Source organism: Buteo buteo, chromosome 2 (assembly GCF_964188355.1).
Source record: "Buteo buteo chromosome 2, bButBut1.hap1.1, whole genome shotgun sequence".
Classification (NCBI taxonomy): Eukaryota; Metazoa; Chordata; class Aves; order Accipitriformes; family Accipitridae; genus Buteo; species Buteo buteo.
In genome coordinates, this window is record NC_134172.1 from 44,915,841 (window position 1) to 44,975,355 (window position 59,515).

General features: G+C 38.5%; 1 protein-coding gene across 2 annotated transcripts; it reads left to right on the top strand.

Moving 5' to 3' along the window:
- The first annotated feature begins 9,967 nt into the window (after positions 1-9,967).
- CMC1 (C-X9-C motif containing 1) lies at positions 9,968-55,351 on the top strand. 2 transcript variants are annotated; one of them, XM_075052906.1, is made up of 4 exons: positions 9,974-10,192; positions 22,017-22,109; positions 53,607-53,697; positions 55,065-55,344. In XM_075052906.1, the coding sequence occupies exons 1-4, from the start codon at positions 10,168-10,170 to the stop codon at positions 55,177-55,179; spliced, it is 324 nt and encodes a 107-aa protein (XP_074909007.1). In that variant the 5' UTR covers positions 9,974-10,167; the 3' UTR covers positions 55,180-55,344. The 2 variants fall into 2 exon arrangements, with proteins under 2 accessions (XP_074909017.1, XP_074909007.1); XM_075052916.1 differs by lacking the exon at positions 22,017-22,109 and having other exon boundaries at positions 9,968-10,192; positions 55,065-55,351.
- The last annotated feature ends 4,164 nt before the right edge of the window (positions 55,352-59,515 follow it).

The following is a 59,515-nucleotide window of genomic DNA, read 5'->3' on the forward strand; positions in this document are numbered from 1 at the left end:
TTGCAACATACTGCTTCTTCTCCCGCTAAAATTGACAAAAAGTGATCCTTATGCATTACGAAGGGCCAAGCTGTCACACTTGTAATAGAGAGCAAAAGAATAATAAAAGTTTTTCTATGCATGAAATAGCAATGGAAGAAAACATGTAACATTAAGATACTATACTTACAGTATATATTTCTGGAATGAAAAATCAAGCAGCATAACAAGAAGGTGTAAGAAGTGCTTGTTAAGAACCCAATAAAAACATACTAAAAAAAAAATATTGTAATTCTCTAAAGGTGCTATGATTTCTCCAGCTAACTTGGCTGCCTCCATTTTGCTAAGATTTCCTAGCTGAGGAAATAAATATCAAGCTATGCAAATTTCCACGTCTTAAAACCTTCTTTTCTAAACAGGGAGAAAGGGCCCTCAGAATAAACAGAACTTTTATTTCTATAGATGCTAGCAACAGTATATAGCACAGCCAGGTGAAAAAGAGTTATTCTGACATTCCATATGCAATGTTTTTTAGAACACAGGGGTTAAAATCTTGCTGTTACTCATAATCTGCTGTTCCATATCAGACAATGATGAAATTCAAACTTCAGCTTTCCCTTTCTACGGCTTATACCAGCATGGGAATTGATTCATCACACTCTGCAATCAACTTTTTGGTACTTAACTGAATACAAATTATGATACTGAGGGAGATTTACATGTTTGTGTCATAGAGCACAATGCTCAGGAAAAAAAAAAAGTTGATTTATCCTCTGCAGTGGATTTAGTTACATTTTCGAATTCCTATTCAAACTAAAACACAGAAAGACTGGGAGGATTGTTTTATATGCTTTTCTACTTCTCTATGCTAATTTATGTAATTGTTAATTTTTAAAAGAATAAATTTTTGTTTGTTTCAAGCCTTTGATTTACCAGAAATATCAGATTTGGTCTCCCATAATTTTGTTGTGGAAGTTCTGGGAAATCTCACAGATGTTATGAACCTTACTGAAAGTTTAGAGAACTGACTATTCTTTTCTCTAAAATGTGAATTAGTCACTGAAATCAAATAAAAGGTGTTATAAAAAGTGGGGTAAAGAAACTCCAAGAAACAATGAATTCAAAATAGCCTGACCAAAAATCCCTGCTTTTCTGAGTTGATTAACACTTTGCCCTAGTTACGTAAAAACGTGACAGAAAGTTAAACTAAAGAAAGTTGCACTTTCTTTAACAAATCACTGTTCAATCAGGTCTTCTTTGACCTTTACTATGCTCCTTCCTAATTCTATAGGATAGGTAAGAAAGATAATTAAATACCTATATATAATACATATACTACAGTCCACATGTATTACATACGTATCATGATAACATATATGCAGTAGATGTGTTCATACCAACTACAATATTTGTAATGTCTTCCTGCTCTCTTTGCCCTTATTCAATTCTGCCTGTTATGTCATTTCAATTGTTTATATTTTTGGAACAGATATGCAGACAATGCCTGAAGAAACAGACCCCAATCCCTGATACTGATGTTAACAATGCACAATGATCAGACTAATGTTGGAGATAGGTAAATAATATAAATATTTACATAAAATCTATAATCCCAAATTGTAGCGTTAGGAAAAGTTGAGAAATATAGGACACACCTTAAACACTTATTTAATTGGAGAGCAAAGAGATTAACTATGAAATCTTGAATCATAGTATCTGTATTTAACTCCCAGTTTCAGTTTGCCCTAATTTAAAATTGTTACCATTGTCACTGAAATTTCAGAACTGTCCAGCACTTCCAAGATCTTACAAGATTTGTTTTACTAACTTTGCCAAGGGTTACCATTGAGTATCCATTTTTGCATCCAGCTTCATTCCATTACATATCCTTACATACTTTTCAGTTGTGAGTAAAGGTTGAACACTGGTTGTAAAGCAAAGGAGATGGTTAATTAAATGCTTTGGAGCAAAGAATTTGAATGTAAAAGTCATCAGGCTCTTACGACATTCTAAACACAACTGGAATCCATGGGCTAAATCTTTTGAGTTTTCATTTGGACTCTTATGTATTACAATATGTTACATTAATCAGTCTGAAAAATATCCTAGGATTCTACAGACGATAGTATGGTTTGCCACATCAACAGCAACTAACCCTTGCTGCACCCCCACCAACCAGCCATCAGAGCAGGATTCATACAAAACCTGTACTACTTAAGGATGTAAATATCCCAGTAAGGTAGATAATTAGGAACACACCAGAATCATATTGCAGGGAAATATATGTTGAGAGCCAAGTTTTCAAATCAGATCTCCCTTCCCTGCATTCAGTGCTCCCTTAACACTTAAATGAATGTCAGTAGATGAAAGTACAGCAGCTATAAAACCATACTCAGCAACATAAAAAAGATGAGAAAGGGAGACAGGGATAGAAAACATGTTTGTTTGCAGCTACAATGAGAGTTTATTTCTCAGTTGAAAAATATGTGACATTGTAATTTCACTGCCTTCAACAATGAGTCCTGTACTTACAAACAGGCAAGTGCTTAACTGCACAACATAGATAGGATACTAGTAACTGAGAAGTTAATTTCCAAAGCAATGGATGAACACGAAGAAGCATGTAAGACTTTTTTCCCCTTACTGAACTTCAGGTTATGGAGTTTTATGACTGTCAATACTACCTCTTCATAACGCTTATATCTCAGTAAGTAAAACCATGGAATCAGTGCTGGCCAGTTGAGGCTTCTTAGCAGAGTAGTGTTTAAATTTAAAGTCAGATTGAATTTTCCAGACAGGTGAATATGTAGAAGCTAAGTGTTCAGCATTATTATTGTTGCATCACTCTTACACCTCTGAAAACTAAAGGGAGGGGAAAAGCTTTTATTAAAAAACCCACATTTTGATCATATCTGTCATGGTAGGAAAAGCGTCTTCCTCTACTCACATCCTGTTTATCAGTGTTCAGGTGTCAAGTTTGAATTTGAAACAAGTCAAAGTGTAGTAAACACATTTAATAATTTTAAGTTTTAAGGAACATAAACCCCAGTATCTCAGATTGGTTTTTATATTTTATGGAGAAGGAGACAACCAACCACAGACTTCTTAACAATGTAAACTAAGAAGTATGCAAATATAATATTGTAGATAATTATATAACACTATCCTACTGTAAATTCGGGTACAGATAGGTATGAGGATTTACTATAAGCTAAATACTGAGAGTTTGATGCATGCAAAAAGAAGCCTTCTGCTGAAAGATTTTTTTTAGACAGTATCAGGATTACATCCAGCAATGACATTTTTTCTTATTCATTTCTGCATCCTTCTCTACATACATTAAGTAGCTTTTGTTTCATCACCTTTGTCTTCTGCTGTGATGACTCAGATCTTACCATTTCCAATGACACCAATCAAATGCAAAGCCTAATTTCCTGAACTATGAGCAGTGTTATGATCTCGTGTCATCTCAGTGGACTATAAATTGAGAAGCTTGATCTTCAGACCTCTACTCTACCACTAACATTCCTCCACAATGTCAGGCAAACTGCTTAAGCTCTTTGTACTGTTGTTTCCCTATCTATAAGGCTTTTCGAGGTTTAGAGATGAAAGAAGCAACTACTGCAGTTGAACTTCAAGGCAGAACGGTGATCCTACATTACAGGGTGACATGTCCTATAAGAAGCAAACATTTTCAGAACTAAAGAAACAGACAACGATTCTTAAGAGAATCAACCAGCAGTTAAGAGGATTTGTGTCTCTAAGCAGGGATTTACTACACAAAAAGAGTATGTACAAACAAGACTTAGCGCTCAAACTGGACTGACTATGTAGCATGTTTCAGGTATTAAAGGCTTACTCTGTTTCTTTTTCTATACTTGCAATAACTCCTGACACCAAGGGTGGAGCTGCTATACCTGTCTATGTTAAGGAATGGATTGGAAAGTACCTTAGAACTTCAGAGCTTTCCTCCATAGAGACATTCTCTACTGCGGCACTAAAAACCCAAACAAATTAAAACCAGACCAGGGAGTGATTAGGAAATGTCCAGGCTAGTACTAATGGAAAGACAGCAAGAAGGCTCTAGTGCCAGCTCACATACCTAGAGGACTGCACCACGCACTGGTTACTGTGGCCTAGAAGCCACATTGAACATTGAACCATTTTCTTTCAAACATTTATGATCAGGGACTAGCCCTTCTCTGTATGGCATTTAAAAAAATGGGAAAGGATAAAGCAAGAGAATGGCTAAGTAGCTTTTTAAAGAAAATCATGAACACAAAAACTCCCTGTGACTGCACGCAGAGCCACAAGGAAGGAAAATGAAAATCCAAAGCTTCAGCAATGGCTGAAGTAAGTTTCCAAATAAAATCTTCAATGCAAGTGACAGTCACCCCATAATTGTCATGAATGTATTCAGACAAGAAAACATTCTGACCATAGCCTGAAAAGTAATTGTTCTTGTAAACAGGGTAAATCAAACAATGAAAGTTTATAAACTCGTTTGTTCTGGTGGTGGACCTTCCCTTCCTTTTACATTACTGAACTACTATTATTTGAAAATCTTGATGCCAGTCATCTACATTTGGTATATAGTTTATAACTTAGGGTACATCTGAATCCATTGAGAAAAAAGAAAGAGGAATTTTTAAGGAAACAAAAGCCAGTGAATGGTTGTGCTGCTGTGTGTGGACTTCGGAAGGGAAGCGAACTGAAGTGTTTTTCACTCTGCCAATCAGATCTAGTAGTGACTGGCAAACGTAATTATTATTTGATGCAATTTTTCTACTTGAGCAGATGGCCAGCTCCCCAGATACTACTTCAGTGACGTCTTGCTAGAAAGACAACAAAAAAATTATGGTAGTCACCCTGATTGGATGCTTCCAACTCCCCTGAAACATGAGTGGAAAGGCCAGGCCCACGAAGGGAAAGGTTTCATTCTTGGTGAAGTGGCAAGATCAGTGCCACAGGACTTGACACAGGCACTGCCACCTTAGAGCGTGCCACCTACTGACATGGCCAGCTGCAGTTCTTCTAGAGCAAGAGAGAGGCCAAGGCAACACAGCATTAGGGCTTGCACTCTGAAGATAATGCAGAATTCTCACATCAGTTATGAGACTTGACAGGCTGCAGGTTCAGAGGTCTGCAAGCTACTCGTATCCACTTGCTAAAACAAGGAGAATTATAGATTAGTAACACAGGACAGAAATAGTTCAGCATGCCTAGTGCTTCTTCCTACCATAGCAGATTCTGCTGTAAAGACCTCTGATCCTTAAACCTTTAGAAACCAGACAAATGGATGGGTTTAATTTTATATGGGTTTAATTTTATATGGGGGAATAAATACAAAATGTTGCAATTTGCACAACAAAAAGACACTACAAACTCCTCCTTCATCTTTTTCCCTCTTCTGGAAGAAATGTCTCCAGTCAGTGAAAATTCAGATGGCAATTGCAAATAAGGCCCTGAACAACTTTACAGTGTCTTCAGTAGAAGTATGTTCCCTTAAGAAGAGAAAGAAATGTTTCTTTGATTCTAGATGTTAATTCTCATTTAAAGCTCCCCCCCATCTCTCACCTATGAGTGAATGTATTTCACACGGGTAAACTTAGCAAAGAATCACAGTCTTTTACTGGAAGTTATATTTGATGAAACAAGATAAAAAATGTCAACAGCAAACATGTTTAAGAGGTGCCATTTGAAAAATATTCCTTTGAACTCATTTGACCAAGGCTATTGTTTGGAGTTGAAAAAAAAAATCACACCTGTGTGCAGGCAGACAGGCTCTCTTTATCTGGTAAGAACAAGGTGCGGAGACTTGTGCGATAGATAATTAATCTCTATTGCTATCTATAGTTTCATTGTTAACACTGTCTTGGTTGAAGCGTGAAAATATGTTCACACTTTTGAAAATGGGCGATTAACTAATCAAATGACAATATGAATCTTACAAATACAGAAATGACTGCAATCCAACACTACTTATGACTATATTTTTATTTTTAATTTTATAAGAAAAACAGTATCTCAAGCACCCTTCAAGACTATAAGGGAAGTTACCAGATCTTCCCCACTGTAATAATCAGTGCAGAAATTGTTACCACCATCACCTGTCTATTTCCACTAGAGCACCCAGTATTTTATCCTCAGGGAATTAATTGCAAGGAACATTTTCCTTGTATAGACAAGTTCCAAGAGACTGTAACAGACAGATGACATAAGCACCACTGAATGACCAGGGGCAGATACTAGTAAGCAGTAGCCACTATCCCATTAAGGCCCTGTTAAGTAACAGTTGTGTGTATTAAGTACTACTGGTCTTACATCAATGCCCCAGGAGATGGCAAGTTTTCTGGTTAAGTATGTCAGTTAAATGAAGCATACGGTATTAACTTGTATCGAAGTGCTACACAGCAAAAGCCCCATACATTTCAGCATAACTTCACAGGGCTGCAGAACTTGTGCAAGAGTCATATTAAAAAAGATTTGACTAAACAAAATTACATGCTCCAGATGTCATTTCAAAACTCTCTCCTGGGATAAGATGCAAGTTAGACCTCATGTTTAAGGAAGACCCACTTTGCACTTTTTTTTTCTTTTTTTAATGAAACCATCCGTTTATACCCTCGGATGCTCCTACAGGACAGAGTTCACATAACAGGCACTTCCACATTAATGAAGCAAGTAAATTTATCTTTTCTCTCTATATGTAGGTTGATGATCTTATTAACATCTAGACTGCATATAAAAGCATGCAGAACATATATTTACAAAGTGTTTAGCTTTTTTATGTATGCTACTAAAATTCCTGATATGGCTCTTAACACTTCACATCTCTAACACAGTAACCTCTTTTCTGGTCGTGAAAATTCTTCTGCTTATATTCATTCAAACTGCTATAGAAAATAATTGTCTTGTGTCACTGATTCAGCCACTGCACCACCTCCTGGGATCACTGCACTGACTCCCAAGTCAGACACAAGCTATTTATCTTACTTTAAAGCCCTTAGTAGACAGTTTTTGTCTTACTGTCTTACTTATGCCATTCCTGCTCCTTCCATAATGTCAGTCTCATTTACTTATCTGTCAAGATAACATTTTCTCTGATACTTTCTCATTTCCAATACTTTGCAATAGCCCCAAATAGTGTAAGACTATTATCAGACCCACACTGGCATATGCCCTCACTCAAAAACTATTTCTGCTCCAGAACAAAGTTGTTCTATCCATTTTTTCCTTTGTATTTGTTTTTATTTCCCCAAGATGTCTCTTACTCCCTTGCAATTCTTAGCATTCTTCCTTCTTGCTTGTCAGACATGAAAATAAGACTTGTAGAAAAATGCTGCCGTTACTGGAAGAAGCAGCAGCAGAGGACAACTTCCCCAAGTTACAAAGTTGTTGGACTTTTCTTTTCATATTTATTGTCTTCATCAAAGAACAGAAATACTACTTCAAAGTAAAGTTCTGTCTAGCCTAGTATCCTGTCCCTGAAAACAATCAAATTAACACAATACACAGAGCTGACATGTAAGTTCAAAGATCTTAATCTTAAATAAAATAAAGCTTCACAGTTCTGATTCTGCAGGGCATATATAAACACCAGTAGCCAAGAGTTTAACAGCAGCAAAAATTACTAACTTCAATTTTTTATTTTTTTTTTTTTAAATTCAACCTACTGTCTTAAGTGTACATGCTCCTTTTTGGTTCTCATGCTGAAAGTTCCTTTTTGTATCATGTGTTTTCTTGTATTTTCTCATTGCATATATGTAATAACTCTTCACAGATTGGCTGGTATCCTTTTTTTTCAACACTCTCTTACATTCATTGCAGAAGTGGCATAGTCCAAAACCCCTTAATAAAACAAATACAAACAAATTGATATGTTGCATTTTCACAGCCCTGTTCAATTAAAATTCTCAAATCTGCGTATAAAGATTAACTGACGTGGTATAGTTTAAAGTTACAGAAAACAACTGTAATATCCACATTTTACTCTAAGAAATGAGATCAAACTTATGGATTAAAAAACCCCCAAACATAAAGACACTTAATGCTCTATAACAGAAATGCTCTAGATCAGTAAGGCCAAAGGCATTCGTGTGGAAGATTTTGCCTACATCACGCTCTACTAATTTCTGTGAACGTATCAGCACAAAGTACTTGGCTCTTAATGTGGCCTCAAGTTGAAACAATCCACTTTCAAATAAAGAGACTGAATTTTCGTATGGGGAAAATAATGTAAATCTGGCAAAAACCTGTGGACTTGAAACTCATACCTTTACTTTAATGAATGTTCATTTTAAGAATAAATAACATGGTAATTACGATTAAAATTCCTCCTACTGATTTTTTTCTAGACTGCTTATTGTTATCTTCTAGAGCACATAAAGTCTATCTGGTGTTTGGGGAAGGCTCCTGGACTTCCCACTTCCTTGAGAACGTAACGTTTAAAGCTCACCTTTCCACTGAACAGGAAGTAACAATGCAGGATGACAGAGGAAATGCTACATTTAGAAGAATTTTTGCAGCCTCGTGTAAGAGGCTACTGCATAAAATGACTGATTTTCCATACCACCTGTCAGTCTAAAATGTTGAAGATAGGAAAAGAGGGTAGGCTGTTTCAAAATTCTGGACTGTATTTGTTAAAAATAAGTCCTGAGTTTCAGCTATGTCTCCTTGTTTTTCATCTCTTAGTTTCTGGGGAATCATGTTCTTAGTTTTTTAAATGTATGGCAATTTCTCGCATTTTTTTTATTCCATGTTTTGTTGCTGGAAGTGGTCAGCCTTGCCTCATGCCACTAATAACCAAAGAAAGACTGATCAGTGAAATATACTACAGACTCATAAATAAAAGATACCACCAGAATTACTCCTTTGCCATTAAAAGTATATTTCACATATGTCTCAATGCTTACTTACGCAGGCAGACCAAAAGGACACACAGATAAATTAGTCATTTTTAACACTATCAAACTTTTAGTGATACTAACCAAAAAAGTGGTTTGTATTCTTTCTATAGACTTAATTTCTATAAGGTTTTCATGAGCAACCAGTTATTCAAATTTTGCCTTAAAACCTGCATCTTTTCAATAACCAGACAGCCAGTAGTCCATATTTATTTCTCTATAGCACATTAAAAGCATCTGTTTGAGCTTTTGATTGTTAGCATTTATTATGCAATGTTTTACATGGCAAGATCCTTCTCTTACATATACAGTGCTTGAAAAAAAATGACAGGACATTCACACAATATCACATGGAACTACTTGAAACCCTTGATGCTGAACTGCACAAACAGAGGTAAAAAAAACGTAAGCTGTGTGGAGTAACCCAGCTGCTGTATTTTGCTAGGCTGACCAGCATGCCATCGTAAGTTTCCATAGTAGTGTTTTGCCCAAGTTTCTGGTGGGACACTGAATTTCCCGATTCCTCTGTCACCTGAACTACCTGTCACAGGAACATGGTGCCAGACGCATACAGAGAGAGGAGAGAAGGTCTCCTGCCCATAAACTGGGAAGCCCTTTTTAAAGGGCACAATTCAACTCACGGGTAAAAATGGCCACCATTGTAATTCTCTCCCACTGCAAGCCCTTGCTGTGAAAGCCTCAGACACCCCAAGGGCTCCCTCGGCCAGAGGCTGCGACTCCCCGGCCTGCAGTCCTGTCAGGGGCTACACCCACACGGAAAGTTTGCCCGCGGCTCCCGGGGAAGCTGATGTTCTCTGTACCCGCACCTGCGGGGACCTCTAAGTGACTCCCAGAGACAGAGCCCACCCACGCTCCCTCAGCCCCGTTCACCGCAGCTCGCCCCGGCGGCAGGAGCAGGGTGCGCAACCCCGGGAAGGCGGCGGCTGCCGGCTCCCTCACAGCGACCCACCGCCGCCCACCTGCCCGACCCGCCACACCGCGCATGCGCTCAGCCTCCCGCCCCCACCTCACCGCCGCCCACCCCGCCGCAGGGCGCATGCGCACAGACTCCAGCACACCCCTCCCGCCGCGCAGCGGGCGCACGCGCCTTGCCTCCCCGTGCCCGCGCCTGCTTTTCAGCGCCCTTCGCCTTGCCCGCGTCCGCCCCCGCTCTCTGCCCGGTGCGGGGAAGAGGGGGGGGTGGGGCTCGGCTGCGCCGCGCCTGCGCGGCAGGGCCGGGCGACGCAGTGTGCGCAGCTGCCGCCGCCGCGTGGAGCCGCAGATGGAGCCTCCCCCTGGCGCCGCAGGTAGGGGCGGTTGCCGCACGCGCTGGCTGGCCGGGCGGCCGTCGGCACGTGCAGCGAGGGGGAGGGGGGCGGCGGCGGAGCGCCCCTTCCCCCCCCCCCCGCCGCCGCCGCTTCGGCCCGCCGCCCGCCTCGCCAGGGCTTCCTGTGGGAAATCCCCGTCGCTTTCCGCTGCGCCCTCGCAGGCGGCGGCGGGGAGAGCGGGCCGGGCCGCAGCGCCGGCGGGTGCTGGGAAGCGGCTCGGTCCGCCCTCCGCCAGCCTCGGCGGGCTGGGGCTGCCCCGCCCTCCGCAGCGGCCTCCGGGCGGCGCTTTCGCCGCCGCGCCCTCCTTCCCGCTGCGGCCGTGACCGTGACCTCCGGCGGCGAGGCGAGGCGAGGCGCGGCGCCCGGCCTCGCCTCGCCTCGCCTCGCCTCAGCGGCGGCGCGGGCTGCTCCGGGGCGTCGAGGTCCTGGCGGGGCCTTGCCGCCGCCGCCCGGCCTGCTGTAGCCTCCCTGGCTGTGTAACAACCGTAAAGGCAAAACGCTAAGGTTACGAGGCTCTCGGCTCCGTGCCACCCAGATCTCGTCCGAACAGTTATAGCCGCGTATCCCCAGAAGTGAATTTAAGCCCGTGTCTGTACACCCACGTAATATTCGCTCTTCCGCCCTGTTCCCGAGGCGGGTGCCTTCGGCTGGGTACGTTGGTGTTAAAAGGCCAGTTCCCCCGGGCAGAGCGACCCCAGCGAGGTGTTGGTATGCTTCAGCTAACGCCAGGTGTTGAGACACCTGTAGCTGATGGTGAACTGCAGTGGTCGTGACTCTGCATTCTCGGTCCATGCTTCTTCAAAAGCCAAAGGGTGCCGGCCAAGGCCAAGCTCTCAGTTTCTGATGGAAGCCTGTCCTGGGCCTGGCTCTCCAGGCCCTGCAAACAAGGCATTTGTGTAGTAATCAAGTTCTGGTTTTGTTGATCGTATCGTTTAAGCGTTGATCTATTATCAAATTAAGAAAATGTTATAAAACTTATCGCTGCATTTCAAGTGGTGGTTGTTCAGCGTAATTTTGCTTCCCAGTTGTCCTTTGGAAAAAGTCTAGTTATTACACTAGCTTAATTCAAGCTATTGTGTGTTCAGTGTATAGCAAAAAGGATGGCTCCAAACATTGGGGTTCATCAGCATTCTGCTTCCCTATTTGTGTCTACAATGACATTGTATGTCCCTCCTAATCGACATTGCAGTTGTATGTTAGCTGTGGTAGGACTACTGAGGGTGTACTTTGGGTACATGCTATGACACCAATACTGAGATTCATGTGCTGGGCAGTGGCATTGCTTACTGACACCTCTCTAAATCTGCTACCTTCTTATCCAGTATCTTTTGCTTACCTTCCCCCCCACCATCAAGTCCCTGGCTGTTATGGGTATGTTGAAAACCTCAGAATGTGAACTAAAAGCAGAAATGTCTAAGTGAGGTTGTCCAGAAACTCAAACAATAGCTGGGAGAGGTGTGAGCTGCCCTGTTCATATCAGTAAGGTGTTAACTCAGATACACCAGTGTGGTAGTTTTTAATGTCATCATTGTTAACTGCCTCTTGGCTCACGTACAAGAAAGAACGGGGAGAATCACAGTTTAGTAAATTGTTACTGTGTCTGATGCTTTGTTTTGTCGTCACAAAAGACACAAATATTCTCATGGCTTTCCCAGGCAGTGGGGAGTGAATATCAAGGACTCCTCTGAAGCTCAGAATGTAGAACCTGTGAATTATGTCATTATTTGTATGGGAGGAGTTTTTTGACAGCCACAGTTTGGGAGGGAACTGTGGCTGTGTTATTAGGTGATTGCATCCAGTAAACAATTTGGTAGATAAATCCCTTGACAAAATTTTATGTTACGCTATTTTATTTTATCCTTCTTCAGAATGAATGTGCTGCAGCCCAGGATTGAAGTTGATTTTTGCATGCAGCACTTCCAGAACTATGTAGGGTGCTGTTTTCAGTAGTAGAGGTCATGGGTTATTAGAAAGCTCATTTTCTTTTTAATGTGCATTTGGTTATAGCTGTCATTTTCAGATGCTGATGTCTGGATCCCTAGTCGAAGATTCACAAATGTGTAAAGAGAAAAGTAGGGTTATTGAGAGTAGCTTAGATAGACAGTACAGGTTTTGGTACCTATCCTGGACATTTTTGGGGGTCTTAAAAACAGAGGTGTTGAAGACTGGTTTCATAATTTTCTAAGCTGCTTAAAATGTCTCTTACTGTCATGTGGAAATCTAGACTGTTACAGCAGCAGTATATAAGTAGAAGGAGAGAATCAGGCTTGCAGAACGGTTGTGACTTGTTTCAGAGTGGCATGGGCAGTAAGACGGACCTAGAAGAATATAGTGAAAGGAATGAAATTATAGCTTCAAAAGATAGAAAGGAAAAAATAACATGAGATAAAGCAGTGTTGAATTTAAAGGGCAAAAATATCTAAGAAGAAGAGTTTCAGCTTTTAATTAAACTTCTTTTAGATAATATTTGCAATGAAGAACATAAGTTGCCACTGTCAAGAAGGGAGTTGAATGAGAATGACCTTTTTGATATTGCTGGTGTCTTTGACCTGTATTGGGAACTTGAAGGGAGAAGATAATTGCAATTTCCTGAAGTTGTTTGACACCACATTTTAAAGAACTGTTCTGGGAAAAGAACTAAAAAATGAAAGAAGTATTGGGACACTCCAGTGAGTTTTATAAGACTGAACGGTTTGAAAGGATTCTTTAGAGTTTAAAATCCAGAATAACATCTGCAGTCCTTGTGTTAATGTAACCAAAAAGGCTTTCAGCCTTCTCTTCATGTCAGAACACCTCACGCTCTGCAAATTCTGAAAACACTGGTGTGTTTTGGTCATATCCACGATGTTAGTTTCTAAGATCTTCGTACTGATTGTTCATTAAATACATAGCTACAGAAATCAAAGGTAGGCATTGTTTTTTCTTGTCTCTTAATCCTTATTTCCAGTTAAAAAAAAAAAGAAAAAGCAGGAAGAAAGGTATTTGTTCCTGTTACTCAAAAGCCTTGCTCTTAATTTGTTTGTGGTGTTCATTATTTGGAATGAAAGGTGTAAATTTTATCTTGAAAGGAGTGGTTAAAGAGCTAAATAGTCAAGCTCTCAAGGAGTTTGATCAGATTTTTTTTAAATGAAACTTTTTGTTGTGTTTTACATGGTTTTTCTTTATGCGTTATTACGCAATTCTGAAAATCAGTAAAAAGGAGTATGTAGTGCTGTAGCCACCAATTAGTGTTATTGAGCATGGTGGGAAATCTTAGGTGGTTAGCATCTCCTCTTGTAATAATCGGGGGTTTCACTGCTTGTTAGATTTTCCTGCATCCCTTCTTCATCCAGATGCCGGGTACTTCTTTCTATGTAGTTTTTTACTTGTTACTCATCTCTTGTTTCTGATGCAAATTATTGCACAGTTCTTGAGGTCACTGCTTAGCTCTATTTTATGTGGTCTGTTTGGTTTATATACTTCAGGTAGTTTGTGATTTTTGCAGGACCTTTCTCTGTTTCTTACTCCAGGTGGAAGCAAGCAATAAATTCTTGGACAACATCCACTGTTAGTTAGAAAGGGCATAGAGGAAATAGGGATTGTACACGTGGGACCAGTTTCAGATAGGCGCTCAAAAGTTTAGGTTTTGCTTAAAAAGTGTGGAACCCGATGTATAGGAATCCAATTGTATCTGTGCTGTTACTATATTTTTGCCATACCAGAAAAAAACCCAGAATGTTTATTTGGTTGCTGAAATGTTGCTGCATGGTGTCTTTAAGTGACAGAAAGTTGTGTTGAGGATTTTACCTGAGTTACCAAGTGAAGCATTGAGAAGCTTTACAATGGAGGAATTAAGGCTGTCTGTGCTATTTTAGTCCTTGGCCAGTCCACAGCCCTAGTTGTTACTGACTGTGTTTTGTGCATTTTGCTGGAATCCTCATCCACAGTTGTCAGAAGGGATTTGAGGTGGGGTGGGGTGTTCCCCTTATAGGTAGCTCGCACCCGAAGTTTTCCTAACTGGCAGGTCTGTCATACTTGAACAGTAGTTCAGGCTAGGTGTTAATGAACATGCATTATTTTCAGTAGTAAATATTAAGCCCTGATCTGTAATTAATTTTCAGGCACTGGCTTTGCTGTGTGATCAAGAGTGTAAAAAAAATCTCCTTGTGTCAAAAATCTTCACAAGCAACTTCAGGCTTGGCTTTACTTATTACTCACTAGATGTATGAGCATTTGCAGTCCGCATGTAATTAACAAATGAGTGTGCTTTGTCAGGTCTGCTTTTCCTTTTCTTTCTAGATATTACAGACTTGCTGTAATACAGCCATTGTTCATTTTTAGCAAACAGGCTTGTCAGTATTCTCGTAATCCAATACTGCCATGTTGCAAGAACATGAGCCCCAAAGCAAAATGTAAGATAACAAATTCAGCCAGTGAAAAAGGTGAAAATTGACTTTGAGGTGATGATAGAATGGTGAGAAGTTAAAGCTTTGGAAATTTTCCCTGGTGTTGTCATCCCTGTACTCCATCTTAATTTAAAATGATGTCAGTATTAGATAGAAAGATCTCTAAATCTGTAACTTTTTAAATACAAAGAAAGTTATTCATATACATTTAAAGAAGAAAAAATGGTTGCTATGTAGAGAAGCTGCACTGATCAGCTTCTTTTGCTTTTAAATCAGGGTTTCAGGGTATCACATAGGTCGTTTAACTTGAAGTGACAGAAGCGTTATAGTCCATGTTGTCCTTCTATACTTTAAAACCTTAGTAGAGAGCAAAGTACTTAAGACTCTAGTTCGTATGCAAACACGTATGTGCAAATGAAATTACCAAACTCAGTAGCATTTCACGTGTGCATAAAGGTGTTTGGTCCTGGTCCATCATCAGTCAGTTCACACTGGATGTTTTTGACTGATAAAATCCATTGCCTTTAACAGGATCCTGAGTGGTTTTTGTGGGACCGAGGTTACAAAGCAGTATGCTGAAATTATTTGTCACTTTGGCCCCATGAACCTCTTGGCAGTAAGGGCACAGGAGCCCCCTCACAGGCTACCGGACTGGGTACTTTAAAGTATTAATTACATTGATATATAAAATTACAATTGTAGGAAAAAACTTATATTTTTAGGAACATTTTTTTTTCCTCCAATGAGTTTAATGGGTCTATCTCTAAATTAATTTGTTCCGATGTGTGACTTAGTGTTTTCGAATAGAGGTTTTAAGTAGTTGATAATACATTCAACGCTACAGACTTTTTTGATAACTGTTTTTATGATGCAGATACGCACAAATGATTTCGCATGAATTAACATAAGATTGGTAACTTTTATTTAATACAAATTGGATAAGCTAGGCAGAGTAAAGGAGGTGAAAATTTTGAGTTGAATGCATTCTTTTCCTGGAGGAGTAGTAAGCTATAATTATCTTTGCCTATTCAAAACACTGTTACAAGTACACTAAAATAAATCTGAAATGGTTTTTGAAAAAATTTAACCTCTAGAGCCAACAGTCTGATTGATGAAAGGAATGTTTGCCAATAAACACGCAATTAACACTGTGCTGCTACTTCTGTTATTAATAAAAGTGTACTTTTTCAGTGTAGTTTTATAATAAGCTCGTAGGCAAGTGTTTTAAAACAAATCTTCAGGATGAAATGGAATATTTACAGCAGAGAAATAATTTTTACCAAGTGATACAAAAAATAGCTGTATCCCCCAAATTAATGCACCTACATAACTTAGCTATAAACTTGTTATTCATTCTGCAGGCCATCTTAAGTGTTGTTTATACTATAGGTCCGCATATGGAAAAAAATGAGAGATTGGCTGGCAAACTCTTGTTTAGTAAACTCATCACAGATGACAGCAAGACCCTCCCTTCCAGGAAAAGATCTGTGTTACACTTCTTTGGAGTGGAGATTTTCTTTAAATGTGGTGTAAGTTAAAGAATGGGAATTCTGCATGTATCTTCTTGTTTTTCTTCCCCTTCACTGTAATAACTCTATTATTTCTGCACTGAAGTTTTCATTAATACTTTTTCAAGTTCTGTTTCTTAAAAAAGAAAGGCATCTTGGAAATCTATTCACTGACAACTGCTTGTCTTTGGTGGCAGCTCATAGGAAAAAGATAGTAAGGTGTATTTAAAAAAAAAAAAAAGTCCCATTTATGGCTCCACATTTCTGAACCAAGGCCTCAAAATAATGAAAGTGATTGTTTTAAAATGTTTATATTTTGAATAGTGTTATATTTTTAACTTGGAGTCTTGAACCTTGACTGAACTTTGTACCGCATTTTTGCTAGTAAATAACATAACTGATGTCTAAAAGTTGATGTAACTGGGACTTCAAGAAGGACATATGGTATAACAGTTGCTAATGAAAATGTTAAAAACTTACTAAAACTGTCTCTGTTCTTTGTATGTACTGTGGTTCTTACTGAAATAGCTATAATATTTAAAGTACTACTTTGAGCTGTTTTTTTAAAATGTGCATAGATAAACTGGACCAAGAAAATCGAAATTACAGGTTGTATAATGAGAAATTCACATTTCAAAAACTCTTACTGGAATAGCTTGACTCGCTTCCTCTTGGATGCAGAAGGTATGAGGCTTCTGTAAATATCTGGGTAGACAAGTTTTCAACTTTTTCTCAACTTCCCTGAGTAATCTGTGTCCCTGCTACCTGAAGTCATGAGAGAGATGAAAACAGAGCTGTAAACTACCAGCAGGACATAGTGACAAAAGGGTAAGTCGTTTACCAGCTGTGTTGAATGAAGAGGGGAGATGACAGGACTTTTCTCAGGACACTCTTCTAGGAAGGCTTTTGTCTTGGTATCCCCTTTTTGTAACAGTCTTCTAATTAATATGACAAGCTGCTACAGTTGCTTTCATTATTAGGACTGTACAGCAGCTTTGTATTTCATTCTCTTCTTGTCCTCTTGGAGGTCTGCTGCCTACAGCACAGGTCTACACTGTGCTCCTCTTTTTCTCAAGGCCTTCCTGGAACCTGTGGTCAGAGGCAAGGAGGCCAGGAGAGTATTTGTCATCTGTTTTCCCAGCCTCCATACGGACTGGATTTGATGTGTATTCTGTGCTGTTCTAGTGGTTGTGATGCTTTTGTTCCTATTGATGCATTTATTTACTGATTTTTTTTTTGTCATTTTTAGAAAAATAATGAAAACGGTTAAACCGAATGGCTGTGGTCCTTGGCCTTCCATGGCAATAAATAGCTTTTGCAGCTGAGGGCTTTGATCAACCACAGAAAGCTATTACAATTGTAGTCTTGTGCCCTACATATTGTATGCGACCAGAGAACAATTTAAGCATTGAGATTTGCCAAAACCCGCAGATTTTATTTGTTTTTTTAAAAAAAAAAGTCTTAAATGTGTTCTTAGTGTTTTGCTGAATAGGGGTATCTCCCAATTTAGTAATCTGTCTCTTTTTCTTCCTTTAATTCTTTACACTGGGCTGAGGTGGTATGGAAAACAATTTCACTTTCCCAGAGGTATTCCCTTTTCTGTAGTTTTCTCCCCTTCTGTCTTTTTTTCTGGCAACTGCAAGCTTAGAACCTCTATACCCATTCTTTATCCTCTCCTCTATTCTTCATCCCCACAAGGAGTGGCAGCATTCTGGAATGTGTTGATCTCTGTCTTTAGGAAACATTCAGTAGTTTCACCACACAGATTCCTTGGCTGTAACCTTATTCACATTTTCAAGGAGCTAGTGATTTAGATGCTGTAACACCTGCAAGCCTGTATTTGGTTTTAATTCTGGCTTAACTTCTGTATATACTTTAACAAAATACTTAGGTTTTACTGTTAATTGTATTTAGTCTGCCTTTTGTAACCTTTACTCGATTAGCGTTCATCCATCTGTCCCTTGTAATGTTTGATGGTACTAGGAAGTTTCAACAGAATGTAAGGTAAAGATAGAATCTCAGAATATTAAGTTACTCTAACAAACGTGCCCGAGTTTTGGCTGACGAGAGGAGAAGGAAAAGCTGCTGCTAATGTTTGTTTGGCCCTCTGGAAGCTGAGAGAAAGTGTGTTCTTGTTGGTTCACTTTGTGGCCAAAGGCCATGATCATCTCAAACAATCTACCCAGAAGACCAGGCAAAGTGTGTGGAGCATGCGGGTGGGAACCAGAAGTACCAGCTTTCAAATGCAGAAGGCAGACTGTAGGAAAATGTATTTCTTGCTTGTCTGGGAATAATTTTATTGATGTTTTGAAGATAAAATAAACCAGTCGTAGGTCTGTCATAATGCAGATTCTTCTGTAGGGACTAGTCTGCAGCAAACCTGGTATTAGAGTAGGAATTACCTTTCTTAGCGCAGAATAGTGAACTTTCAAAAGGGGAAGAAAAGTACTTATTCTAGAAACTGTAATATAGTTGAAAAAAGGCAAAAGGAATGGATGGTTTCACATCATGGCTGTCTCATGTTTTTTGATGAAGTCTTGCTTCTGAGGTTTTGTTTCTTTGAAAGTTCTTGCCATATATGTTACTGCAGAGCTGATTGGGTTGGATTGATGATGATCTCCTTGCAAGTGCTTATATCAGAAATTCAGTTACTCTGCACGTAAACATACATTTCTAGCTGGTATTCAGTATTGTTAGTATTTGTGCCTTATTTTTCCTTAATATTTTGTATAAATGTTAGAGGTACCAACTTCAGTACAGTGTTTTAAGGTCCTTGAAGGAAAATCACTATAATCATAATGCAACGGACAGTTTAGAATCGAGGAAGAGTATTAAAATACTTAAGTCGTTACAGCCGAAACTCATGAGTTTCAGTACGGCCCAAACTGAACTTCTGAATTTGAGTTATTTGGGGAGATGGTGGCACCCAGATGCCTAAAACTACCTCCTAGACTTTATATGATGATTTGAATTGCTTGCGCTTTTCATGGTTTAAAAACTGATACTTACCAACAAACTTCATTTTAAAAACTGTAGATGAGATTATAAGTGGTCTTTATTTCTGTTTCCTTTATACTGTTGAATAATTACCTTTGAATTACTGTTGTAGCTCTCTTCTGATTCTTTGTACTGGACACTTCCCTGTGTCCTGATGTGCCCTCTCCTTACTGTGTTTTTAGCCTCTGCAGGTTTGACAACAGGGGACTAAACAGAGGGAGTTTGCCTGGAGCACAGCTCTGTTGTCATGGTTCTGGTTGAGCTTGTATTAACACCGTTTCAGCTACTTCTTGCTGTCAGTCTTAAGCCCCTTTCCTTTTGAATAATCAAGCAGAAAATTGGGTGCTTACCCTCAGATAAAACCCCAAAATCCTTCTTGACTGTTCCAGGCTAACAGGGAGGCCTTCTCTTGTCCTGTTTCCTTTCTAGCCTTCAGTTGCATTCCTATCCGCTTCTCTTCTTTGTCAGTAGTGGGTGGCTGATCCTTGCATTGGACCCCTGTGCTTTGTTGTTGGAGGAACTGTGGTTGCTTCTAGCCACTGCTGCCAGTGGGGGAAGCCCAGCTGCACTTCGCGGGCCCTTAAGACTTCTGTGCTATCTGCTACATTTCCATGTATGGTGGAATAGATAGTGATATATAAAAGTTAAATAAAGTAATTATTAGAACTCTGATAATTATATTTAGTTGTACCCCAAACTGTAAATCAGTTGAGAAGCACTTTTTTACGTATATTTGAGTTAGTTTTCTGTGTTGAACTGGTTGCTTACTGTGTTGTTAAGTGCATAATAGTGCTCATGTGATAGGGTTGGGTGAGGGCAATGGGGGACTGTCAAAACTTCCCTTTTAGTGGCAGCTAGCAATCCACTTGCTTACCTGTATCCACACTCATAGATCAGCTTAGTTTCTGCCTACTTGAAGCACCAGTATAACTAATTAAAAAAAAAAAGCGGGGGGGCAGAAATGCCAACAAAAAGCTTAGGCTATAGTTTGAGCCGGTGGTGCTCATGACAGTTGCAGTTTTCCCTTTGCTTGTTCCTAGTCTTACACAGTTCCCTTTCCTGGTGCTTTCATGCTGTTGTATAGTGAACTGGATTGGAGAATTTGTCTGGCTGAAGAATTGCCTGACAAGAAATTTATTTACCTTTAGACCAAATTAACTTCCCCTTTCAGTTCACCACAGGGCTGCAGAGCACATCTGTGTGGGCAGAGCATCACAGGGATTGGGAGAGGCAGGACTGCAGTAGTGCTGGCTTGCTTTGACTGAAGTTGTTCAAAGTAGAGCTGAGGCATGCAGCTTGGTGGTGCTGGCCCTGCCATGTCATTCAGCCGAACTGATGTATCCTGCTTTTTAAAAAATGTGTAAAATTTTATGACAGCTTTGTGTTGTCTGTGACATAATAAATGCTCGGTACAGTAATTGTACTGATATTCTGCAGACAGTTAAAATGAAGGATATTTAATTGTAATTACTTTATCTCAGTCATGAAAATTGGAGCGTTGAAGCAAATCTAAGTCACGAGCTATTTGTTTGGCATTTTTGCTGTATTTACAGCAGATGCTTTGTTTTTTTTCTTTCGCTGTAGAAATTTCAAGTAAGAAATTTTTGAGGAGAAAAATAAGTCTTTAGTTCAGATTCTGTATATTGCTCATTGTAATCCTCTGTTTCATTACCCGATTCCCCTAGTAATATCATAGATTCAATACTGTGTAACCTCATAATGTAACCTCATAGCATTAGTAGACTTTAATACATGATGAGTTAGAAATGGCTAGAGAAATGTTAGTCTCTGTTGCCTTTTGATCTAGAAGTAGATGCAGATGCTCTGAAAAATAGGTGGTGTTTGAAAGCAGTAGGTAATTTAAATTCTGCTTCTTTCCTTAATTTTAATACATCACACTTTTAATTCATTTCATCTAAATTTTTTTATAAGCAATTTTTAAATGAATTGATTGTCACTCAAAATAACAGTGTATCTGACAGTAGAGTTTTCATAATGTAAGCACCACAGCCGATGCTATTCTGAAGTGTAATATCAACATCAAAGGAGGAAAACCAGGTATTTGGTAAAACTGTGTTGGACCATACAATGTTCTGAACAAATATCCTTTAAAGGGTTTTTAACTCAGAAGCTAAGAAGTAAAAAGCTGTGCTTGGTAAATTCTCATCCCTTTGGTTTGAAGAAAGTGGATTTGGAAATGCACTTTTTTTCAAAATGGTCTGTGTTGTTTAACTATTCAAAAATAACTAGCTGTACTCAAGAGTACTGAATTGTGTTCTGAGACAACTGAAAGCAAACTGCAAGTATACTTTTAAGCACAGAGTTCAGGCAGCAGCATTTGTTCTTGTTAAGTTGAATTTCTCAATGAAAAACTCCTAGATCCTCCATTTAAGAGGTTTCTTAGTTTAAAGAACTGAAGTCTGCCATGTAACAATACAAATTTCAGGTTGTGCTCTAATATGTGCTGTATTTCTCAGCTTTATGACAGTGAGTAAAAAAGCCAGTTTGTAGAGATAATGTACATAGAAAAATACTAGTATCCTGAAATAAAAGTAATTCTCAACCTTTGTGCAGTCTGTATGCAGACCTTCTGTTTAGTAAGGCAGAAATTAGAATGCGCTGCCAGAATTTTCTTCATAAATTTTGGTTCATTGTGCACATTGAGCAGAACAGAAATATTCAGGATAATGCTCACATTTGTATCTGAGCAATTTTAAATCCTGGACTTTCCTGCCTTTTGATCTGTCTGGTCCTTCCATGGTACTTTATGTTGCTAGTTTGTGATAGTTTTAGTATACTGGTGTATCTTATATAAACAGTGCTGTGTTATTTCTGTAGGTGGACTTTCTCTGATGTAGAGATAAAAAAAAAATATCTTTTTTTTCCTATTTTTTGTTTTTATCATTCTTGCAGAAAATGCTAAGCTGAGACATGTAGAAAAAGATATTTTGATTCCACAAATAATGAGGGATCGAGCCAAGGAGCTGTGTTCAGATAAAGTGCAAGGTAAGAGTCAAATATTCATTGAGAGATCAGATGTATTCACTTTTGTGCCCTGAATATAATCCTTGGTTTTGAAGTCAAGTAGTCAGAGAATTAATATGTATGATCTGCATCTTATCTGTTCACTGTGAAACCAGTAGTAAAGCATATAAATCTGCTGTGTTGGCTTTGGCTGCTTGGTGATGTGGATTTTTTTCCAAAATGACTTGTTCTCGAGGGCTGTGGAATTCAGTATGATTAATATAAAACTTTCCACATCTCCATCTAGACTATGTGATGACAGAGCAACACAAGAGTTACTGTATTCCTGTACATAATATTTGATACTTACATAATGAAATTGTCTCATGTGAGCCTTCAGTTAGGGTCTCCCTCATTACGATAAATTTATTTAGATATTCCCAATTAACTGCATCCTTTCCCTGGCCCAATATTTTAATGATACATGCAATAAACACACACATGTTATTAGTCAGATGTTGAAACAGGGTGGTACAGCCCACTTTTGCATGTTTTCATTTTCTTTTGAAGAGTACTGGACAATAACTCTTTAAAGTTGGGTATCACCACTTCTGACACCCAGCTGTTCATATATTCCTCGCAGAAATCTGGAGCTTTTTGAAGTACCAGAAGGATAGAGCTACTTATGCACAGGTTAGCTGAGAATGTTGCTATAAGAGAGATGTAAGAATGGAAAAAAAATTTAGGCCACAGAATTATTCTATACAAGTGGCATGCTTTCAGTAGAGGGCACTTGCCTCTTGTTATCTAGATCTGTGCTCTCTAAACTTTTTTGATCATGCACTCCATCAGTAACATTTTCTGAGCGTGCAATCCCATTATATGTATATTTATTTATAAATTATATACATGTACCACTCTACTAGTATATTATGTACATGGTAAAACAAAAAAATAGAAATTAAAAAAGGATGAGATAAAGATGAAATAAACAGTACTTTAAAATAATTTTTATGTTATTTATCAATAGTACAAAACCCTTTTTGCTCTTAAAATATTACTATTAGTAACAATATTTTTATTGAGAGCTATATGATTGATTATGCTTCATTGTTTTTTAAATCTTTGTTTAACACTTTGTGATACAGCAATTTGAAGGTCTGGTTCTAAGTTCACTTTATTTCAATACTTGTTTTAATGGGTGTCATAGCTGAAAAAGATACCTCACAAAGATGCATAGATCCCAATGGAAGAGGTGCATTGTTGCCTGCACTTACTTAATCATGATACTCGTTTTGCAATCCCATCCACAAGTTCTGCAAAGGTTTTGCTTGAAATTGGGCTAGTAAATGATCATCTTCCCTGATGCCAATCAGTTGTTCTTCCAAACTAATCAGAAGGTGTTGCATGTTTATATTTTTAACAAATAGGTTCAAAAACCACTGAAACTCTCATTTGGAAGTTTTAAACAGGTTAGAAAATTCTGTTTCTGTCCTTTTAAAGCATATAGATATGAGAGGTTTTTATAGGTGAAACACTTGCATTGTGTTCAGCAACAAAATCAAAGCAAAACAAAAAAAATCACATAAAGAGGGGAACACATCCAAATATCTGTTTTCAAAATGCTCTCTCCGTAGTATGAGTTTCTTTTGAAAAGCAGTTACTTTCTCACTCATTGTTAAAGCATCACCTTCACCTCAAAGGGACACATTAAGTGTGTTTATTTTTTGGAAACACCTGCTAGGTAGCAAACTACTCACAGCCACCTGCCATCACCAAAAAGGTCAGCAAATGTGGAACATTTGTCTTTTTGTAAAAGAAAAATGTGTAAAGTTTGACAACTCTTTTAAGCACTTTGCCACAAGATACCCAGCAAACCTCTGCGTAGTGCAAGAGATTTTCATGGTCACACTCATCTCATTACAAAGTCTGGTAAAGATGCTACTGTTTGAAGGGCTTGTTTTTATGAAGTTAACCACACTGATGTCATCCTGTAGCACTTTGCGCACTCCTGGCTCCAACTTCTTTGCTGCAATAGCTTGCCTATGAGTGATGCAGTGAAGGAGTTTCACATGCGGTGCTATGTCTGTAGCCTTACCCTGGAATCTCTTTTTTATTCCAGTCAAAGTAGCTGCTTCATCAGTGGTTACACTTGCCCAGTTTTTCCATAAAACATTGTTTTCATTAAAGAAGCCATTTCTTTTTGAGAATATATTTTCTCCAGTACATCTTTCCTTGAGTGGCTCACAAAACAAAAGTTCTTCATGCATTTCATTATTGAAATGCAAATACCATAAGCTGAGAGAAGTTCAAGACATCTGTACTTTCCTCCAACTGTATAGCAAACCTCCCACACTGTGTAACTTGTTCTAATACTTGCTTCTTCAAGTCTTCAGCAGTGTCTTCTGTGCATCTTCCAATAGTATTTACTGACAAAGATATGCATTTTAGTTTGTTGCCATAATGTTTTGCGTGTATTATTTGAGTGATTTTTACTGTGGCAGGAAGAACAATTGTTTCCCCGATGGTATGTGGCTTTTTGTCTTTCACTGTTACCTAAGAAACTTCAGAGATGGCTTCTAGACATTATCACTAGGTTTAGAGTCAAGTCTAGTTAAAGTGGACCACTGTATTTTCCAGCAGCTGCTTTTAGGGGTTCTCCAAAAGACATAAAAGAGTAGTGTTACAATAAATTTGAGATGAGTAAGTGGGAAGAGAGTTGGGAATATCTGCCAAAGTAAAGTGGCATCACATGACAGGTAACTTCCAGTGCTGCCAGGAGGAGTTAATACACCTTTTTTTCATTTGAATGATAGTTGAATCATTTTTACTTTGAACTCTGTACCTGTTAGGGGAAAAAAAAATGAAGAGGAAAAGCAATTACAGTAATGTGGGTCATGGAAAGACAATGTCAGTTAAAAGTATTTTGAGAGCATGTTATTTGTATAGTCTTGTTTGGGGGTAGACCAAAGGGAGTGTGTGTGTGTTTATTTTTCTTCTCTGAACTTTCTCTGTGTAAGATGAGGACTTTGGTTTCAGCATTTTAGTTTTCTGTAGCAGCAACCAATATTGGAGAGTCTTGAGCTGTGAGTTGTGGACCATTACCTTATAGCTTCTCCATGTGTTTGCCTCCATAAATTTTAAAGCAAAATGCTATCGTTTTTTTTCTTTCTGTGATGTTAGACAAAACTATATTTTTTTACTTCTTTCTCCTGAATAGAGTTCAGTTGTGTATCTTTAGGAAAATGAGGTTTGTGGATGCATCTGTCTCCCCCTCATTCCTCTGTCACCTGTAAGCCAGCTTTGATCAAATTGTTAGCGGTGGAAACTGAATATTTTTGATACAATTTTTATGATCAAAGAGACAAGCAAAATCCACAGTGATATCCCTATTTAAAAAAAGGTGGTAGCATAAGTTCAGCTATTTTGTTGTACACCATTTAATCTGGATGGGACAGGGAGAGAGACCAAACCACGGGAAATGAAGCTTAAGCAGTTTTGGGAACAGGAGAATTTATCATCTCTTAAAGCCATTGTGAAATTATTCCTGGAGTAGTTTTGTCTTGTTAGTACACAGGGATAGGTGTTAATCAGAGTAAATAGGCTATGGTTTTTAGGCTGTAAACAATTATAAGCTATGAATATAAGCTGTGTAATTCAGTAATCAGAACTCCTGCTATACAGTTTGCATGCCACAGAGTGTACACATGTGCATGAAATTGTGCTGTTTACACTAAGTGGCATAGCTACTCATGTAACTTGCTCTCAGTGTAGGGTTTTTCTGCTTTATGTTAATTTTGTCTGAACAGCTCCTATTAATTAATACACCTTTCTTTCATTTTGTCTTTAGGAAATTGTGATAAATGCATTGGTAATACAGGAAATAAAGCTATTCTACAAGTATGGGCCTTTACAATTTACTTGATCACGCTAGGTTCATATGTGTCCCTATGGGGAGCCCCTATACATTCAATAGTGCTCTGCGTGAGCACAGGGGTCCATCTGTATACAGTCCGTTACCTTAGCCTGCAGCTATACCACCTAGAGCTGTGTGCTTATCAGAGCTAATAATGCAAGTAGTGACAGCCTGTCCAGCTCGTGTTCAAGAGCCATCCAGGGAACAGAAACCCCAAGGGTTAAAAAATAAATAAAAAATAAAGGTTTTGTTAACTCCAGGGGTAATTCTGCTACCCTAGCATGGTTAAATGGGTGACCCATTGCTGTGCTTGGTTGTTAGCATACCAGAGTAGCTTAGGGATGAAATAACCATGAAAATGTGTCCACCTGATAATTTTTAAGAAAAATTAAGGATTGTGTCTGGTCATATTTCATTTTACTTAGATTATTTAAATTTGCTTTGAATTTTTTTGAATTTTTTTTTTTTTAATTTTGTTAAGAGGGTGAACATGCTTTCTGCAAAACACTAGTTAGTTTTCCATGACCATTATGTAAATATGCTTTATTGTGTTAATATCCATGCACTGTATGTATGTGAAATCGTGGGCACAACATGCGTGAGTTTGGAGTGTCAAAAGTGTTGTAAAAAACAAGCAAACAAAAAAATCACAATAACATTGTCGTACAGGAACTTTTCACTGTATTTGTACAAACTGTAGCATGAGTTCATCTGAAATAATATTAAATCCATGTACTTCTGTATTGGTGTGTCTTTGGCATATAAAAATACATGCTTTCAAACAGAAGTAGCTAAAAGGAGCATTTATTTGCCTTTGCCTCATCTATTGCTTTTATGAAGTAATTTCTTAAGCAAGCTGTTTTCCTTTAAAATTATCAAGTTTTTGGCTTTAATTTCCAGTTATAAAATTTAAATTTGAGTAAACTTCCTTGAAGAAAAATAATAGCAAATTTCAGGAACCTGAAGTTAGCATTTTTCATCAGAAATGTTATCTTTAGCTTATCAAAACTTCTGTAGTTTCATCTAGCTGTGCTGTGCTTTCCATAACTCCTCTCTGCTCTGAAACTAGGGACACTCGCTAAAAAAAAAAAACTGCAAGAGCTTTGGTTGATCTTGATCATACCTACAGAAATGTTTGTTCCATTTCTTAAAAGCACTTATTTGCTGTTCAGAGTTACTGATTCTGAAATTTAACTTGATGGGTTTAGGTAGAGAAGAACTTTTGAGGACAGAAATGTACAAACTTTAAGGATTGTACACTCCATTCAGTTTGATTTTGGGTTCCTTGACTTGGAAAATAAAAATAGAAACAGCTGACTAACTTTTGATGGATTGTGGGTTTGGACTCTGAAGAAGTTGTCTTAAGTTGAAGTCCCAGAAAGAAATTACTGGATTACTGAGTCTGTCATGAGATCATAATTTTGTATTATATTTGTTGTGTAAGTTTTGTGTATTTGTCATATTATAAAGCAATTCTGCTCACCTTCCAAAACTTCACAATCTTTTTTTGCTAGGAGAACATCAATCTTGTTCCAGAGACAAGGGATTTTAGTTCTAAACTTTTTTCTTCTAAATTTTGGTGTCTACTACTGATACATGGCCTGCATTTGGACCTTTCAGGGTCACCAAGAGTGACTTTCAGATGTCTTCTGTACTTGTGACTCATTTGTAAGGCTCAAGGATTCAAGCAGGAAATTGAGCTACACACTTTTCAGGGTGGGATAGATAGTTCAAATTAGCCTGGTTCTGCCATTAGGAAGGTAGTGAAGTAAGGGAAACAATTTGGATGATTGAAGACCTGATCCTGCCTGTGACTCTGCAAATGAGAACGTGACCATTTCTTGTTTGAACCTTGTTGTGGGAGATACGCATTTGGCCAAGATGACAAGTTGTTTTGTCCTTTTTTATGTTGGTTCTGTTGTCTGTAGGAACTGTGTAATTAAGGCAACTGGATTCCTATTGCTGAAAAAACCCTTGATACTTGGCAAGTCTTTAAAAATGGTTTGGAAAGTGTGGCTGGAAAAGGACATTTCCAAGCAGCCACCCTCCTCCCATGCTCGTTTCCCCATTAGCCCTCTCCTCCTCAGGGCTCATGTTGATACTTAGTGAAAATGATGGGATGCAACACTACTGCAGGCTTCTCTACAGTTGAGCATGACCAGTGTCAACCAGAGTTTTGATAATGTGCAGTTACTCAACAGTCCTGTCACTGACATTATCTCTGTCCCCGTAGGGGCCACCTGCTCTAGACCATGACCCTTACACCTGACACATCAAGGCCCATAAAACCAAAGAATTTCTGATTGAACTACATGTGATGCTGTACATTTAAATGCCCAAGCACACCTTTAGATATTCATTCTAACAAAAAAAAAAAAAAAAAGTCTTGTTATATATACTTTCTTGTCAGGAATGCAGATAATAAAATGTGTGAAGTACTTAGCAAATTTCAGCTTGATGTTACTCAGTGGAGTTGCTCACTTTCCTTTGTATTGCAGGACAAGTACTGTTAATTGATGCAAACCCTTGCTGAATGCTGGGGGTGGATTAACCTGTTGGTACCTGCAGTCATGGTTCTGAGGTTGACCCTGGAAGATGCTAAGACTGATAGTAGTGGGAAATTACATGACAGTCTTACTTTCTTGAAGCAAATTAAAACTAAAATCACCATTTATTACTGAACTTTGCTCATCTGCTTTGCTTCATTGTGAAAATAATAGTCCTTACAGATTTTTTTTGTAAATTCACGTATTCTAGGAGTATCTGGGAATATAGTGGTCTTCTAATTGACCAAAGCAAAAAGATCAAGTAACTGAAAAAAATCAATGAGTTAACATGACAACTCCTGGTAACTTCTTTTTAATTGAGCTGTTGGGGCCAGAAATGCTTATACGTGCTTGTGTACATATTGTTCAGAGCTTGATGGAAAGCCTGAGAGGTTACATGGGAGGAATCATAGATTTTTATAACTGGAATAGCCTTCTTTTACGAGGATCAAAAAAGAATGCTGCGTTACTACCTGCAGCTTCATATTCATGAGAGGAAGGTTAGTATAATTTGAGAACATAGTTTCAATACAATGACAAAACTGCAAGTGGAGAAGAGAAGAAGAATGTTATCCTCTCGTGCTGTATTTATTATCTGAATATTAAAGTACATTACAGTCATATTTTGTGTGACCTCATGACCCTATATGAAGCTATTGAGATTACTGTTTCAACATGTGCAGTTGTCAGTTATTTAAATTATTTTAGATGTTTTGATAGTGTACAGCTATATTTAGTACTGGTGATAAATTACTACATGTTTTTCCCTGGCTGGTGTTTCTCGAGAGTAAGGTGCTGAATTTTTACATGATGTTCTTGTTTGCGCACAATAGCTTTTATTTTGAAAAAATGATTCAGCTCTATATATTTCCAATGAACATTTACTCTCATCACATTTAGCTATGTGAATTAATACAATCTCTAGAGGGATTATGGTATATTGAGCTTTGCTCCAACAAACTGGGCAGAGAGAACAGCTATATGTAAATTACAATTTGAAGAAATGAGATCCTAGATCTCATGGTCTTTTTTTTAATGGTACTTACAGCTTTAACTACCCTAAGCTAATTTAGGGGATTTTATAGAAAAGAAATATGGGAGCATATTGTGTTGGTTGGTGATGGAAATCTAAGTATTCTAACTAGTGTTAGGACTTAGAAGAAAATGTTCGGGGAGGGAACTTATCCTATTTGATTTTTTTTTTTCCTTCCCCCCTCCATGTCATTTCAACCCAGCTGATGACAAAAAATGGGTCAGACTGCTAGCTTTACCACTGCAACTTAGTTGTGTGGGGTTTTTATTTTTTTTTTATTAGGGAATGGAACAGCTTTTACAGGGACAAAGAGAAATGAAATCACTTTCAATGAAAGAAAGAGGCTCATTATAGCCACCAACAGCAGTTATTGACAGCTACACTTCCTATTAACAAGGAGCATTTAAGAGTTTGGCTGTTGGATCTTTGGACTTGATCTAATTTGCTAGCATTAATTAGTTTCTTTTGAGCACAGACACTTGGTGCTCACAGCTATAGATTTGGAGGACTAATTAGGACAGAAAATTGAACAGAATGGGGTAAGGCATTAACCTTCAACCATTACCAGCTGGGGCTCTGATAAAGACCACAGAGTCCAAATGCTCCTATTCATGCAAAGAGTACTCTAATGAATATCAATTTCAGCCAGGTTGCCATATCCTACAAGCGCTGTCTTAATTTTGATTCTCCTACCTGGTAGAGATCTTTATGTATAGGTACTAAAGTGATATTGGTAGTTCAGAGCTCATAGATGACAACCTCAAGAGATTACCTGTGTTTGTCCAGCCTTTCAATTTGGTTTTCTGAAGTTAGAGATTTTATTGGTTTCCGGTTAAGATCCTGAATTTCAAATCGTTTTCCCTGTCCAGCATAAATATATTAGGACAGCATAGATCAATTACATGATGTTAACAAATGCTGGTTTAAATAGAGGATGCCTGTATGGTTTTGGATTATTGTAGTATATGGTAGTAATATCCATGACGAGCACTGACCAAGCTAACTGCTGAAGGTTGAACAATAGGATTGCTTCTTTTGCCCCTTTTATGATAAGATACAATTATATTGTGGAGTTAAGTTGGTGATCCAGTTTTAGGAGGAAAACTGTTCTTTCAGGCTGTGGATTGATGGTGTTTTAACATCTGCAGAATGGAAGTACTTTAACTGTATATAAAGAAATGAGAAAAACAATTGCCTTTGTCCTTTTGTACCATTTCTTGGATTATTGGACTTGAAATTAAGATCCAAGATCATCAGTTGTTTCTTCTACCCTTTAGTCTATCACTACTCCCTGATGAACTCTCCATCAAATCTGGATCATTGGTTCTCTCTTCATGTGACTTCTGTACCTGGAAATTCCTTGCCCGTTGATGAGAAAAGTGTAAAAGTCGCTTTGACATCCTTTCTTCAAACTTGTTTCTTTCAGGAAGGGTGCTAGCATTAATGTATATCCTGTGACTTTTGAAGAATTGAATCCGTTTGGGTTATGTCTGGTGTTTAGTTCTTCGAGGCTAATATTGCCTTTTATGTGCTCTAATGACTTCCAGTTCTCTAATGGTAAACTCTATACTGTTAGGTTGAATAGCTGGTTCCATGTCTTGGGGTCCTCATGAGGTTGGTTTGTTGTAAGCTGTGAAAATAGAGAAATTCAAACTTGCCCATGGCTACTCATCTTGGTGTATTTTGTGGTATTTAGATCAGTCTTCAGAGAACCACTTTTGCTGACTATCTGTGAAGTTGAGTGTCCATAGGGCAGCAGCTAGTGGATAGGGGAGACATGGTCAAATTCTCCCAACTAAAGGGGGAGGCTAAGGTGGTTACTGTTACATCCTCTTACTAATACCAGATTTGTATCTTTCCTAGATGTTACATACAATATTTGCTGATACCCATAGTTTTCTTTCCCAACAGACACGTTTTGATTCTTCTTGTCCTTACTGCCAGCAAGTGAGGGCATACTTGGGATTCTCTAGGGGTTTTTTTGTATGCATTCATTGGTGGTGGTGAGAACCTATACATATCGTAACTTATGTATTAGAGTATTACAGTATTGTATTACAGTGGCATAGTTGCACATAGCAATGCATTGTTAATGACAGTACACGTGACTTGCAGTTAAAATAACAGTTACTGTATGTCCTTGATGATGTATTGGGTAGTTGCTTTGCAGTTTTGGATTATAAACCACTCTTAGATACTACATTTAACAGTAGTAACACAGTTAGCACTTTGTGTAAATAAATCTAATACTTTTAAGAGGTCATGCTATATTCCCATTGCATGTGTATAAATATTTATATTGTATATGAATTATGAATATTACCCTGGGGTTACTTTCACACAGAAAATAGGTTATATTTCAACTGCTGAAGTCAGAATGTGTTGTGTAGATACCATTAGGTTCAGCAGTGGAAAATAGAACTTAGTTTGGTCAAAAAGTAGCTACTGTGTATTCAGAAATAAAATGAAGAGTGAGCTTTCAAATAGCTTACAAGCAGTGTATTGACCTTGTAAAGAATGTATGATAAGCAGGGTAAGGTAATAGGGGAAAACTTCTGTCCACCATTCTTTAGAAAACACCTGAAGTTGGCAAGTGTATTTGCCAAAGAAAATTGCTTATCCAAATCACAAAAAATGAAATGAAAGTATTATTGCCAGTTGAGCTAAATGGGCATGAGAATAGTAGCTGCAGTTTCATCTAATATGCTTTGGTTTTATGAGGCAGTGCATTTTGAGAGTTGTAGTTTTGATCTCCGTTATTTCCTGTAGATTGGAGAGCTATACCTGTTGTACATATCTTTGTGTGGAATATGACAAGTCAGCAGAGCCAGTCAAAACAAAGGGCAGGAATCACAGGCCTCATCAGGCAATAGGGGAACGCAAGTTAAAGTGGAAATATAGTTTGGCAAATAAACACACTTTCAACAATATGTGGTGGTCTGAGTATTCTTCATGCTTTTTGGTGTTCTGGAAAAATTAGTGTGTTTAATGAAATCTCAAATTTTCATTATCGTTTGGGATGAAAACATTTTAAACTTCTTTTTCCATGTGGAATAGTAGTTCTAAAGATTGCTTAGCTTAAATTGAGTGAGTTGTCCCTCCGGCACTTATTCTTTGATATAGAAGTTAATGGATCCTGTGGTAAAAACACTGACAATGCACAACTTTTTTTAAAAGTAGAAACCATGTCTGTTGCTGAGTAAAATCACGTTCTTGTATATTATTATTCAGGTCCTTTTAATAATGGCAACAAAAAATAATTGCCCTCTTTCCCACCCCAAATTTAGTTTTGTTGCTATTGTAATTGTCCAATAGTTGTCTCTGTGATGCTGCATAGAAAAAGAGTAGGGAGATCTGTGCTCTGACAAGTGTTCTACTGACAAGTCTGATGCCTAAGAAGGGAGTAAAGGCTACTAATAAAAGGTCATAAAACACTTGTGCTCTACTGTCATCTGTATGAATTTTATTTTTAACAGTTTATCACCCTCAAAAATAAGAAGAAAGAAACCTTGCAGAAAAGAGCACCTGGAATGTGTGCTGCCTAAGATCAGGATAGATACATTTACATGAAGTGTAAGCATATGACGGAAAGCGAGAAGGATTTTGCGTGAAGAATCAGAAGCTGCAGAGCTGGTCATAGGATGTGAAAGGGGATGGACAAGGAATACTAGAGCTGTACAGAGATGTGGAGGTATGGATAAGGCTTTAAATTTATGATCAGGGAGCAAGAAAAATGATTTATCTGCTGTATTCTAGGTATGAGAGGGATACTACTAAAGGATTTGAAAGGAATCATGGAAGGGATGGAAAGTAATCGTTCTGATAGTATAATGAGTAGGAAAGGAACTAACATTAGGAATTTTTGAGGAGATAGTTTAGAAGAGCAGTGCGTGAAAATCTCCCTTGGATGGGATTCTTCTCTTGATATCCACTATATTGGGAAGGAGTTGAAATAGTTGTAGGAAATTTCGGACTTTAATTATGGTATTAAGCAATCTGCCTTCTTACCTTTTTCCTAAAATGAGCTTAAGAAAAGGTTTCTTTAAGTCTGACATGCCTTTTTTTCACTTCTTATGGTCAAGTTCAGGATTCCCTTGTATGAATTTTATGACATAGAATGTCTTGCACTTCTTTCTTCCTGTTTGTGATCCAGAATCTCTCAAGGAAGTATCTAGCCATTCTTTCCCCCCCTCTTCAGTATAAACTAAATATGGCCTCCAAGCTCCAGATCAACAACATATTTTAAGGATATTTAAATAGTCCTTTTTGAAACACTAAACCACAGTCTGCTTATGTGTGTAAATTCGTCATTACACTTGCATACCAGGCTTGATACAGGTCTTGCTTTGTTTCTTCGTGACAGAAACATCCCATACACTTTGTTGTAATGGGATGCTCATGAAGCTGGTGAAAAAGCACTGCAAATGTGACTTGAGATGTAATCTCACCTGTGGCTGTAGACTATCAATCTAACCTTTTAAAAGTAATTTTATAGAGGCATAGCTTATGTTGGCAAAAAGAACTTCTGAATGCTATTGTTTAATATGTGGGAAATGTGTAGGAAGTGTATAATGTGGAAGCACATAGAGAGTTGAAAGCAGGACTTCTTGATGCAATCTAGACGGGTCTAACTGTGCTTTAATAGCATTACCTTCAATTCTATAAAGAGATTGTCAAACCTAAGTGCTCTAAAAAATTACCTCCTCGTTGGAGAGCGCATTTATCGAGCATAAGAGGAATGCAGAGCTGGAAAGGACTTCTAGAAGACACTTCGGGCCATCGTCTTCTCTTGTAGCCATATCTATTATGCCTGTGTTTGTCCTGTAATCTGATTAATGTTGCAGCTTCTATAGACAGGCTGTTCCAATACTTAGTTGTTATTTACTGTGCAAGGAATGTTTTTTGGGTTTCTAAGTTTTGGGTTTTTTTTAATGTCTAAACTAACTTTTCTCTGTATATCAAGCCATTGATGTTCTCGGGCATTGGGCACATTCCTGTTAGTGATGTGAATAAAAGCAGCACTTTGAATGGAAGAAATAGGACAATCTTTTTTATCTAAAAAAGGCAAAAAGGGGAAAAAGAAAAAGGAAAATACAAGGCTTGCTCAGTAACCATCCTGGAAAACTGTTTCTACTGCCAAGTCCCTGAGATGGCTTAGGGAAGGTGTTGGACCCTGAGATTCCAGAGTTGTTTTCAGGAGTATGGAGAATATAAACCAAGAAACTCAAACTTTAGAGTCACAATGTAAAAAATGACATTTAAATTCACAGGGAGTACTACTGCTTTCAGGTTGAAGAAAATGGTATCTAATAAATGAGAGTGACCACAGTCTGCAACTTCAAATACTATACTATGTTGCCCATTACTTTTTTTTCTGCCTTTGGGGTGCTAATTTTCTACAGTGAATCTGACAACCCAGTCAAAATAATTCATAAGATCAATGATGAATAGTACTTTTTATTTTTTCTGGTGTAAATAATGTTTGTCATTCCTCATCTGTCCTGATTTCTTCCTCTTGTTTCTTTGCTTTGTGTCTTCTAAGTGTTGGGTTTTTTTTAATGCTCCTTCTTAATGTATATAAACTCTCCAACTTACAGTGTGCCTTCTGTTCATTGTTTAAGAAGCATAACCAAATTATAGTCTAAACATGGCTGAAGAAATTGAGCTCCTAAATATGGAAACCCCATGCGTTACAGGTTTTGGAAAGGCATTAATTTGCCAGTGATGCCCATCCTGGGTATAGCTATAGAACAGTAATCTGGAGATTAAGGTGCCTGTCTTGTGTGCCATCCCATTTCCTAACCCAACAATGCAGGTCACACAGGGTTTGGGTGTGCAGGGAAGGTCCCTTCTGTTTCTTTTCAGATTGCAGAGCACCTCAGTGAGGCAGATTTTTGAAAGCAAAAGTCAACACGGTTGAAGAAACATGGCATGCTGAGTGAGACCCAGTGCAGCAGGGCAAGCACATAGACTGTCAGGGATCCAAATGGGCATATTCATTCTGCCTGCTGGGAAGTTCAGAATAAAATTCTGCCAGGCCATAATGTTTACATTCTGACATTGTTTTAAGGCACTGTTGTGCGTTATTACCTTAATATACACTTCGACATATATCTCGTTAATGAACAGAAACATACCATTGCTTTCCATACAATATGGAAAAGAAGAATATAAAAGAATGTATACTGTTTGGGGTTATATAACCAAAGATTTAATTACTAATTAATTACTAATTAACTAACTAATTAGGATGAGAGGAAATGGCCTCAAGTTGCGCCGGGGGAGGTTTAGATTGGATATTAGGAAAAATTTCTTTACTGAAAGGGTTGTTGGGCATTGGAACAGGCTGCCCAGGGAAGTGGTGGTGTCACTGTCCCTGGAGATATTAAAAAAATGTGTAGACAAGGCACTTCAAGATATGGTTTAGTGGGCATGGTTGACGGTTGGACTTGATGATCTTAAAGGTCTTTTCCAACCTAAAAGATTCTGTGATTCTATGCTAATTAATCTTTAACAGGGTACTAACAGAGGTCAGAGCTTCTGTGGTGTCTTCAATGACGTCAATGTTCTGTTTAAAACATTTTATATTATCTACATCTAATGATGCTTCATTACTGTTGAGTAATAGTACTAATGGTTCTTCAGCTTCCTCTTTGTGATAGAGGTGTCTTCATCTTACACTTTTGAAAACTGTTCCTGATTTAACTGGTTGGAAAATAAAAAGCATATACATGTATATGTGATGGATTTTAAAATTTTATTTTATACATTTAAAACTGCTTGAGAAAGTTTTAAGTCCTTTGTGGGGAGTGAGAATGGTGTCGAAAAAAATCCTCTTGCTTCAGCAAGGCTATTGTGTAAGTTCATTTTGATATGCTTCATCTGTTGAGTAATTATGAAACTTTAGCGTTTTTGAAACAGAGTATTGTTTGGGGAATCTGTCTTCTTCACTCTGCCATCAAATTCATGTAAATACTAGTTACTGACTGTGTATAAACTTTTGAGAAACATTCATTGTTAGGCAGAGAATACTTAGTAAATTACAACTCCAAAAAATAATTTTTGCACTTCTGTAGAAAGAAGATATTTAATTGAGTTGGCAACTTTTGCTTTAGCTACATTCTCCCAACAGACTAGTAATTGAGGTGAGTAGTTCTAGTCTCATCTCTTTCTCTTCTGCTCTTGCCGTTTAAATATCAGTTCAGGAAAATATGGCAGGTGATTAATTTTTTTTTTTTTTTTTACCTCAGTTAAATATGCTAGTTCCATTCTCTTCTAGATAACTACTTACATATTCAGAGATGCATTTATGTACCTGAATTTAATTACTGTCTCATTATTGCTATTGTTAATGAAAGGTAAGATTTCATGTTGGATTTTTAAATGCAAGAGCATATTATTGTCTCTGTGGAAAACTGCTAGATAGGCATGACTATAGAATGAAGTTCTCTTCTAAATGATAACAAGTTAAACTTAGGAAACCGATGCAACATTTCACAGGCAATTCTATTAGTGCAACCTAGTTCTGATCTTATGGTCTTACCCAAGTCTTGTAGTTAACAAAATCTTTTCGGTCTGAGGCATAAGCGGTGGTCTCAGTGCAGTGCTGTTTGTTCTAGATCTGATGTTACTTATCTCCCTTGCCCTAATGTTTGAGTTGCAATGACCTGACTTGTCTGAAAGCTAATTCAGCCACTCTAATAAGGAGGAGAAAAAAAATCATCTCTATGAGTGTGTTAAAAGTACTTACAAGTAATTTAGTGTTTGCATTACCATGTTTCAGGTCTACTTAGATATATTTCACATAAAGGGTAAATTGTAACAGTGACTATAATTGCTTTACGTGAAGCAGGTGGAATTTCCTGGTTTCTAATATAATATAGTCAATGTCTTAAGTTTAATTACAAGGTTGGTATACTAACGTTTAGGTTCTACCATGTGCTATAGTCATCTGTATAAAGAGATGATGGTAGTAACCGGTGTTTTGTGTGTCCAAACCGTAACTGATTGCACAATAACTTTTTATGTGGGCACGTTTTGTACTAATAGTTCTCCAGCACTCAAGTCTCTAAGGCTTAGCTGAACTTGTGGCAAAAAGTCAGAATGATCAGTTAAAGCTTGTTATATTTCAAGCAGAGAATGAATCTGAAAAAGAAGCAGTGTCTAGCCCTTCTCTTCTCCCTTCTACAGTCCTTCAAAGCTCCAGTGGGGCAGCAGGTACTTCATACTGTTCCACAGTGTTCAGAGAGGAGACCCTTGTGAGTAGCACACTAGCCTTGGAGACTTATGTAGGCTCCTTGAACTTTTCTTTTATGATTTTTTGGTAAATCATGTAGGATGGGAGACATTTCATCCCAATTCTAGCCATCTGAAAGCTATGTCTAGTCTTAAACCAGTCATCCTGTTTAAATCTCTTCAGTGGGACCTAACTGCATGCTGGAAGTACCTTGTGCACACACTCTCTCTCTCTCTCTCTCACTCTGTTTTGTGTCAAGGCAACAAGAAGGACAGCAAGGTACTTCCAGAATCAGCTTTAGGTGGCTAAAATTAGGTAAAGTGAATTCCACTGGTAGTAATTTTTAGTCTCTGTTCACACATGTTAAATGAGGATAAGACCATATATGAAGAAATATCATGGTTAATGCATATGTGGCGTTGCACTGGTATGCATAAGGCAAGGATGGCTATGCTATGAATTTTTGTTAGGGTATTTGATCTCCTGCAAAAGCCATGTAGAAACCCTTGGGGTTTTGTGAGCATTTGCTAAGGATTCCTTTGAACTGTTTTTTTCCTCCCTATCTCAGGTTGGTTCCACATCGCTTGGGAGTCCCATTGATTTGTTGGTGCCTCCTCTAATGTTAAACATCAGTGTGTCTGCAGGTTCTGTGCAGATGTGGACTGACAGGGTAGTAAGTGTCTTTCAGTTCCCACCAAGAATTGGTGGAAAGTAGGGGAAAGGCAGTTGATGCCTGCTACTTCATTAGAAACAGGGCTCAGCTGGAGTTACCAATTTTAAAATTTGGGGAGAACACTTGGAATCGAATGAAGGTTCTTTACTTTTATGGCCCCAATTACTTCCCATTTTGTTTTCTTTCACCACTAGCAGCAGGCCCAGACTCTAGTCTAGACTGAAGAATAAATGAAACGATTTTCCATAACTAATTTGACATCTTATTTCCTGTTTCATCACTTTTTTTTTTTTGGTCCCCAAATACTTATCATATATAAGGCTGAAATCATAGTATGTAAGGGAAAACAGGCAAATAATCCCAACAGTATAAACTTAAATTCATAAATCTGAGACTTGCAACCAGCCTGCTGTACAAGAAAACAGATGCCATGCAATAAATTAATACTAAGCTGAATAATAAACAAGATGTATTGTTAAACGTCTTTAATGCAAAGAAAGTGATTTCAGACTTTCATATGCTTGTTTTCTGTCTTTGTTTAAATGAGGCCCTTGCATGTGTTTTCTTTATTGTTCTCTTTCGCACACATTTGAGCTTTGTTGGGTTGAGAACTCAGTCTCTGGTTGGGCAGTGGTGATTAACTTACACTAAATAGGCAGCAGTAATGTGATTTGAGAATGAAAAGGATTCATTTCTTTTAAATGAGGGGAAAAAAACCCTAGGTTGAAGGAAATAGTTTACATAATCTGTAAACTAGTTAAGGAGCTGAATATTTATGCAGGTTGAAATTGAAGCTTAGTTGCCCTCTAGGGGTTTTACATTAATACAGCATATGTTAGCTTTTGGGTGTTGGGTTTTTTTTTTTTCTTTCAGAATAAAGGTGAGAGAAGTCTTTGGAAAAACTTACATACTGACAAATCTGTGGTGGTGGAGGCATGTGTACATCTGCATTCAGTGAGTGAAGCTCATTTAGTTCAGAACCCAGAAAACGGAGGAGAGATTTTTATCCAGATTATGTTCTTGTAATTTCAGTGTACCAGTTGAGAAGGTACTCACAGTCATCCAGTCGTAGACTGAGAGGTCTCAGCCAGGAAAGATCCTCACGTAGAAGTAGGGGTACAACCTAAAGAGCTTTCAGTCCTGAGTAGACATGGAAGACAAAAGGTTACATGGGGATGGAATGGTGCTGCTGAGGCCACAGTAATGGCAGTATGAAGACCCTCCATCAGGTTCTGCTTGTGTCCTAGCCACTGAATTCTGCTTTGAATTCTTAATGTCCTCAGCTGCCACTGGCTAGTGCACAGGGGTCTTCTGTCACATCTTGCCTTACAGCAGCTTGAGCCCTGTTTATGGATCCTGTGACTGAACTTGTTAGAAATGAACTTTATCTCCTTCTTTAGAAAGCAGTTGACGAAAACTGGGTAGTTCTTGTTTGTTTGGGTAGCATATGATATTTCATAGGAAGTATCCTCATGCCATGGGAAGAAATGTGACTAAAATGGCTTCTAAACTGAAGCTACATATATATTTCTCCTTGTCTAAACTTATAAATGTCTCCTTTGCCAAGGGTTTTGTAGCAGATGCATTGCTAATGCTTGTTTGAAGAATTGCTAAATAAATTCTTTAAAGTGCAGTTGTTTTTCTAAACGTGGAAACCACATTTTTATGATTATTTTTGCTGTTTCTTTCTTAACAGTGTTGAGCCTATATTACTCTCGAATCTTTTTGCATCAGAAACAAGGTAACTTGGAGCAGGCAGAATAGATGCACTTACACAAGCACCTCCTGCCAAACTTGAGTATATGTGTGCAGCTTGAGGAGCACAGTGTAGCCAACTGTCAGAAGTTAGAGCACTGTCCCCGAGGCTTCATTATAGCAAACACAGTCTGGATTTGTGCCAGTAAAGTCTAAGGTGTTATATAGATTTTTATGCTGTTTGCCCAGTAAGCTTTACACTGAAGAACAGTTCCTCTTGGTACAATACCAGAGTTCCTGGTACATTTTGTTTTGCTTTGTGGATTTGTCAAAAGCTTGTTTGTAAATCCTCTGTCTACAAGTATTTCATTTTACTGTCTTCAAAATTATAACCTTTGCTGTGGAGAAATGGCCTAATCTCTTAATTTCTCTATAGAATCAGGTCTGTTATTACAACCCCTTATAGATGTATAATGCTTTGGCCTGGTACTGTTTGGTTCCAACAGCCAGTAGCATCACAGAAGCACCTGCTTGGTTGTATCTGCTGCATGCTTGGGCATGACATCACGGCTTCAGCCTGGTGCTCCCTTGTCAAACCCAGTGACTTTATCAGCAGAGCTCTATGTTATCAGTTCTGCCTTCTGCTCTCTGATGCTTGATGTCCATGCCCAATCTGCCTGGGCAGTGCATTGGACCAAAAGAGATGGTAGATTAGAGGGGACGGTGGGTTGGTTGGTTTTAGGACCTTTTTTTTTTCCTCCCTTCTGTGATCTGTTTCCCTCCATGAGTAGAAGCACCTGAGCTGACTGCTATCTTTATGCAAGCTTTTGGTCCAGAACGGAACTGCTCTGTAACTAAGGTTGTAACAAGCTGCTAGTCTTGCATTGTTCTGAATAGCCTTGGCCTCATCTGTTCAGTTTAATGTCTTTGAAAAGTTTGAAGAAAGCATGTATTACTAGCTCAGGGAGGGTGTGTGGCATGGGGGAGTTCCTGATCACAGGGAGCATCGTAATTGCCCTCTTCATGCAGGGCAGCGTGCAGTGCTCACAGCTCATGGAGAGTTTTTCAGGACCTGAACAAAATACTGAGTCGTAGTGCTTTGTCATTTGAAAAAAGCTTTTGTGCGACAAAGATGCAGGAAGAGTATGGTGGCTGGATTATTTGCTGTCTGGTATTCAGTCCTTTTTAGGTATCTGGTTATCACAGTCATTTATTTAAAAGAATTTACAGAAGATGAAAGATAAATGTTACACAGTTACTACCAAGTTTCCAGATCTTGCTAAGCTTTGGTAGTGTGCTTTCTTGCCATGTCATTAAAACTAATCTCTTCAAAATCATTAAATTAGTAGGGAAGTCTGAAATTCTGACTGCCTACATAGTCAATGATGCACTTTCTTTTGAAAAAGTAATTATACAAATTTTATCACACTGTGGCCACCCCTGCAAAAGGTCAAGTTACTTTTCAGTATACAGTTCAGAATACAGACACAGCACAATTTTTTTTATTATTTTCTGAAGAATTGCGCTTCTGGTTCTGTCATCCTTACAAATGCTGAATAGTACCTCATTCAGCAGGAATTCTTCCCATACCTCCACACTGGCATACGCTGAAGGCTAGTAATTTTTGAAAAAAGAGAGAGACTACACATGTACTGCAAACTAAAGTAAGTACGTGGTAGCCTGTTCTGGAGATGTTGGAATGGTGGTTGGGAAGGAATATAGGATGAATTGTGACCTGTGAGGGAAAGTCACTTCCTCTTTTAAAAGAGCATAAGTGTATTAATTTTAATATTGTACCCTTGTTGGAGTGCTCAGAAGGCCTGAAATTTGGACCCTATTCTGTATACCCCATCCCACCCACAACCTCCAGCTGGAACCCTGAAATCAGTTTCACTTTTGCTTAGAGGATATTTTGTTTTATTCAGAGGAGGGAGAAATAATAATTTATTAATAATAATAATAATACCCCCACCCCCCCATTGGTATTGGACCTTTGCGTTAAAGTCATACTTTTGGAAATACAGTAAATTGAACTGAGGAGGGGGAAAATTATCCCCGAAACAGCATGCTGTAAATTAGAGGTGGTGTCATGGTGGAATAGCTGTGTAATTGTCTCTTCCAAGAGTTACATAAATCACCTGCTCTATCTCCACCGTGTGGTGGAAGGACATAACTGCTATTCCTGCCACTTGGGGAATCTCTGTCTTTTATAAATAGGTATTTTTTTTTAACTTGGAGTTCAGCTAAGGAGTCAGTCACTATGGGACAGAGGGAGGGGGATGTTGTTTCTTTTAATCATCTGTTATGCTAACTTCTCAGCTGTCCCTGAGTGGCTCAGCAGCTCCCAAAGGAGGTGGGAGGATAAGCAGCAGCGAGGCTACTCTGCACGGCTCAAGTTGGATGCACTTGTTTATATAGAAGCAGGCAGTGACAGACAGTAGCCATGGGGGAACTTGCATTTGTTCCAGTTCTGCCTCTTCCAGTGCCTGGTATGGTAATGCTTGATGTCAGGGATACTTACTGTGGGGTAGGAGGAAAATTAGATCAAGTCAGTCTTAAAGGAAGCAGTTATTTTAAAACAGTGCAGTTTAACTAGGTGGCTGTACTCGCTGGGCGTGCTTTACTTGAAACTTTTTATAGAAGGCAATGGTTGTACTTGACAAGAACATTCTTAAAGCAAGTATCTTTAGTAGGCAAATGATTTACCCAAGTAAACTGTTTCATAGCAATGTGTTTACTTTGCTTAAAAGGATTTTTTTTTTTTTGTAATTTCTATGGAAAGAAAAAGAGGTCTGCTTTTCTTGACAAATCTGCCTGAATAGCTCAGCAGATTGTCATCTTTGGGCACTTAAATCTGCCTTGCTTGACAAAGTACAGTCACTGTAAAGCCTTATACATAATAGTTATGCCCTTGCTATTTCTCCCCTGTCTTCTGAGGACATAATCCCCTTCTTTGTATTACTGTGCTCTGGGTGTCTTAGTCAGAAGCAGGAGAACTTGTCTCTTAGCTCTTAAAGAGCTGGGTTGCTTGAACTTATTTCATAAATGTGACAGTGTACTATATTTCTGTGTGTTTGGGGCAAAATAACACACGTATAGATATGTGTGTATACACACACAGACAAAAAATGCTGACAAATCTGGAAATCCAGGATGGGAGATCAGATCAGGTCAAGCTTGTGCCCACTACACTAAAGCTAACATGTAGATATTTCTCCTTATCATCTGTGCCAAAGCTCCATTTGTTGTTGAAGTCCAAGTTCAGTTGAAATTCTAGTGACTAAACACATTTTACTAAGAAATTATGTCTACTACAGCATTTCATCAGCATTCAACAATAGTCAGGAAAGTACTGTCTTGACATTTTAAGGTGTCTGTTTTTGAAAAAATCATCTTTTCTGGGTCTGTGATTTACTTAGGAAAACACTTTCCCTAGTCAAGTTTCATGTATGCATTCAGAATTCTTATCAAACCGAAAACTAACTTTAATTTTTCCACCCCTCATCCCCCAAAAGTCATTTTGGTGAGATCTCACATGTGCAGGACTGATACAGAAATGTAGAATGAGGAGAGCTGACCTGTCCTTGGCCAAGTGGCAGAACTGAGAGCTGCTGAAAGGACCGTGAGATTCCAAGGGTGGGTTTTTTTTTCAGAACTCAGTTTTTGAACTCTAATTACTTTGATCTGGCATATTTTTATTAACAGTTTTAAGTATTTGCCTATTTTTTGTTAGTTGTACTGATTGGGTTGACTTGAATTACTGTGTTAGGCTGTGTTCCTCAGTCTTTTTTAAATGAAAACATTTTTCCCTTTCTTAAATTTGCTGCTTTTCAGTTTCATTCACTGTCTCTTAGTGCTCATTATGAAATTAGGAAGAAAAGGTCCAACAATCTACTGTGGACAAGTGTGGGTTAATTGGGACAGACAGAAGTACTTCCCTGCTGTTGCTTGGGGTTTCTGGATATACCTCTGACAAACATCTACGCTTCTCAGTCCAAATGGGAGCAAATTTTAGACTGCAGAGCATATATAGTGAGTCCAGTGAGGGAGGTGCCCCCAGAGTGAGCTTCTCCATCGTATGGGAGTGGGACTGTGTCTTCATTGTTTATGCCTTTCTTGGTTTTATTTGTCATTCCTTGATGCTAGTTTCTTAGAACACTCTTTTTTTCCCAGAGATTTGGTCTTTAATGATTGTTGGCTTTGAAGACAACAGAAACCCTGTTAATATTTCTGTAATAAAAGGTAGATCAGGAGCTGAGCAATGACTTCTGTTTTGAATTAAGTGTTGTTGGAGAATCCCTATGTGCCTTACGTGTGTTTTCAGAATTGGTATGGTATTGTGGTTTCTAAAAAACCTGACAACACAAGTGAAAAAAACAGTAATTTTTTTATAACTTTTGAAACAGAAAGTTTAAATAATCATTGATTTCCTATATTAATTTGAAAAGCTCCTTCTAAGCCTTCATTTCAGAAGAGAAACGCTCTTGTCAGGTGTGAGCAGTTGACCAAACCTAGAAACTTGTAATATCTACGTGTTTTAAGAAATGAAAACTTTGAAGACTGTTGCTTCTCAGTGAAGGTAGATAGCATTTACAGAGCAAATAACTGCATTGTTCTGAGAGGAAAAAAAACAAAAAAAAACCCCAAAAAACAAAACACCAACCAACTCCCAACAAAAACCAACCCCCAAACATTTTTAATCTGCACAGAGTGCCTTTCCTCCCTACTGCTTTGGCCTATTCTACAGCCAGCCGATGCATACTTTGAGGCCAGTTAATTTTTGCAGCAGGATTTTGAAAACTTGCTAATGAAAAAGGCATCCATGGTATGACACAAATAACCACAACTGCAATAGTTGGGACTTCAGCAGGACTTAAGCAAGCCAGGGCGGTTAGATGTTGAAGGAATTCAGGCTAGCATATGTGTTTTTGGTATTGGGGTGTTTTTTTCCTCGTTCTTCCTCCTCTTCTCTTGGAGCCTTGTCAGTTTAGACCCACTGTGCAAGTGATCGTAAGGGTTTTGAAAGGTATGTGAGAATTTTATGCTTCAAGCTATAAGCCAAGCTTACAGCTGATAAGGGTTAGGAAGAAACTTCACTTGAGAAAATGTTTTTCCATAATGCAGACCTTCTGGCACCATTTTCTGAAGCAGCTATTACTGGCTTCTGAGAAAGATGGTATACAGGACAAATGGGCCCTTTGTCTGATTTGGTATGTTATTTTCTCATCTCTAACTTTAAATGTCCCCTAAAGCAAAGGTTTCAGATTTGTTTCCGGGATATTGATAACACGTATTCTTTACCCCAAGGCAATGTGTTTAGAGAAACCATTTCTAGTTTTTTGGGAAATACTCTTTCTCTGCAGATCACAGTTGTGCTGTCTGCCTTCTTGACAATTCTCTCCTGCTGTATGTTCACCTCTCAATCATGAGACAAGTGACTTTTCAGCATTTCATACTGGTGTGCAAGAGATGTTCTAATCTACTGGAGGATCCTCTGTTTGCATTGTATATTTTAAGACAAAGCTGTTTTTTCATGCTGAGAGTGCCCTGGAAAAGACTGGGGAGGAAGAGAGATCTTTAACACAGTGAATATCCCTTCCCTAAAATTCCTGGATTCCTGGAATTGTCTCTCCTGCCTGGTCCTCTGTTGTGTGCTACTATGTATTGATCATCTGCCCTAGGGCAGATGCCCCCAGCAGTACGTTGGAGCTACAAAAGCTGAAATGGAGCAGCTTTTTGGGGTGGTGGTGATAGGGAGGAAAATGGAAAGTGTATGATTACTTTTATGTTATAGCAAATAAGTATTTGTGGAGACAAAGTATTTGATCTGATCACAGAGGTTCACTTGAAAGAATCAAGGTTATTTTATGTCAATTTTCTCTTTGCCCTATATAAGATGCATTTAATTATTTCATGCTATCTCCTTCTATTCAAATTAATCTGTCTTATATATATTGTTGCTCAAATTAGAATAATTCTTTAATCAGCTGTGTTATGCATGCCATAGTAGACTAGAATAGGAAAGCTACTCCTGGCATACTGACGATGCATGCATTTTATTTGTTACTGTAATTTAAAAGTAAAATCAGAAATATTGATTTCTACTTGACTGGAGAGATGATTTAGTTTGAATATCAGACTGATCTTAATCAGGTGAGAATTAATTGAGTTGGAGGTATTAGATATTCAGTGATGTTAACTGAACCATGATCAATCTACAGAGAAGCTTTCTTTTGTACTGTGCTGGAAATATCAAATAGCTTGTACTCTACAATGTAAAACAATCTTTTCATGTTCATCCTACTACTTCCTCTGGCTCATTAAATGCACCAGTAATCTGTTCTGTGCATACTGAGTAATCTTCAAAGTAACAAGCTAATAAATCACAGTTTAATACAAAATTAAAAGCATAATAACTTTGCCATAAAATGTTGCTGATAATGTTTTGTCTCATTTTAATGTTTTTGTACACATTTTACAAACATAGATTTTAAAATCTTGTCCTTGTTTACATTTTGAAGGGACCTGTGTCCTCTTTCCACCATCACCCCCCAAATCCCCATTGTTACTTGGTCATCTTTTCTCCACTCAGTGGTAGAGCTCAAGGAATGACCTAAACATTGGACAAAACTATTTCCTTTTTTGTGTAAAGGAAAAAACCTACCCCAGGAATAGAACATAAGCCTGGTCCGGATCATGATACAAGCTTTTTTTTTATTTTATTTTAAGAGTGTGATAGCAGTATCATAAGTGTTGAGAAAATATAAATGGTGAGATAACACCTCTGTAGGACTTTCTCTTAAGTAGTAAAATTGTAAAGTCTTTAAATAAACTAGAGCCAGACCTGAGAGGATCAATTTATCTTGATAATGGGGAATATTTCATTTAATTTGTGTACAATAACATCTGCAAAATAGATACATAATTATGATTTATAAAACTAGAGTTCTAATATAATATGAATTGCACAACACTTTGCAATATGAGTCAATACGGAAGTGCCAAGTATTGTTATAATCTGAATCTGCAAAAAAAGAACTTTCAGACATAGTCTTCATGCTACGTACAGTTCATACACTGAAAATAATAATGGTGGTCCCTTGGTATTGTTATATCAACACAGTTTCCAATGCAGCTGGTTGTCTGGAGGTTAAGTCCCACTTTTGTTCTTCTCTTGCTTTGCATGTGAAAAGACTTTCATGTTTGCAGAAAGAAACAATTAAGTATCTCATATTTTTAAATAGTTAAAGTAAAAAAAAAATTACTTTAAAAAATCCCCTACAAATATAATCTACTTGCTGGTCGTTCCCCTTCATTAAATCACCAAAAAATAAAAACTTGTGTATTTTTAATGCTTGGGGCAGGGCATTACAGTTTTCTTCATAAAGTCTTTCCTTTCCATATATGCAGCTGAAACTTTTGCAGTCCAACACACTGGTTCTGCCATTTCATTTTGAATGCAGCATAGTGCAGAGACCAGCCTACCTCTGCTTGGGGGTGGAGGGGTGTTGTAGGCTACATAAAGAACACTTGCATCCTAAATGTGGTGCTTTGTTTTTGTTGTCCACTGTTTGTAGGTCTGCAGACACTGAGATTAAGAATGTTAAATTTAACCTTGTCTGGTTTAATGGTGTGGAAGAAAATCATTATCTTTATGCAGCAGAGCTGTGGCTCTGTGTTTCGTCAGATCTTGGTTTGTCCCTTTGAGTCAAAATCCTACAAGTTTTTGTTTTCGTCATATAGGAGCAAATATTTCTTGAACCTCTGAATATGTTCTAAGATGAAAATGGGCAGTACTGTGGCTTTTTATTTCCTTTTTTTTTTTAATGAAGAAGTGTATGTACCAGGATGTCTGTTGGTGGACCCCCACCAACTCTGTTGTAACTAACTTTTTGGTAATGTATCTGATCTTTTAAAATTTGAAAATCAACACTTTAATGTGCTGATTATTGCATATGCCTCTCTGACTGCTTGGATAGACAGGGAAATCATTTGTCTAGTCTTTAGTCTGAGATAAGTGAACTGTTACCCAGATTCACTTCTTTTTTTATCTGCTTCCCATATTATCTTGTAGTAAAGTTATAAAACAGAGTTGGGGGAAAAAGCTATTAAAAGTACTAAAGGAAAACATTCTTAGATACTATTTTTCAGCAAAGATTTATGTGGACTGTAAAGATCTTTGTAAACAAAGTTCTTTACTGTGTCAACCTTCTAGCTAATTATCAAAGAAACCTTAATAAAAGAGTGCTCTGTAACTTAAAGCAGTTCTTAATCAACCATCAAATATACTAATAGTCAGACATTAAAAAATAGTTCTTGATTCCTCCAACATTATTTGTATACTTCTGTATCTGAACAGAATTATACAAAGACTCAGAATAGGATTTTTATAAAAAATAAAAACCTGCATGTCCAGACAGCTTTAGAAATAATTTTAGAAGGCTTTTAAAAGCTCTTTCTTCCATTGTTCTGTGACCTTACATGTGCCAGGATCTACAAAAGCAGATGTTTTCCCCTTTGTTCTCTGTGTCCTGCTTTCTCCAGTAGTTAAGTTGAGATAGGGAGACCCAGTGAAATGCTGCTCTTGGATCCTGGGCAGCTGGAGATACGGAGGTGCTGGGGACCAAACTCAGCAGGTTCCCTGAGCTGCTCTGGGCCTCAGATGCTCCCTGCTGAAGAGTAAGCCCATGGAAGGGCTCACTCATCGCTGACCTCGGCCACAAAGCTGTCATGTTTGTCCCTGAAAATTGTAGGAGCTAAGTGGTCCTCCCGTCATAGGCAGATCACCTATATATGCTAGCATGCCATAGATAGCAGGTGGGAACTGGCGAAACTGAATTGCTCTGTATTCAGATGGGGTTGTTCAGCTTTTGTTCAGCTGAAAGCAGGCCTTCGTCTTGGCAAAGATACCGTTTGGCCTTACATACTTGGTTGATGTAGAGAAGGTACTAAATTGCAAGTTTGCTTTAGCAGCTAAAATCTCTCTATGTGGCTGTAACGGTCCAAAAGTAATGAGACTTAAAATTCTCAGGACTGCGCCCAAAACTCATATTGGATTTGCCTTAAAACAGAATTGCAAAGCTTTCTCTGCGCGAGAGAGGAGGACAATGAAATCTGGCCCCGAATCAGTGCAGAACTGTTCAGTGAACTATTTCTGAGCTGTAGCCTCGAGAAGAGTTCTTTGCTCAGTGTGTGTCCCCTTAGACACAGCCTATGGCACGGAGGAGAGCCTGTGGGGCAAACCTATGTCAGATATGATGTCATGAACCGTAACTGCTGCAGGTGAAAGAGGGGTCCATAGCCAGTTTCCGTGGTAACTGGTAGGCACCTGCAGCTCATTGACGCAGTACTGGATCTGTCCTTATCTGTGCATAGAGCACTCAGTGACAGACATATGTAGCTGTCCTGGCAAAGCCTCATCGGGGTTCATTTTACAGAAGGCAAGCTTTCTCTCCCTTTTCTAACAAGGCATTTTGACTCCTGTTGTGTTGAGCTCCATCCCTCATTTTATTTAGCTTGTATTTGTAAATACTGGGGATAAGTTTTATTGTTTGAAATATTTCTTTCTGTTGTGTTACAATCTGCAGTGAATTTGCAGACTGGCCAAAATTTACATCTAGTTTCGCTGCTGCCTGAGGTTCTGTTTTGGTAGCTTGCTGCTTGCAAGGAGAAAGAAAACACCTTATTGGGCCACAAACTTGAAAAGTCATGGAAAGCCATTTGCTAAAGTCGTAAAGATTGGATGATGCACAAGATTTCAAAAAGATCAATTCTGCTCTGAAAGAGCAATTGTTCTTTGTATCACATGCAGTATATCAGGAAGGAGTTCGTTTGAGTGTGAGACCGGCTTCCCTAGCATTCTGCTTACCGCTCGTAGCTGCTAAAGTGTTAAACTACAATGGGTTTGTAATCAGATGCTGTGTATCCGCTCCTTTTGTGGTATCTCGCTAAGCACCCTGAAGCTTTGGTCTACAATGCGGATATTGCTTGAGTGAGGAATGAGTGGTGATTGTCAAGATTATGGAGATGGAGATTAATTCTTGGTTTGAGATTATATCTGGAACTATTGTGCACAATTTGTGAGATTATTCTCCAAACCAGTAGTTTTAACACTCTTTGTGTTGCTCAACACTGAGATGTTTTGTTTCATGAAAAAGTTGTGAGCAAGACAGAGCATAATTAAAAATAAAACAACATGCTCCAGACTCCTGCGTGGTTTCTGGTAAACGTTTACAGCTAAAGCTATCTTGCTGCACATTCCTTACGCCTCTGCCAAAAGGATTTTAAAGTGCTGGAAGTAAGAGAAGAGAAGGATAATCAAGTTTTGTGTGCTTATATGAGGATGCCCAATATGCTTTAACCTGCTCCTTTTTTCCCCTCTGTTGTTAAGCATCAGCGACATTAAAGCTAGGTAGCTGGAAGCAGTTTTATCACTTTGCAGCAGTGCCTGGCCATGTACTGCAAGCAGGGCCTTCTGAAGCCAGGGAGTGCTTGCAATTGCAGTTCAGGTTTTGTTCACTGGGACATCACGCCTGTAACCAATCAAGACTGGTGAGCTAACAAGTGAGAGGGACCTCCTGTTGTCTTCAGTGTTTTTTTTACTTCACAGCTTCCAGAAGGAATGATTACTACAAAAAAAACCCAGCACAGCACTTAAGGAATTGTCTGCAGAGAGTAGAAATCAAACTGGTCACTAGACAAACCATAAGCTTTCAAAGGCTTCTGATGTTTTTCCCAGAAAAAACAAAGGACATTTCTAGAAATGTGATAATAGGTATGATTTTTCTGAGGTGCTGATGTAGGGACATTCAATGTAAACAGTCCAGGAAAGAACAGAAGAAATGTCAGATTCACCTTTAAAACCAAAGAAATATTTTGATAACCTGATATTTCTCATACTGTTCTGAGCTTACACTGCTTCGTAAACATCAGCTATCCAGAAGTATCCTTAAAGTTGTGGATATGTATTTGGATGATTTGAGGTCTAAAACTAAAACACATACCAAATGAGATCTTAGAAATTGAGTATGGTTGTCAATAGATACCTTTAAGCACAGGTTACAGTGTCTTCCCAACTGGTAATTAACTGGTTAATTTCAACCCATTTTTTTGCATACTTTCATCTGATACATTTTCAGGTGGCATATGGTGATGTTACCAGTGTTTAAGGTTAGGTGCTGTGTTGAGGCACATTTTAAGTGTTCATAAATAATATGTTCAAAGTAGAGAAGATGTCAATTCTCTGTAGAGTTTTGCAAAGATGTATGTAAGTTTGGCAGTGTAAGGACACTTAAGACTGTCATCAACACTTTCAGCAAACACTGATTTTATCAAAAGCCTAATTAATATAGCCATGGGCAAGCAGATTAGCCTCATCTAGGGGTTGCTTGCAGCTGTTGGATCACTTTCTCCTTTAAAGACTTGCCAGTAGTGTCCAGGTTACTACTAGAAGGTGGATTTGGTTCCACTGAGGTCTGCGATTGCTTTATGCTCATTTCAGTGGGCATCTGCTGTGAGTGAAGAACAGGATTGCTGCTTTTATAGGCACAAATCTCTGTTTTCTTCTAAGTTTTGATGTAATGGACATCACATCATCATACAGGATCAACAGTTACTTAGTATGCAAATCTGAAACTTCAGCTAAATGTCTTGAAAACATACAAGGACAGGTACAGGACTGTGCTACAGTTGATATGTTTGACAGTCATGCCCGTATTTTCACATGGTCAATACGTTCCAGGTGCTTGAGGTGCCTTTTTGATGCCCAGCATGACTTCAGAGGTGTATCTATACAGTGAGCTTCAAGAACGGAAGTGATACGTAGTATTTACAGAAATAGCAATTTTTGTATCTGATCGCTGTGTACAAAAAGTGGAAGATTCTAGTGCCAGTACATGAAGTACAAGTTTTTGGACAAAACAGTAAGAGCAATGCATTGAGCATATATATACACATGATACTCAATGTGCGTATACTTAATGTATGTAAACATACTCAGTGTACATATATGCTGAGTATAGATGATGTGATTTACCCTTTGTATGATGTAGCATCATTAAGTTTTGATGTTACTGGATTAGCTCTAAGTTTTGCAAAAGATGTACAAGGATATAACAATTTCTGTATGCCCTAAATTTGCTGGATATTAAATCACTACCAGGAAGAGGTCAGAAGAGTATAAGTGGATGGAACCTCTGGAAGGGGACACAGTAGATTTGACTTTGTTCTTCACCTGGCTACTGGTTGATCTTGGACAATTGGCTTTCTCTCTCCCTCTCACTTATTTAAATGCAGATGATTACTAACTCGGACCCCTTATAACAAAATAGTTTGAAATCTCCTGATAGGAATAACAGCTAATTCTTATCTAGAGTTACTATTTAGTGAAACGTCTGTACAGGGTGGTGGTAACAACGAGGCATAATTTCAGTTACTCCCAGATAAAAACCACACCCTTAACCATGACTTTGCTGTTCTGTTTCAGTATCTAGCATCTCACTGACTTGTTATTAAGTCTCAAGACCCTTAAGACTGACTGGGTACTTTTACTTCATTGAGCAAACACGATTGGGAAGAGACAGATCATTGTCTCTTCCCCCTTTTATATTCCCTTGTTCTGCCAAAGGTCATGATCCCGGAAAGGTAGATGATCATTAATATTTTTGTGGGCAATGCTCTTTACTAGCCATTTGGACTTTGAAGAAACTCCGTATTGAAGAACAGCTACAGGCCACTACACAATGCAGAGAAGATACAGAGAAAAGATAGAAGTCCTTCTTGGAGCAGTATAGTGCCGTGGAGTACAACCTGGCACTCCCAGCTGATAGATAAGCTGCTGGCTTTCTCCTTGCGCTCCCCGGAGACATTTTTGGAAATGCCAAGAAAGAACCATGACCGCACAGTTTCTTATCTCCTGTCCCAAGGGAACCTTCACAAGAGGTGAAATGCCAGTCGATTTCTTTGAGAAAGTTGTTGCTGTCAACATTGCTGCCCTCTTCATTTGTAGATACAAACATGTTTCCATAATTTCAAAAGCTTTCATTGTAGAGGAAATGCTAACAACCCTGGCTTACCTCATTTTTCATGCTTCCTTTTGTTTTGCTGTGATAGCCCTGAGTAGTCGGTATGAAAAGCAGGCACGAGAATCATGGATTTGCTGCAAGAATAACTTCAGAAATTTGTTGGTATTAGCAACAGCAGTATGTGTGTGAACGTGTTACGTGATATGAGGGGAGAATCCCAATTAAAATCTTGTTGCTAAACAAGTGACAGAGACCTTACAAACAATGTGAGACTCCAGGCCAACTATGGTTATATTAATAATAAGTCAGATCTGGTCTGTGAGGTTTTCTTAAATGGCATAGTATAGACATAGGAGAATATTTTTACCAATGGTCATTTTTCTAACTTTAGTTTGTGTTTTTTCTTCTTTTTTCCCAGCATTTACTAAATGCTGTCAAGAAACTGGTCTTCTTATGGTGGTGAAGTGTCGGCAAGAGAACACAGCACTGAAAGACTGTCTAGTTGGCTAGTAAGTCCCTCACAAGTTTTTGTTGTTTTTTTGTTGCATGGCCTATACTAATCTAGAAATGAGTAGAAATCTTAAGTCTTCTCAAAAGGCTTATGCAAGGTTAGTGACTTTGACGTACTTTCTGAAAATTGTATCTTCACTTTATTAAAAAACATGTTGGTCAGGGCCCTACCTGACAAGATTTTATTTCCTTAATAAAGCTGTCCTATGACTATAAAGACTCCATTCTTGATTTAAATGGTGACGGATCTAGATTTTCAGCCCAGACAACACATAGCTTTGTATTCACTATGCTGAATGACATATGTGTGGATGGGGGTGAGCAGTAGAAGCACCTTCATACCCGTTAGTGAGACAGGATAAGTTTGATTTTGCTGCTTGAACTGTTTTTTAAGATTTAGTCTTTGTCCTGAAAGTGTCCTGCTGTTGTGAACAGCAATAGCAGCAGCAATGGGAAACTGTTCGATATTAGAGAGGTCAACTTGACGCCGTGGTGGATTTGAAACGTCTCTTTTGGAAGTCCTAATTTATCCCCAGTGCCATCAGGCTGAAGTGTTAGATTCTTGAATTTCACAGGGTGAGGGTTGGGGATTTTTTGAGTTTGACTCGGCTGGTTTGCTTTTTGGTGCAATGTGTGTCCTGCCCTGTTAAACCAGAGATTAAGATTTAAATGCCTTTGAACTAGTCACAGTTATTCTCAAGTATTTGGGAACTAATGAAAAAACATGTGCAGCCAGGCAAAAGTTCAGGCCTAACTGCAGTGAGAACTTGCTGGAGTTACTCAGCTTTATTTGTACCTTTGCCTTTTTTAAAAATCAAAACAAAACAACACACAAACAAAATTCTACTGAAAAAAAAAGTTTAGTGCTTGAATAATTATACTTAAAGTTATGAGCCAAATGAATTTAATTTAATGATCAAGGACCTACATGTTTATTGTTTGAGACACACACTTGAACCTGTTCCCAGTAGTTGCTTGGGTGCATAAAAAAATGTAAGTGTACTCCAGCAGATTCCCATGTTGAAGAAACTAATGGCAAATAACAACAAATTATTTAGCTGAACTGAAATACCAAATGTCTTTACCTTTTTCTACCTTTCCTCCTCATGGCTTCACTGTAGAGGCTTGAAAAGGACTGTGCCCCAAGAGAGAGCAGTATCATGAGAAGGCAAACCAAATCAGTATTTAGAGTTTACAAGAAAACTTTGTAACACTTATGTACTTTATAAAAAAAGGTATTTTATTATCGAAGGCAGGCAAATTTTCTTTGGATGTGAAAGGAAGATCAGTTACGAGTGTTATTGATGCAATATCTGTTCCATATTCCAAGATGAAAAACAGTATTATGTATTTGTCTGTCTTGTAGCTATACTGATCCATTGTTCTATGAAGAATGCAAAACAGAATATTTGAAGCAAAGAGAAGAATACAGAGCAACTGGAATTAAGAAGAAAAGACAGAAGCTTACTTCAAATGTGTAGTTAAAACTTAAAGTGAACTTTTCAAATTTTATATCCAACTTTGATTTGACTTGATTTAAACAGACTTAAATCATCTGTACCCCTCTGTGTGGACTATAACTGAAATACACAAAATGATATGAATGGAGAATAAAATAATCTCTGAACTTAAATGTCAGTTTTTTAATTTGCTGTAATTACAGTTACACCGCATGCTGTCACACTTTGCAAGGAAAGTTGCAAAGGTCTGTTCTTCTATCTGGACCTGAGATTTTGTTACCAATTTACAAATGGTCTTTTGGAATTTAAAGCTTGCGTCTAGTTATGTGTGGCCAGCTACATAAAAACTTAAGGGTGAATAATTTAAGTTGTATTAACTGATCACAAATTGGGTATACATTAAAATTGGTCTATTTGTCATCTGGAGCTGAGGGTGTATGGAGATGCTTTTGATGCTCTTACTAGAAGAGAAGGGTGGCAAATGCAGAAGGAAACAGCTTCTTGGACCAATTTGATTTATCTTTTTCTTGAAAATGTTGAGTCATATGAGAGCCTGATAGTACTTCTGCCTACACTGTGACTCATTTTCAAGTCTACATTGCCAGAAGAGATGGATGCCCCATGCCCCTGTGTGGCCCAGACTGACTGTTTTCACTCCAGAGGAAAATGTCATCTGATCTAGACCTTCCCTGAGAATGGGGAGAAGGCATGCTGAAGGCAAAATCATTGAGACCAGTAGCCTCCCCTGCTTTCCTCTTTCAGAACGAAGATGATTGTATAAGCTTCCACACTTAAGGATTGAGCGAGTGACCACACTTGCAAAATTATTATGGATAGAGGTGAGCAAACAACTAAGCTAGGTATGTAAGATGCAGGTCACTTCTTGCAGAAATGGAAGTATAAGCAAGTCCCTATTTAAAAAGGGGCATCCAAAGGATCTTTTGTATACTGATACTTGAAGCTGCTTAATTGTATAACTCTCAAATGCATAAATGGTTTCACTAGAGAGAGTCTGTAGAACTTTATATTACTATTTTGGAATATCTTTTGAAGCATTTTGAAATAAAAAATTTCTTTACAAGTAAGGAAAGGCTGCACTTGGAAACCTTACTCGCATGGTAGCCTCAATGCCCTGATTTAAAAAAAAATAAATTGTTTTAGTAGTAGGATTTGTTACTTTTCTATCAGGAGATGTAAAATTTTACTTATTTGAGTACTGTTTCACCAAAAAAACCAAGTACAGCTTTAAAGCAATTCAAGTAGGAAATTCAAATCAGACTTTGAGACACTTATATGTGAAAGTACTTAAGTTAATGTTGCAGGTTAGTCCTTACCCTTTATTCTGTGCCTTTTAGTGGAATAATCAATAATATTGTTGCTTCTGCTATTAGCAGATTGGCTGGAGGACTAGGGAGTGCTTGTGAATGAAAACCTGAAAAGATGTGTAGCATTTTGCCTTGTTAGGCAAACTTAAGTGAGTGGCATTTAGCTCTAAACTAACCACCTTAAAGTAGCTTCTGTGGACTAAAGTTTCCTCCACATGTACTTGCTCTTGGCTCCTCAGTTCAAGCATTTTGGAAAACAAAAATATTCCGAATCAGTTAGTGGAAAATTAGTTGTTTCCCTGTATGTATTTAAAAAAAGAGGAAACTTAAGGTAGATGGTGAAATGTTTTTTTAAGGACAGCGACTGTTCTGTTATCCCACTATGAAAATCTGCTACGTTTTCAACCTCTGGAAAGCAGGCCTGGGTGTTCGAAATTGTTGTCAAAAGCACTTCCAAAGAGGATTTGGGCTGGAGTGAGCATTCTCTCAGAGGCAAGCGCCATGTGCTGCCAGTGGTACGTGCCTGCACCGAGGGCGCACCTGGGCCTGACTCCTGTTCACACTATAGCCGGTGAACACAGACAACAGCCCCAGCATGGGTTTCCCCTTTTCTGGCTTAGCAGAAAGTATGTTCAGCAGGTGAGCAGGAACCCCAGTGTATTGACCAGTACTGCTGGGAAGGAGTTAACACCTGTAGTGGAACAAAGCCCAGTTTAACCTGCAGGTATTACTCCCCCACCATTCTATACATGCTGTATGTGAAGGACTGTGACAACTCACTTCTGCACCGATAACCAAGCTCTACTGTCAAGCCTGAAATTGCATGTACTGAGTTACACTGTCAGCCATTCATTTCTCTTTACCTGCACCGGTGTGTGTGTAAGGAAGAACTGGGTTATTGCAGCTCCTCCTGTCTTTACTGTGGCACGCGCTTAGAGCTGGGCTTTCCCCTTGGCTCCGGCATCAACTTCCTCTGTAGTACACCCACGGCCGTAATGCGATGTTTCCTAGTTTTGAATTCTTGATTTCACACCTTTCACTTTCTTAATGTCTTGTGCAGTAGCCTGTATTTTAATTGCGTTTACATCTTTTATTTAAAGTTTAAACAAAAGAATGAGTACTGTGAAGTGACAAACTCATACTAGTAACTTGCTTTCAGTTTTGTTTTTATCTTGGCTGCAACCTCTCCTTCCTACTCAGGTTAACAGGAAGCAGCCCTCGATTCTAATCGGTGTGAAAAAACATCAATAGTTGACGAAGCCTTCAACTGTGCTTCAGCAGTGAACGGGAAGCTTTTTTGCTACATGTTGAGTATTTTTTAAAAAGCACTACTTCTATTTTGTCACAGGTTACTTGTGAATGATGAGAGGGTTTAGCTCTGGCCTTCCCCCCCTCAGCCCTTTGACCCCCAACACAAGAGAACACCTCCACTGCCTGTACTTGCTGAGAGTAGCTCGCTGTGGGTGATGAGAAAGAGAGCGGACATCAGTGCGGGTGTGCAGTACTTCAGCTAGCCATCTCCATCTAACCCGGGGATTGCAACTCTAACGGTCCCTAGATTTTTTTGTGTTTTTTCGTTTTGAAATCATTTCTGCAGGATTCTTATACGTTATTATTCTGTGTAGGAGCAGACAATTAGTGGAATTAATCTAGGCGTGTCTCCAGTGTTTTCAAGTTAGCCTATTAATATAAAAAAGTTACGTAAGCGCAGAGGCAGGGACTAACTCAAGTAGGTCAGCCAGAGTCTGAAGCATGGCAATGCCGCTAGCCCATCATAGTTAACATTTGTAAAGTGCCTGATGTTTTCTAACACGTGGCCTTCTTAAAAATTAAGGTGGCATTACCAAGTGTTTACAGTTCCAGTTTTAACACTGCCTGTTACAGCTAGAAGCTCTCACAAAGTTGCGCAGCTTTCCCTGTAGCCGTACAACTAGCCTGCAGCCCATGCTTACCTCCTTTAAGGGGAATCATTTGCTCAGCCAGTTTAAAACCATCCACCATGTGGCACTATTGATTGACATTGATGCAATAAGGTCTTAAAACTAGAAGACTGATTTGTCACCTAGCTCCCTCACAGGGTGCAGCAAGGCGTCTGTCACAGTTTCTGCAGCAAAGGGCCCTATCTTTGCCTCTTCGTAGCACTTGGGAGGACTTGGCAAGCACCCAAGACACCCACATTTTTCACTTGGGACTACATGCTTCCAGTGTAATAAAGCCGCCTTCAAACTTCTGAGACAAGACCCCTACAAATGTGAGATCTAAAAGGCAGGAGGAAAAAGTTGTCATATACTTATTTAAAAAGTTTGCCTTCATAGAGTAAAATGAAGCCTCGGAGGATAGATGAGTGGCAGTTTGTAACGCACAGGGTTTTCAGAGGAGTGTAACTACCTACTCTTAGAGTCTGAGACACCACCCAGCGATAAATTTGTAAGCTGGAAACTCATTCTGCATCATACTTAGTACAGCCATACTCCTCCTCAAGTAATTCCTCCAAGTAACTCCTGTGTTCTCTGTTTACTCTGCTGGTCCAAAAATGGTCAAGTACAGTTGAAATGTAAGTGTTCCATCTAGTTAAAAATCAGTTCAGTAACAGTAAGCACCTGGTTATTTCTTTTGTGCTTCTCTCCTAGTTCAAATATCCATACTCGGAATACCATCATCTTACCGCTTAATTACTGTATCTTGATGTTTGAACCACTTTGTCTCTTCCATCTTAAAATATAATGAAATGAATTCTGCTGGACACTGATCTCAGTTCACATCACATTTACTCCAGAGAACAGTTTTGGTTTGTTTTGGTTTTAAATGGTTCAACTGCAACTCGATTAAAATCAGCGTTTACCTTTAGTGCTGAAACGAAATACTTTTGTCCACTGTCCTATGTTCATACAATTCCAAGTAGCACACCACTCCCCCTACAGAAAGGGCCAAAAGCCTGACCCCTAAAAGAACAAAACAATTAAAAAAACCCCCCACAACCCCCCCCCGCCCCATGCCTTTTTGTATTCAAACTACAAAAAGCAACAGGGAAA

What these genes read in the sequence shown, in the direction of transcription:
- CMC1 (XM_075052906.1), top strand. Translation starts at nt 10,168, where the DNA reads ATGGAGCCTCCCCCTGGCGCCGCAG. An exon ending in GCCTCCCCCTGGCGCCGCAG is followed by an intron (nt 10,193 to 22,016) that starts GTAGGGGCGGTT and finishes TCATTCTTGCAG; the next exon opens with AAAATGCTAAGCTGAGACAT. An exon ending in AAAGACTGTCTAGTTGGCTA is followed by an intron (nt 53,698 to 55,064) that starts GTAAGTCCCTCA and finishes TCTGTCTTGTAG; the next exon opens with CTATACTGATCCATTGTTCT.